The 72,089-nt window shown below is 37.6% G+C and overlaps 4 protein-coding genes and 1 non-coding gene across 5 annotated transcripts in view; all 5 read right to left on the bottom strand.

Moving 5' to 3' along the window:
* The window catches only part of LOC18011915 (cytochrome b561 and DOMON domain-containing protein At5g35735), a 2,623-nt gene extending 1,216 nt beyond the window's left edge, over positions 1 to 1,407 (bottom strand). Inside the window, exon 1 of the mRNA XM_006395875.2 lies at positions 739 to 1,407. Within this exon, the coding sequence (XP_006395937.1) occupies positions 739 to 1,350 (612 nt within the window). The 5' untranslated portion in view covers positions 1,351 to 1,407. The remainder of the gene's footprint in view (positions 1 to 738) is intronic.
* A 33,696-nt stretch (positions 1,408 to 35,103) lies between these two features.
* On the bottom strand, positions 35,104 to 35,210 carry LOC112083755. The gene has a single exon (XR_002897884.1). It is a non-coding gene; the product is annotated as a small nucleolar RNA R71 (small nucleolar RNA).
* Positions 35,211 to 44,061: 8,851 nt separating this feature from the next.
* Positions 44,062 to 46,134, bottom strand: LOC112083449. Its single transcript, XM_024151476.1, has one exon. It carries the CDS (start codon positions 46,132 to 46,134, stop codon positions 44,062 to 44,064), a length of 2,073 nt encoding a protein of 690 aa, XP_024007244.1.
* Positions 46,135 to 55,881: 9,747 nt separating this feature from the next.
* Positions 55,882 to 56,521, bottom strand: LOC18012096 (glucan endo-1,3-beta-glucosidase 1). Its single transcript, XM_006395874.2, has 3 exons — positions 56,388 to 56,521; positions 56,056 to 56,310; positions 55,882 to 55,963 (listed from the first exon to the last, which is right to left on the bottom strand). Exons 1-3 carry the CDS (start codon positions 56,455 to 56,457, stop codon positions 55,929 to 55,931), a joined length of 360 nt encoding a protein of 119 aa, XP_006395936.1. The 5' UTR covers positions 56,458 to 56,521; the 3' UTR covers positions 55,882 to 55,928.
* A 265-nt stretch (positions 56,522 to 56,786) lies between these two features.
* Positions 56,787 to 62,128, bottom strand: LOC18012095 (histidine kinase 2). Its single transcript, XM_024151083.1, has 14 exons — positions 61,806 to 62,128; positions 61,423 to 61,701; positions 61,085 to 61,267; positions 60,518 to 60,982; positions 60,151 to 60,426; positions 59,898 to 60,067; positions 59,565 to 59,777; positions 59,301 to 59,487; positions 59,143 to 59,194; positions 58,831 to 59,060; positions 58,653 to 58,751; positions 57,909 to 58,546; positions 57,278 to 57,766; positions 56,787 to 57,193 (listed from the first exon to the last, which is right to left on the bottom strand). Exons 1-14 carry the CDS (start codon positions 61,956 to 61,958, stop codon positions 56,944 to 56,946), a joined length of 3,684 nt encoding a protein of 1,227 aa, XP_024006851.1. The 5' UTR covers positions 61,959 to 62,128; the 3' UTR covers positions 56,787 to 56,943.
* Between the last annotated feature and the right edge of the window lie 9,961 nt (positions 62,129 to 72,089).

The following is a 72,089-nucleotide window of genomic DNA, read 5'->3' as shown; positions in this document are numbered from 1 at the left end:
TAACTTGCAAGAAATAAATTAATAATTTAATTGAATGCTTGGCTTTAAAATACGCCATCATTTCGTTGTATGTTGACAAACTTGTCAATATTTATTTGTCTTATTACGACAATTATTATTTGACAAAAAACATATTTAATAGTAAAGAAACTCGTTGTCCTCCATTTTCAAATATATTTCTAAGCACACTTATTTATTGTATTATATATTCTTTTTAATTCTCTTAGATAGTTCTTGAAATTACTATTTTTGAAAAAAATGTTTCAAAAATTATCATGCTTCGAGTCCGATCGAAAGAAAAAACTTATCATTAAAACCTAAAATTCTAAAAATACCAAAAAATCATAAACTTCATAAAATTATAAACATATATAAAATAATTTTAATTATTTTAATAAATTTACCAAAATTTTAAGAATCCTTCATAAACCTACAATTTTATGGGAATCTTATGACTTTTTCCAAAACAATTAATTAAAAAAAATTCTTCTGGTATTTCCTAGTGTTTTCAATTTTATTTTCTTAAACTAGATGTTCTAATTTTTTAGAAAGAACTATCTTATTCTTATCTAATGTTATTTTGGTTCGTTGTTAATCACGATATTTAGCTTTTGAATTGCTAATTCTACAATTATTGGTTTCTAAAATATTCTTTTTAATATTTCCGGAAATAAGTATTTTCAAATTCGTGCAATATCAATCAAACAAGGGAAGTTGAGAGTACTGAAGCAAACTTACATTTCTCTTCCTCATCCTGTCACCGGAACCACCACTAGCCGATGACTGTCCTGACCGGAAATCGATCCTACCGGTCGATCTCATATTATCTCCCGTCATTGGATGACCCTGAGGAACACTATTGGAGAGAGGACCCATTTGCCAAACCTGGTTAGTTGTGATCAAATTTGGCGGCAACTCAAGAGTCGCAAAAATCGTAGCCTCGCCATTAACCAACGTCGCTGAGATGCGGCTCACGGGGAAACTGAGGCTTCCGCGCTGGATCGAGCTGTAACCATTAATCGGAGATGTGTAGGCTTGGAATTGGCCACTAGAATTGGTGTAGGCGACGAGAGCTTGTGTCCCCAACATCTGAGTCCCACCTGGGTTAAGACCCCAAGCAATCCAAGAAGAAGAAGAGGTTCCAGGGTGGCGAAAGGCGATTGAAACGGTGCCGTTTTGCTCGTTGTATGTCCAGTGAAGGAACGAGCCAAGGGCTTGGAGGGGAGAGCACTGAGTGAAATCGAGGTTATTGGCGAACCTATGGCTTTCACAAGTTGATTGGCCGTTCACGGTTAAGACAAGGAGTTGAAGTATTGTCCAAACAGCTAACAGAGACTTTGTTCGATCCATTTTTGTTTTTTCTCTCTGTTCCTTACTTGTGTTCTGCTTTTGAAAGGTTAGATGAGATTTGAGAGTTTGAGGTTTTGAAGATATTTATAGAACTGTGTTAACGCGGATGCTTTTTTAAAGTCTACGGAAGTTGTTCTTTGTTGACTTGATTTTTTTTTCGCTTTTGTTTTACTTTCTCTTTTTCAGATATGACGAAAGAAAAACACTCAAATTTTTCATAATTTAAGGGTTTTGTTTTGTTTTCTTCATTTTTTAATAACACGAGAAACAGAATTATATCATACTCTCCCTATTTCAGAAAGTTTGATTTTCTACCTTTTTCACATACATTAAAAAATAATATATATATATATAGATATATATTATTTTCTATCACTATACATGTTTCCTTAATTATGAGCCAATAATAATTTATCAAATTCAACTTTTTTCAATTACTACATCTTAAAATTAACTGTTTGTAAACATTAATCATTAAAAAGTAAATAAAAATTACAAAAACTCAAAACTTCTGAAACAGAGAGAGTGTATATGTCAGAAATATACGTGAAAGTCATGCTATTTTTTTTTTAAAAAAAATGTTCAATAAATTAATTAATTAATTTACAAGTTCATCAGTCATATTTAAAAAAAAAATGACCAACAATGACTACAATAAACTCTTTTCAGCATTACACGTTCACAAGTTGTGAAGAATTTATTTGCATTAAAAAAAAACTTACATGATACATTTCTCAAAAATCTTTGGTAAAATTAATATGAAATATAATTCGTAAAAAGACTACAATAAATAAATATTAACGCAGTTACTCGTTAAGTTTTTTTTTTGTTAAAGGGCTTTGTTACTCTTTAAGTTGTAGGAAAAGGAAAACAAAAGAAAATTGCTAAAAAGTTTAACAGTGTTTAATTGACTGTGGATTAGGTAGATATTAGTGTTGGAACCCAATATTAATAAGCATTTGGACTTGTAATATTGAGTTTGTGTTTAAATAAGAAATGAAGTTTAATAAGCAAATGAGTTTTATAAATTCATTTGAGATTTGGGTTTGAGCTTATGGAAATGAAATGTTTCAATTGGCTATAACTAAAAGTGGAAGTTTAGTAGAATTGTATTTGTCCCACATTGCTCACCAAGGAGAAAAATCTCTTATATATATATGGCCTTCTCACAATAAGGATCAACAGCATTGTGGAAGTAAAAAGGCATTATGCAAAAACACATATGCGCGCTGCCGTTGTCGCCGGTGCCGGTGCCGGGCTCGTGCTCGTTGCATTTTTTAGTTGGCTCTTAGGACTCTTGGGCTCTATATAGCTGGGTGTGGGTCGTGGGCTTCTTAGTTCCTGCGAAATAGTTTTTGCATATTGAAAGGATAAATCTTAGGAAATAAAAGATTGCGTCCAGATAATAACGGAAGATTTCCGAATCCTTTTACTTGTGGAAAAAAGAGAATATTTCGTGAATATTCCTTTTTGCCAAAGCTTATTCCTTGCGGATCAAGCTGAACCTTCCAGTATAAATAGACGCCCTCTTCTCTCATTCTAAATCATCGAATTCTCGAATACACCAAACACACAACAAATAATTCTTTCCAACAAATCTCTCTCGTCTTAATATCGTAAGTGTGATACGATCCTAGGTGATCAACTCTGAAGCAAGAGGCAATAGATGTGGCGATGTGGTGGATGGGATGCAGCGATGATGCGATGGAGTGGTGATGGTGGCTGGTTGCGTGACTCGATGGGATGGTGAAGGTGGTTGCAGCGGTCGGATCAATGATTTGTGATGGTGCGAAGATCGATTGATAGTGTGGTGGTAGTGTGATAATCGAATTGATGATGATGAAGGATAGAAGAATCTCTTGTAAACAGATTAGTTTTAAGAGATTCGAATTTCAGAGTTTTTAGTTCTCAGAAATCGAAAAGAGAGAAGAACACGTTAAAAGTTTGATCAAAATTCTTCACTGAATATGACATAGGCGATTTTCTCTACTTTATAGAGTAAGAGAGAAAATCGCAGCCCTAATAACAAACTACACGAAGTCTGAAATAAAAACAACACGAAGTTTGATTTAAAAATAAAACAGCGAGGCGTCCCTTCTAAATCCTAAGTGGTGCGCCTAAAACAACTAGTGCACAAGTCATTGTGACTTTGCACATTATTACCCATTAGTAACAACTTCTAAGTAACTCGACGTAGCAATGATTTCTGCCTCGTTAAAAACCTTGGAGAAGAACCTCCTTGCCTTCCAAAATCCTCACCAAGGAAAAGAGTACAGAATCATCACCTAAGTTACCTAGTCATTGTTACTGGGTTCTTCATTCCTCAAGATAGAGATGTTGAAGATGTGAGCTCCAGCCTCCTGGTGATCGCTGTCCTCTGTGGCAATGAGTGCGTGAGCCTCCTTAGCCATCTCTCTAGCTCTGGACCGAGTGATCCTGCCAGCTACTTCTGGTTCCTCCTCCTCTGAGCTGGTCACGATCATATCATCCTCTCCCTCTTGAAAAGGATTTGCCCTCAAATCTGAATCTGCAACAAAAGGAAGCAAGTCAGAAACATTGAAAGTATCAGAAACATCATACTTACCTTGAAGATCAATCTGATAGGCGTTGTTGTTGATTCTTTTGATGACTGCGAATGGTCCATCAACTCTGGGCATTAGCTTGTTCTTTCGCTCAGCTGGAAATCGCTCCTTCCTCAGATGGATCCACACCAGATCTCCTTCTTTGAAAATCAGCTCCTTTCGTCCTTTGTTGGCATGCTTCTCATACTGCTTTGTCTTCTTCTCGATGTTCTCCTTAGCCTTAGCATGTATTCTTCGGACCTGTTCAGCTTGCTCCTTGCCATTCAAACTGCATTTTCCACTTAAAGGCAAAGGGATCAAGTCTAGAGGTGATTGTGGATTAAACCCATATACAATTTCAAAAGGAGAAAAGAGAGTAGCAGAATGCTTAGCGTGATTGTAAGCAAACTCGACATGAGGCAGGCACTCTTCCCATGTCTTGAGGTTACTTTTCACCAAAGTCCTTAGAAGTGTGGACAACGTTCTATTCACCACCTCAGTCTGTCCATCGGTCTGAGGATGACACGTAGTTGAGAATGAGAGCTTTGTTCCCAGCTTAGCCCAAAGCGTTCTCCAAAAGTGTCCTAAGAACTTCGTGTCTCGATCTGAAACGATAACCTGTGGCATTCCATGCAGTCGTACTACTTCCCTGAAAAACAAGTTAGCTACATTCACAGCATCATCTGTCTTGTGGCTAGCGATGAAGTGAGCCATCTTGCTAAACCTGTCAACAACTACAAAAATAGAATCTCTACCATTTCTGGTGCGAGGTAAGCCAACTACAAAATCCATAGAGATATTAGTCCAAGGTTGAGAAGGAATAGGCAAAGGAGTATACAAACCGTGAGGTTGAACTTTACTCTTAGCCATCTTACATACGACACATCTAGAGCAGATTTTCTCAACGTCCTTCTTCATGTTCGGCCAGTAGAAGTGCTCTTGTAGCCCAAGAAGTGTCTTTGTGACGCCAAAATGTCCAGCTAATCCACCTCCATGAGCTTCTCGTACCAGTAACTCTCGAATGGATCCTCGTGGTATGCACAATCGGTTACTGAAGAACAAGTATCCATCCTGTCTATAAAATTTCTCACAGGCAAACTTATGACATTTGGCATAGCTCTCAGAAAAGTCAGTGTCAGATTCATAAAGATCTATAATATGCTCAAATCCAATCAACTTTGATGTTAAAGTCGAAATAAGAGTGTACCTCCGGGATAATGCGTCTGCGACCACATTATCTTTACCTTTTTTGTACTTAACAATGTAGGGGAATGTCTCAATGAACTCCATCCATCGCCCATGTCTTTTGTTAAGCTTCTGCTGACCCTTGAGGTGCTTTAGAGACTCGTGATCGGTATGAATGACGAATTCCTTAGGCCATAGGTAATGCTGCAACGTCTGGAGAGCTCGAACCAATGCGTATAACTCCTTGTCATACGTGGGATAATTCAGCGTTGATCCTCCTAACTTTTCGCTGAAGTAAGCGACGGGCTTCTTGTCCTGCATAAGAACTGCTCCAATACCTACACCAGAAGCATCGCATTCAATCTCAAAAGTCTTAGTAAAATCAGGAAGTACTAGTAAGGGCGAATTGATAAGCTTCTCTTTAAGGGCTGTAAAAGCCTGTTCTTGCGCTTCTCCCCACTTGAACCCCACGTCTTTCTTGATCACTTCTGTTAAGGGCGCGGCTATGGTGCTGAAATCACGAACAAAACGCCTGTAGAATCCTGCTAAGCCATGGAAACTTCGGACTTCTCCAATATTCTTGGGGGTTGGCCACTCCTTGATAGCTTTTATCTTCTCTTCATCTACTTTAACTCCTCCTGCACTTACTACAAAGCCTAAGAAAACAATCTCGTTAGTGCAGAATGAACATTTAGATAAATTAGCAAAGAGAGATTGAGAGCAAAGAACATCAAGAACCGATCTGATGTGATCTAGATGTTCTTCCAAACCTTTACTGTAGATGAGGATATCGTCGAAATAAACCACTACGAACACGCCAATGAATGGTCTCAGGGCATGGTTCATTAGTCTCATGAAGGTGTTGGGAGCATTGGTGAGGCCAAACGGCATAACCAGCCACTCGTAGAGTCCTTGCTTTGTCTTGAATGCCGTCTTCCACTCATCTCCTTCCTTCATTCTGATCTGATGATATCCACTCTTCAAGTCTATCTTAGAGAAGATTGTCGATCCACAGAGCTCATCCAGCATATCGTCTAGTCTTGGAATCGGATGCCTATACTTTACCGTGATGTTGTTGATAGCTCGGCAATCTACACACATCCTCCAGGAACCATCTTTCTTTGGCACCAACAGAACTGGAACCGCACATGGACTCAAGCTTTCTCGGATATGTCCCTTGCTCATCAGCTCTTCCACTTGCTTCTGCAGCTCCTTAGTCTCTACAGGATTGGTTCGGTATGCTGGCCTGTTAGGTAAGGCTGATCCTGATACCAAGTCAATCTGATGCTCTATCCCGCGAATTGGAGGTAGCCCTGGTGGAATTTCTACTGGAAAAACGTCCTTGTATTCCTGCAAAATCTCAAACATAGCACTAGGAAGCTCCTGTGAAGGGTTAGTACTAACAAGGGATTCCTTGTACACAAACATAAAAGTAGTCATTTCAGGATCAAAGAGTTTAGAAAATTCACTGTGGTTTATGTAGAGGCTGTTGGCGACTTTCTCCTTCTCCTTGAGCTTCATCTGAATCTGATCTTGGTAAATCTCGGTAGGCGTGAGAGGTAGGAGGGTAATTTTGCGACCTTTGAATTCGAATGAGTGCTTGTTGGTATAACCGTCGTGTATCACCCTACGATCTGATTGCCACGGTCTGCCTAGCAACACATGACTCGAACCCATGGGAATAACATCACATAGAATCTCATCTTCATACTTCCCAATAGATAGAGAAACCATAACTTGCTGAGATACGGTCAAGGCCCCACTGTCATTCAACCACTGAAGCTTATACGGCCTTGGATGAGGAATAGTCTTGAGCTGGAGCTTCTTAACCATCTCTTCGCTTGCAGCATTAGTACAACTTCCTCCATCTATGATCAGGCTGCAAACTTTCCTTGAATGAAGCATCTCGTATGAAACAGGTTCTCTCGCTGACAAGTCTCTTCAGGTTGACTCTGAACACTCAAAGTCCTTCTGGCAACCAGCATCTCGCCCACAGCAGCAGCTTCTTCCTCTTCCTCTAATTCATATTCGGCCTCTGAATCCTCTTGAGGAACTATCTCTCCTCCCTCATGTAACAAGAAAACCTTCTTGTTTGGGCAATCTCGAGAGTAATGTCCCATTCCTTGACATTTGAAACACCTCACATTGCTGATAGAAGTACCACTTCTTGGTTTGAGCTCAGCTTTAGCTTCTTCTTTAAGTCCAGTAGAGGGTGGTTTGATGTCTCTGGAATAAGCTGGTTTGCTGATCTCCTTAGGCTTAGGCACACTAGGCGTGAATGTGGACTTGAAATTTCGCCTCTTGACTTGAGATTCCACCAATTCAGCCTTATGCACCATCTCTTGTATATCTGCGAAATCCTGAAGTTCCACCTTGTCCTGAATTTCTCGGTTAAGTCCTCCAAGAAATCTCGACATTACCATCTCTTCTCCTTCTCGTAAATCTGCACGAATAAGCAAAGTTTCCAATTCCTGATAGTAATCTCGAACAGACTTCGTACCTTGGACGAGGCGCCTGAGCTTGTTGAGTATTTCGCGCTGATGATGTGCTGGAACGAATCTCTTCCTCATCTGTATAACAAGCTGATCCCAAGTAGTAATCGGAAGTTCCCTCAGGCGATTTCTGGCGACTCCCAACTGCTCCCACCATAGAAGCGCATACCCATGAAATTCTGAAACTACAATCTTCACCTTGTTGAGCTCGTAAGTTCCTTGGACCAGAAAATTAGACTCCATTTTCCTTTCCCAATCTAGATAAGCTTCGGGATCATTAGTTCCATGGAAAGGAGGATACTGGATTTTGATATGACGCAGCTGCTGTCGTAGAGGATCATAATCTCGACCATGTCCTCGGCCTCGATCTCGTCTCACAGTTTCTCTGCTATGATCAGAAGCTTCGTCCTCCTCATAGTATTCTGGGTCTGATTCCAGGGTAACTCGATGACCAGCAATATATTCCTCTCTGCGGTGATGACGATCTACCCTTGGGCCATCTCGATCTGCACCAGTAGGATTTCTCCTCGGATTAAACGTAGTCTCTCCCCCAATTTGGCTTCAGCTGGACTTAGCTTTAGTCCTGCCTTCGGAAGGTGTTGGGTGGCGTGGGAGTTTCCGGGAAGATCCTATGTGCCCTTTACCCTTAGCTAAGCGCATTGCTTCTGACGGAGTTGGAGTTTGGGACGACTCTTCTCCACTTGCACTGAGATCTTTGAGCAGATCACTCATCTTGGTCTCGAACTTGTCGTTGAGTTGTTCGATTTGTTGGGTGAGCTGAGTTGCTATGGCTTGATTCGCTTCTTTGATTTGCTGAGACATTGCTCGGTTCAGAGCTTCTATTGCCTCAGCCGAAAGCTCCATGGTACCTGAAAAAATTTAAAAAAAAAACTCGCAGTAACTTGTTCTAGAATGAATCACAAAAACAGCAAAACTAAACGCATCATAAAAAAAAAATTAAAAGATCCCCACGAAATCTAAAAACAAACTTAACGAAACTAATGAAATTAAACTGAACTCGACCAAAGTTTGGTCCACCTAGTTGAATTAACGAAACTTAATTATAGAAGCAGCTCGTTCTTTTTAAGACTAAGGGAGGACATATATATAAAAAGAAGAGGCGAACTAAAAAAAAGGGGAGATTGAGAGAGAAATTTCTAGAGAGAAGGTGGAGCTTTATACCTTAAACGGTGGAGAATAAGTAAAGAAGTGGAAATGAAGATGAGTATTTATAAAGATTGAGGCCCGTTAGAAAGCCCGGACTAAATAAAGTCCGTACAAAGAAGCGGTCAAAAGATGGAGGTTATGCCAAGTAGCACCAAATAAAAGCTGTAAGAGATTTTTTCCCGCCAAGTTATTTCCGGTCTCAATCCAAACCGAGTTAAAAGAATCCATGGAATTTCGCCGAACTCATATATAAAAAAAAAACTCCTTCGACGAACTGAGGGGGGGACCTACTGTTGGTGGTGTACTTCGCACCTCCGGTTTAACTCGGTATTAATCGAGACCAGTCCGGAGAGACCTCGGTTTACGAAGATTAGAATCGAGGTTAAATCGGGTGGGCCGACGTATGACTTTCTAGAAGGCCCATTAAAGCCCAATTTACGAAATTGGCCGACTTTCCCGAATTTCACGGAGGATTCCCGGAAATATCGGGGAGGAAAATGTTAAATCCCATATCGAGAAGGAAAAGGAAAGTTCTTCTCAAACCGCCTTAGAATTCGTATAAATAGGGAAGAACTTCATTCATTCGAGGCATCCGCAAATCAACAGCAGAGAGAGACCTTCGAAGAATTTTGAGATCGCCAACTTTATTTCAAATTCTCCCTTTGTTAACGAGGTCGTCGAAACTACGACGACTTTAACTCAAGTTGTATTTTTCCGAACTATCTTCTAATAAAACGAGATCTTCGATTCGAATATTACTGTTTTACCCCTAAGTGTGATATTACATATCAACAATTTCCTATTCAGAATTATTAAAGATTGATCGTATATTTGGAGAAAATGATAGTCAAATGTGTCGCAATACTCCACGCGTTCACATGTGGTCTTTAATTACTCCTTAAAAGAAGTTAGTTTAAACTAGAAATGATTCATTATTTGGTACTCAATCCAAAAGGAAAAGTTTTAGAATAGAGGGGCCACCATGTAATGGCTCTTTCACTTGTTATTATGTAGTCATTCATCTTAAAACGTGTAGGTGATGTATAAATATACAACACACAACAACAAAAATTTTCAATAGGAGAAAATAAGTTGAGCTTTAATACATTAGAAAGATGTTGCCACCCCCCTTGGATTTGTTAGTGGATTCCAAAGGCACGTTCGAGTAGTGAGGTCATTGAGATACAAGACAGGTCCACTTCCAGGACACAACGAGATGATACCATGGTTCTAAACGTCCAATCATTTTAAAATTTTGTTTAGTTCCCATGAATTTTAAAACCACTACAAATATGTTTGTAATTGTAAAAAAAATGAAAAATAGAATTGTCAATGGTTATTACCAATGTTCAAAATTTCGTCAGTTAGTTGTCAGAAAATCGTTCAACGGCCTCTCACCACCACAATTTTGGCCTAGACAGGCTAAAAATTGGATTTAGTGAAAATTCTTCTTTTTTTTTTCTTTTGTTTAAGACTTGAAAACTATATATATATATATATATATATTTTTGATCTACAAGTTATAGGTGTAAACAATAAGAATAATAAAAAAAACTAATTGATTATGCAAAACATTTTATTGGCAACCGCGAAGAAGACTAGAAGAGTTGCAGAACTCGAAATACTTAAGGGGGAAGGCAAGATAAAATTACAATTATACCTTTCATTAAAGAAAAGAAAAACTAAATTGAGATACTTAAGAGTCGAACATGAGGTATTGAGAGTTTTCAAAAGCACCAGTTTCCACCAGACCACATTATTCTATTTACTTTTTTACCTGTAAATTAATATTCATTTAATTGTTTTTATCCGAAAATAAAAAAAACCTCTAATACTTATCACAAATAATTATTGATTAATCTCTGATTTTTGAGATAAACACTAAGCATACTGTTTGATTAGCACCTAATGATATTTTAAACATGGGTTAAGCCTAGCGTCTAACAAATAAAATAGAGATCAGATCAATTTTTAATGTATATTTAACATATTAATCTATTATAATGTGCTGTTAAAAAAAAATCTATTATAATTTATAATAATTTTGATATAATATTATTATATCCAAAACGAATATTATGCTGAATACATTGTGATAATTTCTCTTTATAAAAATATTATTTTCGTAAAGACAGACAGGTGTCTAAACCTAGTGTAAACTTTTTTTAAAATAATAATAGGAATAATTCTCCCCTGATGTTAAAAAAAAAAGAATATTTCTCCCCAAGAAGATGGAAACCCGAAAAGTGTATGATACGACGCCGTCAAACAGACGCTGGCTGAAACTTGTGATGAAGTTTACGATTCGCCATCGCATTGGGACCTACTAAAAAAATTCTTCTAGAGAAAAAACTTCTTAGATGCGTTAAAACAAAATATTTCTTTTGTTCCTTTTCTTATTTAATTAAATTTCCTCAAATCATTTATAGAAACTAAATATCAAAATAAGCCAACTATTAATATAACCTGTCTCTCACAAATCACGACACTCCACGTATAAACTCTTTAATAAAGTGATAATCTTCACGAGACCGAGTGGAAAGAAATTAATTAGCCACATCTCTATATTATTATTTATTTGAGTAATTATTTACATAAATTAATATTAATCTGTAAAATAATACAGAATATTTTACATAAATTAAATACCTAAGCTTATACATTAAATGATGGGATCATAGAAAATTTCGTGGATCAGAAAAATTGACCTGAACTAATTTTTTTTTCTAATTTACATAAGATCAGAAAAATCATAAAAACTAATTTTTTTTTCTGAATAGAGAAAAAAGATTTTTGGTAAACTGAGTTTTTTTTCATTTCATGGCAATTATTCTTCTTTCGTATCATGGCAAATATTGTAATATCAAAATAATTAAATTTATTTCTATATTTAGTTTGAGAGGCTATAAACAATTAAGTTATACGAAAAAATAATTTATTCTTCCTAGAAAAAAAATAATTACCATGATACGAAAATCTCAATTTTAGGTAAAAAATAAACACTGATACAAAAAATGCATAAATGAGAAAAAATCATATAATATGACCACTTCCAAAAAATTGAATCATCACTTACCAAAACTCTTTATATGAATCAAATTAATTTTGCCAACCAAGTTAATGTAGTTAATGTAATTTATTAAATGCATCATCTCCAAACCGTGAACTACAAACAATTATAAAAAGCTACATTCTTAGAACATAAATAACCACATTTAAACTTAGTTCCAAACGACCAAACCCTCTAAAGTAAATCACATTACATTCAAATGGTTGTTTCTCTACCAATCTCCAACCATAACGAAGGGAAGCCGTTCAAAACCGGCTGGCACGTAAAAGTCAAAGTCCTTTTACATGGAAACAATACATGAAAACAATACAATAAAATGACTGGAAAGACACTTGAAGTCATTTTAGCTGATGAAAAGGTTATATTCGTATAATTTCCTACTCTTATTTACTGTTATGGAGATGTAATTATAAACACGCTTTGCTCAAAGTATACTAACATTCTTGCAATTATGTGAACAGGGAAAAAAGATCCACACTTCAGTTAAAAAAGATCATGTTAGAACATTTGAGAAAAACTTACGTGAAGGAGAATGGAGATAAATTGAAAACTTTGGCATGAGTTATGCAACTGTAAAATTCAGGCCAACCAATCATGCTTATAAAATGGGGTTCCTTGTTATGACTGTTGTAAGGAATTGTGCTCCACGGCCTCAAAACAACTACCAGGCATTGGTCAATTTTCAATCAGTATTATCTCCACAGAAATTCAATCCAAATATCTTGGTTGGTAAGTAAGAATGAATCTCTGAATCTCATAATATTTAAGTTTAATAAATTTATACATCTTACAAATATTATAGATGATGAACTAAATTTTATGTCTTTTTTTGTGTTACCTATACATTGTTGGTCATGTTGTTAACGTCGGCAAGATGGAAACACTATGACATTTATGCAAATAACAAAGAGATATGGGGATAGAACGCACCCCAGATTTAGACTCTGTTCACTTCTAAAAAACCGGCTAACTCACCATTAACCTGGACAGAAATAGAAGCCGTGAAAATGCAAAGGCTTATCCAACGAACAAACCTCTCAAGAAATTCAGTGCTTTCAACACATTCAATAAGAAACCCAATTGTACCGAGTAAAAAAGCTTTTGAGATAACAATCTTCATGGCGTATCTAGGTGAAACAGAGGCCTTGCGATAGTCTTTTACCAATTCAGTAGCAATGAGAACATTCTCCATCAATAGCCTATCTTTCACAAACACAGATTGATTTGTAGAGATAAACTTAGGAATCATAATCTTGAGTCTATTCACAATAATCATTGATACACTTGGTATAGGACGTTACGACATGAGATAGACCTATAATCCTTCATCTCCACAGCTGTTTCCTTTTTTCAGTATCAATGCCAAAATAGTCTAATTGAAGCCTTTGGGAGAAATCCCTTGATAAAAACCGATTAAATGGCAGCAATAAAATCTTGACCAATTATCGGCCATGCTTTTTTAAAAAAGTCAGTTGTATATCCATCCGTGCCTGGTGATTTGTTGTTCAGCATGGAAGACAAAACCTTTCTGATTTCCTCATCTGATACTTCATGAATTAACAGGCTTTGATCTGAATCTAGGCATCTGAAATTCAGTAGTTCCTGCAATTTTTCAACGAACATATCCTGAAAGTCTTCTGCTTTATGAGTCAAGAACTCCTAAAAGAATCTCTTAGCTTCTTCTTTAATATCTGAACTGCTCTGTAACATTTCCCCATTCAGACTTTTCACTTTTCTTATGGTATGTTTTTATTTTTCGTAGTTACACCATCTTGTGAAAAAATTATTATTTCGGTCTTCGACATTTAACCAATGTATTTTGGACTGCTGTTTAAAGACTTTCTCATCTAATTCATCCAAACTTTCCATTTATTAAATGTCGATCCCTCCTCTTCTAACAAATAAGTTGAGGGATTTGCCAACGTAGCCTGTTATTTAACACACAGATCCTCATATGATTCTCGAGTACGCTGAGTGAGATCACCAAACCTTTCTTTACCCAACGATCACAGAATTGGTTTCAGGCCTTTCAGTATCTTTGAAATACAGAACAGAGCCAAAGTAGAGACAAACAAAGGGTCTGTGCTTTGCCAATAATCTTCCATGATGCCCTGGAACTGTGAAAGTTAGCCATTATATTCATATATTTGAATGGTTTACGCCCTCTCTAAATTGCAGCTTTTATTGATTTTTTTTCCCTTAAGTGATCCAAACAACCACCTGAGTCAAAAACACAATAAGATAGAGGGAATTCGCGCATCCACTGGTCATTCACTAAAGCTCAATTGAGCTTCTTGCATATCATTCCTTCTTCCCTCTTATTACACCATATGTATTGTGGACCAGATCCATAGGCACAAAATATTAAAATATTGTTGAAATAAGCTTGAAGATAACTTAGTCACCAAGATATTAGGAATAGGAAATATTCTTAGGAGTTATCTAAGAATAAGGAAATTCATAATTCCATTAGGATTAGGAGTTATCTAATCTACTCACTATATAAGAGTTGCCAAAGTTGTGGTAAACCTTAATTAGGTTGAGAGCTTTAGTTTTTGAGTTAGTTTTCTAAAGCAATAAAGAGAGTTATTCTTAATATTTGAGTTCTTAAGTTCTTAATCGATCTTTCTAAACTAGATTTGGTATCAGAGCTTAACAAAACCTAAATCTAGCCGATAAACAGAGACGAAGATCATACGATACGATATCATGGGGGATATCATAGCTGCGACAGATAAACCTAAAGAAGGAGGAGTATCTTCTTCAGCAATTCAATGTCTGATGCTAACCAGCACCAATTATACTGTATGGGCTATGCGAATGAGAGTTTGTCTCAAAGTAAACAAAGCCTGGGAAACGATAGAAACAGAATCTACGGATGAAGAAAAGAACAACGTTGCAACAGCTCTTTTGTTTCAATCGATACCTGAGGCATTAGTTCTACAGGTCGGTGAACTACAATCAGCAAAGAAGGTCTGGGAAGCTATCAGGACAAGATATGTAGGAGCAGACAGAGTAAAAGAGGCTCGATTACAAACGCTAATGACAGAGTTCGACCGGCTGAAGATGAAAGACTCCGAAAAAATCGATGACTTTTCTGGCAAGCTATCGGAGATCTCGTCGAAGTCCACTGCCCTTGGAGTAACTATTGAAGACTCCAAGTTAGTAAAGAAGTTTCTAAAGAACCTACCTCGGAAGTACATCCATATTGTAGCCTCCCTAGAACAAGTCTTGGATCTTAATAACACAAGCTTTGAAGACATTATAGGAAGGTTAAAGGCTTATGAGGAAAGGATTTCTGAGGAAGACGAAGCACAAGAGGATTCAACCACACTCATGTATGCAAACTCAGAAGATCAGACAGGGCAGTCGAACCGTGACAACAATGGAAACTGGAATAATTGGAGAGGTCGAGGTCGTGGAGGAAGACGAGGCAGGGGTCGAGGACGAGGTTACGTAAGGAGAGATACATCATCTGTTACGTGTTACAGATGTGATAAACTTGGCCATTATGCCTCAGATTGCCCAGATCGTCTTCTTAAACTTCAGGAAGCACAAGAAACCTCTTCCAATAGTGAGACACAAAACGCAGATGAGCTACTAATGCACGAAGTTGTCTACTTAAACGAGAAACATTGTAGACCAAGCGAGTACGAAACAAATTCAGGAGATGATGACTTGTGGTATCTTGACAACGGGGCTAGTAACCACATGACAGGAGATCGAAGATATTTCTCTAGTATGGACGAATCAATTACAGGAAAGGTGCGTTTTGGTGACGACTCTCGTATAGACATTAAAGGCAAAGTATCGATATCTTTCACTGATACGAATGGAGAAGCAAGGGTAATGACTGATGTATACTTCATTCCGGATTTGAAGAGCAACATCATTAGTCTTGGACAGGCCACAGAATCTGGCTGTGATATCCGAATGAAAGGAGAGTGTTTAACGATGCACGATGCGAAAGGGAAGCTACTTGCTAAGGCTACTCGATCGAGAAATAGACTATACAAAGTGCGAATGGGTATTAGAGATCAGCAATGCTTACATCTATCAGCTATCAGTGAATCAAGAAGATGGCATTCAAGATTAGGACACATAAATCTCGAATCGATTAAGTCTATGGTGAACAGAGAACTTGTTCAAGGGATTCCAAGTATGAACTTTGAGAAAGAGATATGTGGATCGTGCCTATTGGGAAAACAAACAAGGAAAGTGTTTCCTCAAGCCACTTCTTATCGAGCAACCAAGACACTTGAGCTTCTCCATGGAGACCTTTGTGGCCCCATCACACCGAGTACCTCAGCAGGAAATAGATATGTCTTTGTGCTCATCGACGATTTCTCACGATATATGTGGACAATTCTTTTAAAGGAAAAGAGTGATGCGCTTGCCAAATTTAAGAGGTTCAAAAGTCTTGTCGAAGGAGAAGCAGGTAGCCGTATACAAACGTTTCGAACAGACAGGGGTGGAGAGTTCGTTTCGTATGAGTTCAACTCTTTCTGCGAAACTTCTGGAATAAGGAGACATCTCACTGCACCATACACTCCTCAACAAAATGGTGTTGTTGAGAGACGTAACAGAACCTTATTGGAGATGGCAAGAAGTATTATGAAGGATATGCGAGTACCGAATTTTCTGTGGGGAGAAGCGATCAGACACTCTACGTATCTACTAAACAGAGTAGCTACACGAGCACTTAAGGATAGAACGCCTTATGAACTGTTCAAAAACAAAAGGCCAAACGTAGGACATCTCAAGATTTTCGGATGTATCGCATATGCAAAAGTGGAAAAACCATCGCTAAAGAAGTTGGACGACAGATCGCGTATTCTGGTTCATCTCGGGATAGAGCCTGGATCAAAGGCATATCGTTTGCTTGATCCACAAGCTCGAAGAATTTTTGTGAGCCGGGATGTAGTCTTCGATGAAACAAAAGGATGGAACTGGGATTTAAGAAACTCAAAGGAACAACAAGGTGGAAGCTTCAAAATCACCATCGGAGAATTTGGGAATCACGGTATTCAAGGAGATAATGCCGAAACAGAGCAGGAATACAGAGGAGAGCAAAGAACAGAGCTCCCTGTGACAGTAAACGAAACAGACGATGGTGAGCTTGAAGATTCATACGAAGAAGGGATCGAAGCTCAAGATAATGAGAGTCAAACACCGCCTGTTTTGCGACGATCATCAAGACCATCGATAAAACCAAAATATCTTGTTGATAATTATGTGCTTGTCGCAGAAGAAGAAGGAGATAAGCTTCTAATGTGTCTGAATGAGGAACCTGCGAATTTCGACGAAGCCAAAAACATAAAAGAGTGGAGACTCGCATGCGAAGATGAGCTACATTCAATTGAGAAAAATCGCACTTGGACTCTCGTCGATCTTCCAACAGGAGCAAAGCCGATTGGCTTAAAATGGGTATTCAAGCTTAAACGAAATTCGGATGGAAGTATTAACAAGCACAAGGCTCGTCTCGTCGCCAAAGGATACGTGCAGCGTTACGGAATTGATTTTGAAGAAGTATTTGCACCAGTGGCAAGGCTAGAAACTATACGACTCCTCATTAATCTTGCAGCTTCAAATAGATGGGAGATACATCACCTGGATGTAAAAACAGCTTTCCTCCACGGCGAATTAAAGGAAACTGTGTATGTATCACAACCTCAAGGCTTTGAGAAGAGAGGAAGCGAAGGGAAAGTTTACAGATTACACAAAGCCTTGTACGGACTTAGACAGGCACCGAGGGCCTGGAATAACAAATTAAATCAAATTCTGGTCGAGCTACAGTTTAGAAAGTGTTCGAAAGAACCCTCTGTGTATCGAAAGGAGATTAGTGGAACACTTTTGGTCGTGGCAGTGTATGTAGACGATTTATTTGTCACAGGTACAAGCGAAGAAGTCATAAAGCGGTTTAAAGGGGAGATGTCTTCAAAGTTTGACATGAGTGACCTTGGGAAGTTGACATACTACCTTGGTATTGAGGTATGTCAACATAAGAACGGAATAACCCTGAGTCAGAATCGATATGCTTTAAAGATTTTGGATGAGGCTGGAATGAAGAACTGCAATCCAACTCATACACCGATAGACCTTGGGTTGAAATTGTCCAAAGCTGAAGGCGAGAAGGAGGTTGATGCTACAGGATATCGAAAGGTCATTGGATGTCTTAGGTATCTACTACATACAAGACCAGACTTGTCCTATTGTGTTGGAGTTCTAAGCAGGTATATGCAGAGTCCTAGAGTGCCACACGGAGCTGCAATGAAACAGTGCTTAAGATATCTGCGAGGAACTACAACTATTGGGTTAAGCTTCAAACCTCCAGCTACAAAGGTTCCAAGATTGATCGGCTACAGTGATAGTAGCCACAATGTAGACCCTGATGATGGCAAAAGCACCTCTGGACACATATTTTATCTTGGAGAAAGTCCAATAACATGGTGCTCGCAGAAACAAGAGATAGTGGCATTATCTTCATGTGAAGCTGAGTTTATGGCAGCCACGGAAGCCGCAAGACAAGCTATCTGGCTCCAAGATTTATTGTGCGAAGTCGTAGGATCATCAAGTGAGAAGGTTATTATTCGGATCGACAATCAATCAGCCATCGCTCTCACCAAAAATCCGGTATTCCATGGTCGCAGCAAACATATTCACAGGAGGTTTCACTTTATCAGAGAATGTGTTGAAAACGGGCAGATTGAAGTGGAGCATGTACCCGGAACTGAACAAAAGGCGGATATTCTAACAAAAGCTTTGGGGAGAACCAAGTTCAAAGAAATGAGGGATCTTATGGGAGTTCAAGATGTAGTAGAGAATGACTTCAAGCTTAAAGGGGAGAATGTTGAGATAAGCTTGAAGATAACTTAGTCACCAAGATATTAGGAATAGGAAATATTCTTAGGAGTTATCTAAGAATAAGGAAATTCATAATTCCATTAGGATTAGGAGTTATCTAATCTACTCACTATATAAGAGTTGCCAAAGTTGTGGTAAACTTTAATTAGGTTGAGAGCTTTAGTTTTTGAGTTAGTTTTCTAAAGCAATAAAGAGAGTTATTCTTAATATTTGAGTTCTTAAGTTCTTAATCGATCTTTCTAAACTAGAAATATATCTTAAAAGTCTCTCATCCCTTAAGAAATCATCGAAGAATCAGCATAATTTAAGTGCTCTTTTATTTGTTAAATTTTATTAAAATCTCCACAAATCATCTATAGTTTATTTCTAAATAGTGGTGAATCATGGTGATTTTTAATATCCTCCCATAACTCCTTTTTATTCCATGAAATTTGAAGCGTAGATGAAAGAACAGAGTAACTCTTTGTCTTTTCCTTTCGAGAGAACCCATCAAGTAATCATCTGACTACTTTTGAAAACCAGTGTTAGTCTTGTTTGTGAATCATACAACCCATATACATCCAAGTCTGTGAGATTCGTAATACGATAATAACGACCAGTCTCTAAATACTTAAAAAACAATTTGTAGTGTCTTGTTTTCCTTAACTCTCGTCTCCAACAGCCATCCAAAATGCATATAATTTCTATATATCCAATTACATATGACTGAATGTTTAGAAACTTTAAGAAAACTACACACGTTCTTGAAGAACCCTGTCATTTATCCTTTTTTTTTTAGGTTTTCCTCAGTCCCACCACAGCCGAGGACGCCCCTCTAGCATTTGGTAGCTGAGAAATAGATAAGTTTTTTTGCCTTAAAAGCTTGGTGTAAAATAGCTCTAATTTCCCTCTCATTACTAGAAGTTTTCTCCTGAGCCACTTTCTCTGTTAATTGAATTTCTCATACTCTTCTTCCCCATCCTTTACTTTCTCTTCACCTTCTCCATCTCCCTTTGTTGCCCCCAGCAAGACCTCATATCGAGAGGGTATAGTAATAGTTTCATCTAGGTTAGGTTTATGCTGTCTACCCATTTTCTGCGTTGGGACTTCACTCTACTCTTTTTCTTCCATATTTTTCAGATTCAATTCTACTAATTCATCAATCTCAGCGCGTACTTTGCTCCCCTGTTTTATTACTACATCCACTACGTCTACTAAGACATACTCTGATACAAAAAGCTGCTTGTCTTTTGTTACATTGATATCTTCTTCCGTAACTTTCTCTTTTTCGATACTGGGGGGGGGGTTGGCCATCTGCATAGCAACTTCAGTCTCCACTACCTTCTCTTGTTCTATCTTCCCATTCGGATATTTTTTATGAAGACGTATCTCCTTGACGTTGAAGAATCTTCACTCTTTTAACTTTACTACGCAAGTTTTGGAAGTGTGTCCCCACCTGTTGCATGTCTTGCAACGAGAAGGCCTCCAAGGATATGAGAACTCAACTTCTACAATGTGATTATCCTTTAGCTAAAAGATATGTGTCTTTGGTAATTCCTTCGAAATGTCCTCTTCTACAAATCCTTTGGCTTCATCAAACTTAGTGCATAACTCCGTATCCGGGTGAAGACGTTTGGGCTCCTCTACTGCACTTTTAATGCCCTGACTTAGAGCTACAACGGTCGGAAATTTGAAGTCGTGGAATCGACTATGAGTTGAGCTGGGAAGAAAAGATGGGCCAAGAAAAACACTTTGGTCAAAGCAGAATTCATTTTACTGAGCCGATTCAAAATTGCTTGAAGAAAGGAATTTTGGCCGAGAAAAGCTTCAACCGGAATCGACAAAAATTTGAAGATTTTCTAAACAAGGTGATTCAGCCTGGAAAAGTTGAAGGGTGAAAAAAACGAGATTTGGTCAAAAGGGATAGAGAAAAATTTGGACAAACTACGAGTTTACTCGGGAGTGAAGGATTTGGTCGAGTAATGACTTAAAGCTGCGAAAACCAACCCAATGCCAAAAAGATGCTGAGAATTGATACGAATGGCTATAAGAGGATTTATAGCTGCGAGAAGCATGAAAAATCTCGGAGACAAGTAAAGTAGAAATCAACAATAGATGGATGACACATGTCACCAGTTGAAGGAACCAGATGGTCGGCAAAACTTGGTCTGCAAGTTACCAAAGTGCGCATTACTGTAGACGACACTGTTGGGGTACTGTGAAACATGACAGATTATTTCTGATTGGAATAATGGTTGTAGCAGACTCGGGTGCAGGCTTTTACACTTTTTCTGACACGTAGGCCGACGGAGATAATGGGGGACAAAAGGAATCTGCACTGACCTAAGACAGAATAAAAGTTTGTAGATCTGCGAGGTGTCGCTGTGAACTTCTGCATGTACTGACGATATATTTCCAATGCCAAGTGTACAGTTGCATGGCTGTGACCGTGGCTATATATAGTGGACCAAAAATCTAAGCAAAATATATTCCAAAAATAACGCTGCTTCTCTCTAGAAAATTTATGAACAAGTGTAGAGAGAGAAATTTGAGAGTCGAGCAATTCGTGATGGAAGGGTCGTGTTTAGGTGCGAGGGTAGAAAATAGACGATTATGATCCATCTTAGCGCATCAAAAACTCGAGATGAGTCCCTTAGTTCGCTAAAGCTTGCTGATCGTGGTTGGTGCAGGTTTAAGAAAGGGTAAGCAAGCATGGTAGACTTATCCCTCTGGGGTTAAGGACATGTTGTCTTGTGGTTTAGAGACGGGGAATCTAAGGATGCAGCCAACAGAGTCTGTATTCACGGATGTGTCGGGAAAAGGTGCCAGCTAATCTATTAGAGGAATGGTGAGCCGGGCGAGTAACGGTAGACAAAGAGTCTATGCGCATAGTAAGGTAAGTCTCGTATGGGTAATGTAGAGAAAGATGCGGTTGGAAACCATTGAGCTTGGTATGAGACAAGTCTTGAAAATGCAAGGGTGAATATAAACAGTATGTAACCGTTGAGCTTGAGAAGTAAGTCCCGTATGGGCAATGTAGAGCAAGAGACGGCTAGAAACCGTTGAGCTCAGTGCGAGACAAGTCATGGATGGGTAATGAGGATCAAGATATGGTCGAGAACCGTTGAGCTCAGATGTGAAATCCCGAAAGGGAAAACTACAGGAGTGGCCCGTGAGTTATTCGTGAGATACGGGAGAGGCCCATGAATTGTTACATGTAGGATTAGGCCAGGTGGAATTCAGGTGGGAATTCCTTGGCCGAGACACAGCCTAGAGAAGAGGCTTGGAGAGGTACTTGGGTCGCTCCCTTAGCCAAGAGCCGCATGACGGTGCAGCCCAACTGGTCAGACGACCATGGACATAGTCAGAACGTGAGACCACACCGTGATCCTATGTGGTGATCAAAGTGTGGGTGGTGCTCACGGGGCTAGGTGTTGAACTGGTGCATGTTGGTTGGAACATGGCACGTTTAGGGGCCATTGCATGGTGTTATTAGTGTCTGTAGATGCACTTAGAGTAGTGATCTTATGAGTATCTTCCACTGTGTGGTGATTTTATGAGTACATTTTGATTGCCTAGCCTGAGTTGCGCATTGCTTTCGTTGTTGTGTGAGCTTCAGTTATTAATTGAGTGCGAGATTTAATGGCATTGTGTGTGTAGAGTCAAAACTTACTGGGTATTTGGAGAATACTCTCGAATTAATCTTCGTTTTCTCGCAGATAGCCGTAGAAATAAGAGGCATAGAAGGAAGGCAACAGACACTAGGAGAGCCAGAGTAGATTGCAGTGTTCTTGTAAGATCTAAATATATGCAAAATTTTAAGTATGGTGTTGTGATTAAGATGCATTGAATATTATGTATTGAAAAATGGTTTTCTAAAAGAGTTTTAAATAAATAATAATGAAGTATTTTCTTCACAAGACCTGGAATTCATGATATTAGACCTAGTTCGGGTCGAAACAACTCGGATTCGCAGTACGGGTTGAAAAGCCTTAGGCTGTGGGTTAGAGGAACGATCTCGGTCACAGATTATCCTGAGTAGTATGGGATGCTCGGACCAGTCTGTGTCCGTCTCCGCAGTGTGACGCTTTCGGCTCGATCTAGTAATGACATACTCTGGTCAGGAGTGTTACAGCACTAGCCAGGAAACCCAACCCCTGTCAGGAGAAAATGTAATGCAGAACATTTTTTTAAGATAATCTACATCGGGACTATTTAAATCTCAGGCTTAAAATCCTCTACAACCGGCTTCCACTTAGATACCACCATCGAAACATCAGCAAGTTTCTACATTCCTCTTCTTAACACTCTGGCTCTTACTACTGAATCTTGAATCTGAGACTTCACTGATTTGTTCTTCACCACAAAAACATCAACTTTTACAAATTTATTCCCAATCGGCCATATTGTGTTCACAATTTTGTGAATCTTAGCCACATGTAGCACTGTGGAAAGAAATATGCTAATAAAGAAGATCATACCATAAGGGAGTGTCCTTTAAAACTTTGTCTGGAATGACCACCATTTTAGAACAATCAATTTTGATAACTTTGAAATTATGATTAGCAAGAGTTATACGATTTTTAATCACGTTAACCAACGAAGACTGAGTTCGAGTTGAGGTCGCCATTGCTTGCGTTGTTCCTTCCGCCAGACTCACCGTGATGCTGGCGTCAGAGTCACCATAATCCATGCATAAGGCAAAAAATTTAAAAACCCTAGATTGCTTTTTGAATAACTCATGCTCATGCTGTTGTGTCTTTTTTCTCCTTTTGAAATCGAATTTTATATATAAAACATATAATTTTTACTAGTCTGATATTATTTTTCTTTGATTTTTTTTGGTCATACAAACATATGATCTACTAGACTACTATTTGAATTTATATGTTACTCCATCCATATGAAAAAAAAAATTCTGATTTTTTTTTTCATAAACAGATATATTTTTTTCATAAACAGATATATTCTTATGATTTTGTAAACACTACTTATTAATTAGTGATGGTGAATTTGTAAACTTCGTTAATATTAATGAGCTTACTAAGGTACTATTGGTTCGGTATGGAAATTTGTCTTGTTACAAAATGATGTATTTATGTTTGAAGGATTTTATTATAATATTTGTGAAAATTTTCAAAAATGTATCAATTTGAAACAGAGACTCAGAGAAAGAATACTATTTAGAGTGTTACCTACTTACAAGAATATCATAAATAGCAAGCAATTTCTGGTTGCCTATCAGTGTCGGCTAGGTTACGTACTCGGGGAATACAATGTGACACACAATATGCACGGTGTGGAGCAGAATAAGAGACAATTAATCATGTTCTGTTTGAATGTCCTCCTGCAGGCATTATCACGAATACCACACCCCCAGGGATTTTTCCAGGGCCATCGGTTTTTTCGAATTTTGATCATCTGTTTTGGAGACTTCCAAAGGTGAAAAATAACATACAATTTCCATGGATCGCATGGTATATTTGGAAGGCTCAAAATGAGAAAGTGTACTCAAATACCGATATAGATCCACGGGTTACACTAAAAATAGCGGAAACAGAAGCGATATTATGGGAGGAGGCACAAAGCTCCGAACAGGATTCAACACATATAGATCTTTTCAATACTGCAAACTTGTCAATACCTATATAGTCTATGAAGGCTGGTGGTGTTATATTGATGGATCGTGGAAAGATACGGAGTCAGTAACGGGTCTAGGATGGTTCTATTTTAAGGAAGGTGTCACAGAAACAATAATGGGAGCACAAAATGTAAGACGAAGTCTTACGCCTCTGCACGCAGAAATGGAAGCCCTTATATGGGCTATGCATTGTATGCTGGAGAATCAAAAGATGGAAGTCGCTTTTGCTACGGACTGTTCAGAGTTGGTGAAGATGGTGTCTACACCCGAAGACTGGCCGGCTTTTGCTCTACACTTGGAGGAGATAATGAAGATGAAAGATAGATTCAGCTTTTTTCGTATATCCCATATCCCACGCACAAAGAACTCGAAGGCAGATAACCTAGCAAGGAGTGCTCGGATCTACCCTCAAAATGTTATGTATGTACACTCAATACCACCGGTTTGGTTAACCCAACCGTTCTAGGCACTGAAGCTGATGACAAAAAAAAAAAAGAATATCATAAATGGATATGTTTTAGCTAGAGGTATACATAGTTATTTTTGACACTTTTTATGTACATATAGTTGATAAAACAAACATGTTAAAATTTCATCCAGTTATGTTTTTTTACTGTTATTATTCTAATATTTTCTAATAAAAATTTAGGTGATTCTAAAAGATATCGGTAACATAACCTTTTTTTTTCCAAACATACCAGTACTAATTTTTTTCTTTTCAAACACTACCAAAAATATTGATTTTGTTTTTCAAAACTATCACAAAACTAAAACTTAACCCAAACCCAAAATACTAAACCCAAATACAAATGTTTAAACTCTTAGTATTTTGAAAGAACAAAATTAGTGATAGTATGTTGGAACAAAAACTTATTTTAGTGGTATTTTAAGGAATCTTATACTAATAAAAGTTGAAGCTAAATGCCTCTCAAAGTGTCCACATGAGATTTAAAATTTCAATTCTATTCGTCCACATCAATATTTAAAATTAAGCAAGTTTCAAAATTTCAAAATTAAGAAAGTTTCTTAATTTTAAAATTGTATTGTTAACACACAAAATATATATATATATGAAAAAACATTGATCTACATAGGATTTAAAAGTCCACATCAATATTTGAAATTAAAAAAGTTTCTAAATTTTAAAATTGTATTGCTAATAGCCAAATTATTTTAATTTTAATTTTCTATTATTAATAACAGTTAAAATATATGTTTTTAAGGCATCATCAGTATTTAAAGATTCAAATATTAAATAATGTTTCCCAATTCTAATATTATAATTACAAAAAAAAATAAAGATAAAAAAAATATATGAAAACTCAATGAATAACAAAAAACCCTAACATGATATTAAAATAATTTTATTTATGATGCAATAGTTTTATCACTTTTTTAGTTATAAAACTAATTTATTATCATATATATATGTTACTTATATTGAAATTACTTGATTTTAATGATTTTCACGTAGAATTTTAAATAATTAATAATTATGATTTACAAACATCTAAATTTTTGTTACATGTGCAAAACATATTTATTCATAATCTCATTTAACATATTGTGTAAAAATGATTGAAGAAATTATATTTTGTATATTCAACTTGGAATTGCCATAGATTAATGTAGAAGTTCTTAGTTTTGATTTGTTCTATTTGTTATTCGTTTTCTAATTTTTAATGTAAATTATAATAATTTTGCCTACTTAATTATAATTATAAAAAGTAAAAATGAAATATGATTAGATTGAATATAACCATCAAGAAATCATTAATAAAAAACTGAAAAAGATATAATCACTGAAAAAAACAGACATAACAAGAATAAAAATGAATATGATGAAAAATATTTTTCATTCTGGTTAGAAGAGGTTGGTATAATTATTGAGAAATTATTGAAAGTTACAAAAATCAACTGAAAAAAATATGATCTTATTCGTTTTGTATTCATCTATTGTTTTCGTTTCAAATTCAAAGTTGTTATTAATGTCAAAACAAAAATTAATAAATTTTTTTTATAAATTTGTATTGGTTGATAAAAAAAATTTTGTATTGGTTAACTAGAGAAGAAAAAAGAATAATTTATAATTTTATTACTTTTTTGTCTATAAAGAACACATACACACACACACACATATATATATCAAGAATGAAAGTAAAAATGATAAAAAATTTATTTTCTTGATTTAAAGAAGCGATGTATGATATTTTATCTCCATACTAATATTATGTTTATCAAATAACATTTTAGTAATTTGTAATATTTTTAGTTTGTTTTGGTATATTAAAAATTATAAGTATTTCTACAAAATAATATGTTTTTAAACATAATATATACATATTCAAAATAAAATTGTTAAAACCTTATAATTTACAGAAAAATTATGAGATTAACACTGTAATATTTGTTCTATCTTATTTAAAAAATAATATATAAAAATAATATCTTAATAAATATAATTAATTAATTTTTATTACTTTCATATATAACTATATATATATTTTGATTAAATATAATTGCATATAATTTTTTGAACAAAATACCCATATGTAACGTGGGCATAAAATATAGTATTTATAAAAGTTGAAGTTATGTGATTTTAAAACCTTTCACGTAAAATTTTAATAAACTAATAATGATGGCATCAACTTTTATTGGTCAAAGATTAGCATATAAATTTTGGCCATATGCCCATAAACAAAATTTCCACACAATCGCATAGAATAGATAGTGCAAAAAAAACAAAGAAATTATCTTTTATATTTGTTTAATAGTTCTTTGTTTTAAGTTGTTATTTTTTATTTATTTACTTTGAATTTTTATGTGCATTATATTGATTTTGCCTACTTAATTATTATCTTTTTCAAAGCTATGCTATGATGGAATATATAAAGAATAAAAGATTCATTAGACATTAAGTGTTCACAACAAAACAACAAAACAAGACCATTGAAACCTCACAGAATAGATATAAATTCTGAGATTAAAACTGTAATAATTATTATATATTATACTAATATATATACAAAGAAAGTTTTTATAAATATAATTGATCATATATAATTTCTAACAAAATATTATTAAAATATTTACACTTAGCATTGGTGGAAAACCTAGTTACTCTAAAAAGTTTATCAGTTACTGTTTGCCTAATTAGATATTTTCTCATTTACCAAATTCACTTTATAATTTATCTTCAGAACAAGATTTATATATCACAATATTCGTGTAAGATAAGTTGAGAGACTTTGAAGAATGAAGAGTCAACTCTTCACCAAACCCCTATTTGTGAAGAAAAAGTTTTGAAGCAAAAGAGAAAGAAAAGTTATTCACCTAGAAATAACGATCTCTTCACACCAAGAAAAAAAGAATAAAGCTGTGACAAAATTCCCCAAAAAAAACAAAAGTGGTGACTCGACTAGGAGACGACTGCACCGTGTCAATCGTGCCGTCTGTATGCAAGACTTTGTTCTCTTAATAACTTCTCGACAGGGTTAGGTCAACATGAACTTGTGAAACTTGGTCCAAGTCAGCCTGAAAAACAGATAACCTGTAAGGTATTAGCTGGAAAAAGTCTTTTTTTTTATTCATTAATTGCGTTTGCCCCAAAAATATTTTTTTATGTGGGCAACCTGAAACCCGAATTAGGAGGAACGGATCCAAATAGTCATAAATATTTGGATGTTTCTCTTTAAAATATTTAGTATACCCGAACTGGAATCAATTATCAATACCTAAATACGTATCCAAAATAGAATTCTACTAGGAATTGATAGGCACCTTGAGCGGAGTAACGATTTTTGAATTGTCTTTAAAATTAATTTTAATCTTTTTGGTTAAATTAAAATTGGTGGCAAAATTTTTTTAACAAAAAAATATAAATAATAAAATTCATAGCAATTAGATAATAATATATATATAAATATCACACAACCGATATTTACTAGTATATATATCATCGAATATGACTTTAAGCTAGTTTTGTTATACGGTTTAATTATTAGAAGTTTTTAAAATGTGAAAGTGATATGATATTAATATATATATACTTATATACATACCAATATGGATTATAATCTATATATATATATATATATAAAAAATTTAATTGTGAATATTTTATTAGAGGTCAAACTATAATTTTTAGTTAATAAATTATCTAATATATATTAATAGTGATTATATATAGGATTGTCAAAGTGGACAAATGCGTCTATGTAATCTATTTTGCTATTTACTAAAATATTTTTTTGGCCAACCCATAATTTTTTTTTAATTTAAAACATATTTCAATTTTTTATAAAAATAATTGAATTTATTTTCAAAAATAATACTAATTAATTATGAAAATATAAATAAAATATTGCATAAGTTTAAATAGATTATATATATATGTGGATTGATTATTATTTAAAATAAGAAAATATATTTTAATAAGTAAAGAAAATAAATACACTTTTGATTTATATCCATATATATTCAAAACAAAACTGTAGGCTTTATATTAACTATCTTTTACGGAAGAATATTTAATTGAGCTTTTTATATTTGTAAAGTTTATTTATGTAATATCTTCTAAGTAAAGATTTATTTATGTAATATCATATAAATAAATGTTTATTTATGTAAAATATTCTGTAATATCTTACAAATAAAGGTTCATTTATGTAAATATTTATTTAAATAATAATATATAGATACTCGAGATTATAGATAGGTACTAGGGTTTTTGGTTTGTTTTTTATTTTATTTTACGGTTAATCAAATTTTATAAAAAATCAGACCATATAAAAACTATATATTTTCAGTTCGGTACGGTTCATTTTCTTTGGTTTATGGCTCAATTTAGTTTGAATTATTACATAACTTTTAATCATGGGTGACAATTCAAGATAGATCCAGAAAACAACATAAGCTCTTAGGTAGTTTTGATTAATAAACAAGAATTTTGGGCAAAGAGAAGACCCTTGTGACTTGTTCAGTACAAACGAAGGCTAAGATCAATTATTCCAGACCAACGACCAGTTGGAAAACATTCTCAGCTCATCCAGAGAGCACCTCGAAGTGGAATCGATTCAATTGGAGTTCAGATCAAGGAGTTATTAATTTTACAAGTCAGATGAACTCGAGCTTAGTCGAATCGGACCTGCACGCAATCAAAGAAGGATTCCGACCAAGCCAGAAGGAATCAAGCAATGAACCAACATGATTATGGATTCCTGATCCATCCCAGAACCACGTCGAATTGGATTCACATCAAAATCGGTTCAGTATTGGGAGATATGGAGTTTACAAACCAGTGGATCTGCTTCAGGCCCAATTGTGCGTCCATCCCAAAGATCAAGTCACATAGCCCAACTCAGAAGAGATCTCGACATGAAACCACTTGGAGAAGCTTAATGGATCTCTAGTGGTTCTAACAAGCCCAAGAACAAGAGAAATAGACATCGGATCACGAAGATACACTCGATTTGCCAAAACGGGTCGACATGAAGAGTTTCAGGCCCAAAACAAATGATCTAATTTTATGGCCCAAGAGAAGTGACGAAAATTGAAGTCCAAGAAGCATTTATCTTTCTTTACATACATTGGTTGTGTTTAATTCTCATTTCCCTAGGTTGAGTGCATGTAGAGTAGCTTTTATTGTTTAGCTTTCTTTTCAAGTTTCTCTTTTCTATTTAAACTCATGTAATCTCATTTGAGAAAATAAGCTTTAATCATTATTTTTGGAAACCTTTGAGATTTATTCTCTTCTTTTGATCATGGTGTGTAATATCCATTGATCAGATAATGGTGTGTAATATCCATGGTCACAACCGATCTGTCTTGGTGTGTCATATCCAAGGGATCACCCGGTAAATCAGGAGTCTTCCGCAGCTTCTGTGTGACCATTCGCTCCACATCCTTGTTCATTGAGATTTCATGGTTTCTTTGAGACAAGCTTATCCCCTTTACCAACTTCTGAGTGCCGATCTTTGGGAAGGATCACATCAGAGATGCTGTAGACCAGAGGAGAGACGAACGTGCAGACCTTGATGCACCAATCAACGCTGCTGAAGATGAGAACCAAGGATTACAGCCGAATGGACGCAATAACCGCCCCATTTATCCCACAAATCAACACCGAAGACAAGCCCGAAATCATCGTATAGCTGACTTTGATGCACCAACTCAGAACTTTCAGATCGATCTGCGATTCAAGTACATTTCCCGAACCAGAATGAGTTCGAAGTCAAGCCCTAGATAATCTCTTTGGTGAAACAAAATCAATTCTATGGTGTCCATTCTGAACATCCAATGGATTACATTGAGTTTTTTGAAGAAATCTGCAGCATGATGAGAACAAACCAAGTTCCAGCAGATTATCTTAAATGTAGCATGATGAGAACAAACCAAGTTCCAGCAGATTATCTTAAATGTAATTGCTCTATTCGACTTGTTCAATTATCTTAATGCAAATATTAGAAACGGAATACCTGGTTTGATTACATGTGATGTGAAACTTTTACAGGTTCATAAGTTTGGGCCAAACAACCCTAAGGACAAAGAGGATATTGGTTCAAATTCTCCACTAAAGTTAACAGTTATTGTCGTCATGATAGTGAATTCTTCTTTTGTTCTTTTTGATTTGAAAGATATTGTTTCAGTCTCTTAATTTAGATTGAACTACAACCATTTGAAGCCAGGAATGTACATGCCACAAAATCTCTCAATGGCAAATGAGATTACAGAAGAAGATGACCAATTGGGTGACCAGATTCATGAACTAAAGGTCTCCTTCTTCGTTACATATCGGTGCTATGTTGGTGGGTATAAGTCACATTTAAATCCCATTCTAGATTTTGGTTTTGTTGTCCACGTTATAGTTTTTTTTGGGCTGATGATGTGAGAAACTTTTTCAATTTAAGTTCGTATCTTAATTAAATTGATCCTTATGGTTATAGGTCAAAAGACGGTACAAGATCTTGAAAAAATGGAAACAGAAGACGATTTATGCCAGAACAATTAGGGAGGCTCTTCCTCTTATTCTTCAAAGCTGCGTGATCAGACGGAATCCAGACCTTGGGAAGATGTTTCAATCTTGGATTACGAGTTGGGTATTGACTATTAAGCTTCTTCGGGCAAAGACAACAACAAGTTTGAGATTTCCTGCAAGGCTTTTAAGGTCAAGCTTGAGATCCTATGACGATGCTGAGCAACCTGTTCTTTATTCACAAGTTTATATAGAAAAGTTGTATAAACTTATTTTTTAGTATGTTTACTTTGTAAGACTGGTCATTTGTATCATGGTTTCATTTATGAAAATAATATAATAAACTATAGCATTTTTGTAATACGTCAATTTATTTGGGGATTTGCAACTAAAGTTTCGTCGAAATATATGACGGTATTTGAACATTGTAATAGTCACAAAATATGATTTTAAGGTTGTTTTTTAGTATGTAAGTATAACGAATAGGTAACGATTCCCTAGTCATTATTTGTAATGATTTAAGAATAAAGTTTCATCAATATGAGTGACAATTTGGGACATTATAACAGTCATAAAATATGACGGTTTTGAAACATTTTCTATAGTCTCTAATTGTTACAGTTTTGTTACTTTAGTTTCTTATCACTATTGATGACGAAGCAGTTACTAGATATATTCGTCACAACGAATGTGACATTTTTGTTACGAAAAAGAGTTTGTGACGATTGTATTGTGACCGTTCAAAAAACGTCACAACTCCGTCACAATGATTTCATTGCTAGGAATTTTTGCTTATTGTGACGGAATATTTTGTCACAATATATATATATATATATAGTTATTTTTTGTAGTGTAAGCTTTTCTCATTTTCGTTAAGTGATAAAGCTCACTGTTGGTTGAAATCTTTGCATGCATGATCGATTACTAACTGGGAAGAGTGCAAGACCACTTTCCTAAACCACTTTTATACTAAGTCAAGGTCGAACCTGCTTAGAAACAAGATCCAAAGTTTCCAGCAAGGTCCGGTTGAATCTTTTTATGAAGCCTGGGAGCGTATGAACGTGATTTTTCACACCACAGATTTCTTGGATCAAGCCTGATAAGCACATTCTATAGAGGATTACAACCGAAGTACAAGCTCTCACTTGAAACAGCCAGCAATGGAGATTTTGGACAAAAGACAATCACACAAGGAAGAGCTCTCATCAAAAATCTTGCTCAAACTAATAGCAACGATTATCCGGAATATGATCGTTCGACAAAGCCGACCAGAACAGACAACAAGGAGATTACCGAGTTGAAGAACCTAATGAGCACATTTCTCAAGAGCCATAATCGCCCAGTCCATGCCTGTGAGACCACCAAATTGCACCAATGACGTAGAAGATGAAGGATTTTTTGAGACAGATCACAACAACCCAAATTTTCAAACCGCTTCAACAACAACTTCCGCAATGCCAACTTCAACAATCTCTCTTACCGAAATCTAAATGTAGAGAATCCCCAAGATCAGCATTACCCACCGCAACAGAGACCATTCCAAAACAAATTCCAAAATGGGAATTTCGGAGGAAACAGAGGCATCCAGCCACGACCACAATACAATTACCAAGGTGCAGGATTCAATAATCAATTTGGACAGCAGCAAGGAGTCACAACAAACCAGATAGCCTCATGATAATAAGAACTTTTAGGTTCAAACCCAATTACTCAAACTACTCATATCATTGTAGTATTTGAGGTATCAATCCAAATGGAGGTTTGTAGGCACTAGAACTATGATGAATCTATCCTAATCCAATTCTAAAAAGTGAATGATTGGTAACCATGATGATCTAAAGCATAAAACAAACAAGAAACAAGCAATGATTAAGAACAAAACAAACAAGAGAAGCTAAACAAAGATTCAAATTCAAAATAAGATAAAGCTAAGCCTCTAGATATGATCATTTGATATATCATGGTTTTTATGGTTTTTAACCATGGTATAGGTCTTATTTATAGAGTCTTTCTAGTGTTTTTCGAGTCTTTTGGAGTCTTTACAGGTCTTAGGTACGTTTGGAGCTTAATTGGTGATTTTGGAGCATTTTGGAGCTAAATCAGGATCAAATTCGTCAAGGATGAATTTTTTATTTTAGTGTCGCTCGACACCATGGAGAGTGCCGCTCGACACTTGTTGCAGAAATAAGGAAAACGATAATTTGTTTCCTGTTTGAAGAAGGAGTTGAACCCAAAAGTCTCCAATAATTACTAGGAAGCCCAAAACGTATTTTTAAGTTATAAATAGTGTTTTTAGCCACCTTATATCGATACCTTAGATTTTTGAGAGAGAGATACTCTGAGTTTTTGCTTTGGGCGATTTTGAGAGCTATGGGAGACAAGTCTGAACTCTGTCCGTTTAGAGAGAAGATTTCGAACTCCTTTATCTATTTCGATTTAATCTATTGCTTTTTATTCATCATGTTTGTTGTTCCAATAATCATGTCTGAGTAGATCACCTGTTAGGTTTAGGGTTTAATTTGGGTTTTCTTTGAATGTTTGATTAACTTGCTAGTTAGGGTTCATAATCTATTTAGCTCTTCACCATAGGTTGTTCTTAAAGCTAATTCTGGACTGGCCACCTAGAACTTAGATCTTAGGTTAATTGATTGACACAGAAGTGTAATTGAATAACTGGAAAGAACTTAGGGTGACCAAAGTAGCTATTCGCAAAGGAATTTGGTTTAGATGCCTTGTGAACATATCGAACTTGTGCATTAAAGCTGGTTTAAATCTTTAGGGTTTGCAAAAGAATTTGGAATTCTAGGATTTTAACTTAGATAGTTCTCACAACGGAAGTTGGTTAATTATAATTCTGTGTTTCGAGTTCAAGAACCATGCTTAAACCTGAACCCTGACTAATCGATTTATCTGCATTTATTGATCTCCTGAAAAACGCCCTAGACCTAATCTCCATCCATCTGAATCTTACAAACCGTTTTTACTGCTGCTTAGTCTATTTCAGTTGCATTGCTATTTATTTCTAATATTTCTTCTTAGCATAATTCGATCTCTATAAGGTTTATTGAGTGATCTCTTGTCTCTGTGGTTCGACCGCTACATACTACAACTGCACATATGTGCTCTTACAGAGTAGCTTAGGGATTAAACTTTGAGCAGATCAAGTTTTGGCGCCGTTGCCGGGGACTTGATTTTCGCCATTAAACTTTAGATCTTGAGTTTCGACTAAGCTTTTCTTAGTGTCGAGCAGGGGTGTCGCGCAACACCCATCGTTTTTCTTAATTTTATTTTTACTTTGTTACTTACATTGTTCTTTCTCTTTGTCTCAGAAACCAGCAGAGATGGAGAACGCATTGTCATTGGTTCGTGATGATGCTGGAGTCTGGAGAGACCAAGATGGTCATGTGTGTAATGAGAGAGGCCAGCGACTTGATGGAGAGGGTAACATTATCAGGACGCTGGGTGACTACAACAGACCTGAGCAATTCTATGCAAATCGGTCTGCGATTCGCGCTCCTGCGTTTCAGAGGAACGATTTTGAGCTCAAGCCTGTGTATTACACTCTTGTGGGTCAGCATCCTTTCCATGGTCATTCTCATGAGCATCCGATGGATCATATTGAGAGGTTTGAAGACTTGGTCACCAGCATCAAATACAATGGAGTGTCCAATGATTACCTCTTCTGTAAGCTGTTCCCATACTCTCTTGCTGGAGAAGCAGCTAATTGGCTGAAGCAGTTGGAGCCAGGATCACTGACTACTTGGGAGGAGATCAAAAACGCCTTTCTGCACAATTTCTATGATGATGCCAGATCTGAGGAACTGAGACTCAAAATCTCAACGTTTTTTCAAGGACCAACTGAAGCATTCAAGGCTGCTTGGGTGAGATTCAAGTCGTACCAGCGAGATTGCCCCCATCATGGTTTCAGTGATGTTCAGCTGCTAGGTATTTTCTTCAGAGGTGTTGATTGGAGATATCAGATGGCTCTTGATGCTGCAAGCAATGGGAACTTCAACACCAGATACCCTGAAGATGCTGTTGTGCTTATTGAGAACTTGGCATCTAGCAATAGTACCAAGAATGCAGACTATCAGCGAATGAAACAGGGTGGAAACATGGATGGATCGCAGATTGCTGAGGTGAAGGCTAGTGGGTAAGAAGTCCGTCCGATACGCTGCAGAGGTTAAGAATTTCGAACCAGATAAAGCACTTGAGGAAGAGGATGTTAACTTCATCAATGGAGCTGGATTTCAGGGTCAGAGATTTGGTACTCAGCAAGGAAACACGAATTACAGTGGAAATAATCAGAGGAGTACCTTCACAGGTAATCAGGACTCTTCTGGTTATAACTCCAAACCTCAGTACCAGACATCCTACTCCAACAACAGTTTTTCAAGGAACTATGGTTCTCCTCCTACTCAAACTCCAGATAATGAGGTGAAGTCTATGCTGGAACAGATACTGGAAGGTCAGCAGAAGATGACAGTGGACTTTAATGGGAAGATTGATGCTCTGTATCTGGATCTGAGTGGAAAAATTGAAGTTCTAAACACTCATGTCAAGAAGCTTGATACTCAGGTTGCTCAGACTGCAGAGTCTGTAAAAAGGCAAGAAGGATTCCTTCCTGGGAAGACTGATACCACTCCTAGGCATTACTGCAGTGCCATCTCGTTAAGAAGTGGTAAAAAGTTGACTCATGTGCTGAAAAAGGGTGTTTCTGAGGATGAAATCGTGGAGTTGGACGAATCTGAAGAAAATTTCGAAGTTACAGAGCCGGTGTCGAGCGACACCACAACCAGTGTCGCGCGTCACCAATTGCAGAGCAAAGCTGATATTGCTCAAAGTCCGAAATCTGCTGAGGAAAAGGTTTACAAACCTAAGGTTCCTTACCCAAGGAGTCCTAGGAAGTCCAAGCAGGAGCTAGACGATGCTAGATGCAAAGCTTTGATGGAGAAACTTGTGATTGAGATTCCTTTGGTTAATGCTGTGAAGATTGCTCTTACTCTCAGACACTATGTGAAAAAGATGGTGACTAATAATCTGAGTCATGAGGAAGATGTGATGATGATCTCTGAACAGGTCAGTGCTGTGATTCAGAATAAGATTCCAGAGAAACTCTCGGACCCAGGAAGCTTTGTTTTGGACTGCTCTATCTTCTCAGAGAGGTTCAAGAGATCGCTGTGTGATCTTGGTTCGAGTGTCAACCTCATGCCATACTCTGTAGCTGTTAGCCTTGGGATGACTGACTTCAAGCCAACTAAGAGTTCTTTGATCCTAGCAGATCGATCTAAAAGAATCCCAAAAGGTGTCTTGGACGATGTTCCGATTAAAGTTGGGATTGCATAATTCCTACAGATTTCGTGGTTCTGGAATATGGAGAGGAACCCAAAGATCCTCTTATCTTGGGAAGATCGTTTTTAGCTACAGCTGGAGCGGTAATTGATGTCAAGCATGGTAACCTTGATCTCCACTTGGGAGATACCATCATGACTTTCAAGATGGAGAAGCTGAAGGATCCAACCATAGATGGTCAGACATTCCGAGTCAGTGCAATACCTGAAGTGATAGTTGGAGATCAGAATGTGTTTGATGCTGAGAAGGTGAGAGATCAACCTGAGTTGACGAAAACGTCTACAGAACCAGTGACTGCTGTTGATCAAGAAGCTCCAAACATTGCACTCCATCCATCTCCACCAAAGCAAAGGTACGCACTTCTTAAGCCTAATCCTAATTCTTGTGATATCATCAAAACTGATTTGAAAGATGCAGATTCGGTCTCTCGACGCAAGCTACGAGATTATCGTAGAACACTTGGTTTTTCTATTGATGATATTGCAGGGAATAGGTTGAAGCCACCCAAACACAGATCACACTCTGGTGTTATTCCTGCATTCCTTGAACGACCTCATGCGCACTTCGCTTACACACCACCATGGATGAGACGACTTTCACAGAGGCATTCTTTGCCACTGTCTGATCCACCAGATGCATAGTCCATCCATCAAGTCAAGCTAATGACTTAAAACAAGCGCTTGGTGGAAGGCAATCCACAGGTAAGTCTGTACATAAGTTTTTTTGTTTCTTTTGATTTTTTGTTTTTGGTTTTCGTGTTTTAGGTTGAAGCAGGGACTGGTGTCGAGCGACACCACCCTTGGTGTCGCTTGTCACTTGCTTCTGTGAAAAAAAAAAAAAATTAGGAAATCAGGAAACCGGAGTCAAACCAGAAATTCGGATTGCTCTGTTGCAATTCGGTACGAAGAGAACAAGTGTCGCACGACACCATCATCAGTGTCGGTCGACACCATCATTGCAGCCAGGTAAGTTCTCCGTTTTTACTGCGTTTCTCTGTTTTCTTTCTTTTGTTTCACCAACTTCGGACTAGATAACACTGGGGACAGTGTTGTTTAAGTCTGGGGGAGGTAGTCGCTGACATTGTGTTTGTTTTTCTTAGAGTCAGTCGTGTCAAAACGTTTTTGAGTCAAAACTTGTTGGAGATTGTGATGCTTTTCCTGGAATTATTGTGTTGACCTTTCATCTAAGTGACCATTGCTGCAGATTCAGTCTAGATCCGACTAATGAAAAATCCAAAGGCTGACCAGTTGACTAGAGGCGTCCATGTTTCTAACAGAATCCACTAACCTGAGCTAATTTCTGAACTCTTTCTTTTACCTCATTGATGTGACTGATGTTCATAGAGCTTGATTCATCGTTCATACTTGACAAATGAAAGCCTGTGTGAAATCTCATGTTGGTGTTTCTCTCCATGTGATAAGCTAAAAGATGAAGAAAGAACGAAAAAGGCGAAAAGATTGAGATGATTTTCGCTTAGGAGTGAAGGGCTAGGAAAATTTCCAAGGATCCCATTATTTCACTTCTAAGTTGGACTGATCACACAAAGGAAGGAAGCGAGGGGTAGGAAAGTTTCCTATGACCCCACTATTCGCTGAAAACCTTTGATACAAGGTAAAGGGACAACTCGGGGACTCGATGGCAAACACCATCAGTACTTGCAGCTTTACCCTTATCGAGTATATGCCATAAAAAAAAAGATGATGAGTGTGTGAAAAGAATAAGTATGGGGGAGAGAAAATTACCAAAGTGTGTATGGCTGATTTGTCAAAGTATAGTACAGGAAAGAGTCTAGAAGGTTCTTAGCATCTGAATCATCAGTGAGATCCAGCGATGAGGGTTTATGGACAATGTTGTGGAATTTTGGACTTAATCTGGGAAGCTGTGAATGTCTGCGGAGAAGTACATGGTGGTTCGACTTAGAATGATGAAGCAGTAGTTGAGTTGCAGGGTGATCTCGGTCAAAATTGATGTTCCAGTGAAAGGTTGAGTCTCTGTGTTTTCAAACCTCTTTCTCTTATTTGGTGTTCAGTTTGCTTGAGGGCAAGCAAATGCTAAGTCTGGGGGAGTTGATATATCATGGTTTTTATGGTTTTTAACCATGGTATAGGTCTTATTTATAGAGTCTTTCTAGTGTTTTTTGAGTCTTTTGGAGTCTTTACAGGTCTTAGGTACGTTTGGAGCTTAATTGATGATTTTGGAGCACTTTGGAGCTAAATCAGGATCAAATTCGTCAAGGATGGATTTTGTGTTTTAGTGTCGCTCGACATCATGGAGAATGACGCTCGACACTTGTTGCAGAAATAAAGAAAACGTGATTTTGTTTCCTGTTTGAAGAAGGAGTTGAGCCCAAAAGTCTCCAATAATTACAAGGAAGCACAAAACGTGTTTTTAAGTTATAAATAGGGTTTTTAGCCGCCTTATATCGATACCTTAGATTTTTGAGAGAGAGATACTCTGAGTTTCTGCTTTGGGCGATTTTGAGAGCTATGGGAGACAAGTCTGAACTCTGTCCGTTTAGAGAGAAGATTTCGAACCCCTTTATCTATTTCGATTTAATCTATTGCTTTCTATTCATCATGTTTGTTGTTCCAATAATCATGTCTGAGTAGATCACCTGTTAGGTTTAGGGTTTAATTAGGGTTTTCTTTGAATGTTTGATTAACTTGCTAGTTAGGGTTCATAATCTATTTAGTTCTTCACCATAGGTTGTTCTTAAAGCTAATTCTGGACTGGCCACCTAGAACTTAGATCTTAGGTTAATTGATTGACACGGAAGTGTAATTGAATAACTGGAAAGAACTTAGGGTGAGCAAAGTAGATATTCGCAAAGGAATTTGGTTTAGATGCCTTGTGAACATATCGAACTTGTGCATTAAAGCTGGTTTAAATCTTTAGGGTTTGCAAAAGAATTTGGAATTCTAGGATTTTAACTTAGATAGTTCTCACAACGGAAGTTGGTTAATTATAATTCGTGTTTTAAGTTCAAGAACTGTGCTTAAACCTGAACCCTGATTAATCGATTTATCTGCATTTATTGATCTCCTGAAAACGCCCTAGACCTAATCTCCATCCATCTGAATCTTACAAACCGTTTTTACTGCTGCTTAGTCTATTTCAGTTGCATTGCTATTTATTTCTAATATTTCTGCTTAGCGTAATTCGATCTCTATAAGGTTTATTGAGTGATCTCTTGTCTCTGTGGTTCGACCCCTACATACTACAACTGCACATCTGTGCTCTTGCAGAGTAGCTTAGGGATTAAACTTTGAGCAGATCATCATTGATCTTTCAATGCTAGTTTATAATGCTAAGCAAACAATGAGACACTTGAAATTCTTTAGTCTAGACTTCTAAATCAGATTAATCCACTCTCATGACAAAAAATCCTTTGTTAATTACCTAATCAAGACTAATTCTCATACATGAAAAGGCAATTAACAAGCATGAGGTTCAATGTCTAATATGACCAAACAGCCTCTTTATGCATCAGATCAATGAGGTAAGATAGACTGAATCTTACACAGAAAGATATAGCAAGCATCACATGATTCTCTAATTCCAATCAACTTAGAACTCTAAACAAGACTAATCTTCTCTTAAAGCATTAATCACAATCGTAATCAACATTCAAACCCAATTCTCATTAGTGTAATGATGATCAAGATGCATTAATTATCAGTTCTAACATGTCATTTATGCTTCGAACAAACATTCTCATGGCATTCAAAACACAAACCCTTAAGTTAGCTCTTTCAGACATTTCATCAAACACCTTGTGGGTGGAGAAATGTCTAAGTTCTAGATCAAGCTATAATGAGAGATCTAGCATTAAGAGCAGCTAACTAAGGAAATGAAATGAGAATATTGATATAAGACTCGGTGAGGCTTATATGATTGCGGAATCGATGGCTTGGTGGGAACAACACGCTGGCTATGACGCTCTCTCGTGTAGTTCGGTGGATGGAGATGGTAAGACAAGGCTTGCTTCCACAAGACTTGAATCGAGATGGGATCTGTCAAGCTGGCTTTAGCGCTCTCTCTTGAGGGATCGGTTAGGGGTTTGGAAGTGGATCGAAGGCACCACAGAGACTATGAACGGATCTCTGTTACTGCGGCTCAACTCTTGGTGAATCTCTCACGCAAGAACAAGCTAGAAAGCTCTTAGGCACAAGCTAAGAAAACGGCGTTATTTTATTGATATCGGGAAAAAGGTTGAAGTACAAGAGCTGCATGTGGGACTTTATAAATAGTCCGTCAGCTTTGAACCTTCTAGGGTTCGACTCAATGAAAAAAAAACGACACTAAGGACTCAAAACAACAGGACTTGTAAAAAGAAATAAAGCAAAATGGCAAAGCGTCTCATTTGGACACAAAAATGGAAAGTTCACTTAAAAATAAAAAGGAAAAGAAACTAATCGTGTGCAACCTTTTCTGGACTTGTTTCGTGCACCTCTGATGCCATCTAGGGTGTTAGACACCACTAGGATACTCCCATGTTACCTGCACAAATCGTATAAATGGAAAATACCTGATTGTGGCCGGCTGTGGGCTTGCTTGTTATCTCGTTGATTCGCTCGTTAGCCTTGAGATTTCCTTCGTTAGTCTTGATGTTTAGTTCATCTAGGGTCCTGTCCACGTCGTGTCCTGCGAGTTCTTCAAGTATCTTCATGCGTCCCTCTTCATGTTCCTCCTTGGGTCTTGTTGGCTCGCTAGCGGCTCCGAGTCTTGGAACGGTTGTATCTTGAGGGTCCGATGCGGCCTCTTCGAGATTCTTGGTGTTCTGTGCTCCATTTCCTGCCAAGTAAACATGTATACCTGATTCTAGTTGAGGCCGGCTTTCTTTGAGGCTCAGACGCGCGAAACCCTCCATTATGTTTAAGTCGGGTCCTTTGGGGCTGTCTCGCGTGTATTGTTCTTGAGGCTCGGTTTTGAATGCATCTCCAAGCTCCATGGTACTTAGTAATGATTCCACGGCCAAGTTGAACCCTTCCCTAAGCCTCCTTGCCTTGGAACGGGTCATTGGTGCTTCTTTGAGCTCGGGAACGACCTTTGGGTCAGGTGATGGCTCGATGGCCTCATCATTCCCTCCCTCTTCAAGAGGTTTTGTCCTCAAAACTGTTTCACCTGCATCATAAGGAGACAAATCAGCAACATTAAAGCTATGTGAAATGTTTAACTCACCTGGGAGCTCTAATCGGTAGGCGTTGTCATTGATCTTCTCAAGCACTTTGAAAGGCCCATCTCCGCGAGGGGCAAGCTTGGAACTCCTTTGCTGTGGGAACCTTTCTGGTCGCATACGTAACCAGACCCACTCTCCTGGTTCGAATACAAGTTTCTTGCGTCCTTTATCAGCTCTCCTTTTGTATTCCTCCGTTTTCTTTACTATATTATCTCGGGCCTTTTCATGTATCTTCTTCACAAATTCCCCTTTCTTGAGGCCGTCTAGATTAACTTGCTCAGCTTGGGGTATTGGAGAGAGATCTAAAGGCATCAGCGGATTAAATCCATACACAACTTCAAAAGGAGACATCTTAGTAGCCGAGTGAGTAGCATGATTATAAGCAAATTCAATGAAAGGCAAACAATCTAACCATGTTTTCAAATTTCGACCAAGAGTGACCCTAAGTAAAGTAGATAATGTACGGTTTACCACTTCGGTTTGCCCATCCGTTTGGGGATGACAAGTTGTAGAGAATAGAAGCTTGGTGCCAAGCTTTCTCCAAAGGGTCCTCCAAAAGTGGCTTAAGAACTTAGAGTCTCGGTCAGAGACGATCGTCCTTGGCACTCCATGTAATCTCACCACCTCTTTAAAGAACAAGTCCGCAGTTTGTGTGGCATCATTAGTCTTGTCACAGGGTATGAAGTGCGCCATTTTTGAAAACCGATCAACAATAACAAAGATCGAGTCTTTGTGCCTGATCTTGGGTAAGCCTAGTACAAAATCCATGGAAATATCCACCCATGGGGCGTTAGGGATAGGTAAAGGTAAATATAGACCATGAGGATGTAACCTGGACTTGGCTTTATGGCATGTAACACAGCGTGAGCAATGTCTCTCCACGTCTCTCTTGAGATGCGGCCAAAAGAAATGGTCTGCGATTACGGCCAGGGTCTTGTCCACTCCAAAGTGACCCATGAGACCTCCACCGTGTGCTTCCTTCAGCAATAGCTCCCTCAAAGACCCTTGTGGAACACATAGTCTCTTGTCTCGGAAAAGAAACCCATCGTGTAGGTGATATGAGATAAGCTCCTTTGCCATGGCCTTGATAAGCTTCTCCGAACTCGGGATCTTCTTTGTATAGCTCCTTGATATGCTCAAAGCCGAGTACCTTGGCCTCCATAGTAGATATCAATGTGTGCCTTCTTGAGAGTGCATCGGCCACCACATTCTCTTGTCCTTTCTTGTATTTGATCACATAAGGAAAAGTCTCTATGAACTCCAACCATTTAGCATGGCGCCTCTTAAGTGCGGTTTGTCCTCTTAAGTGCTTTAAAGTCTCGTGATCAGTATGAATGATGAATTCCTTGGACAACAAGTAATGCTGCCAGGTCTCCAATGCTCGGACTAAGGCATATAACTCCTTGTCGTAGGTGGGATAATTTAGTGTGGCTCCACTGAGTTTTTCACTGAAGAATGCCACTGGTCTCTTTCTTTGGTGTAGTACAGCTCCAATTCCCACCCCTGAAGCATCACACTCCACCTCAAACATCTCGTCAAATTCTGGTAGGGCTAAGACAGGTGCTTGTGTTAATCGGCTCTTCATGGCTTCAAAAGCTGCATCTTGGGCTGGCCCCCATGAGAATGGCACGTTCTTCTTGATCACCGCGGTGAGTGGGGCGGCCACCGTACTGAAATCTCGTACAAAACGCCTGTAGAAGCTGGCCAGGCCATGAAAACTCCTAACATGACTGATTGTAGTTGGTGTAGGCCACTCGCGTATTGCCTTGATCTTCTCCTCGTCTACTTGTAATCCCTGTTCACTTACTACAAAGCCTAAGAAAACAAGCTTGTTAGTACAAAATGTGCACTTCTTAAGGTTAGCATATAGGCCTTCCTTGCGAAGTGTTTTAAGCACTAATTCGAGGTGTTGAAGATGCTCATTAAGGTTCTTACTATATATAAGTATATCATCGAAATAAACAACTACGAATTTACTTATATAAGCTCGAAGAACCTGGTTCATAAGGCGCATGAAGGTGCTTGGTGCATTAGTCAAGCCAAAAGGCATAACTAACCACTCATACAAGCCTTGTTTGGTCTTAAATGCGGTTTTCCACTCGCCTCCTTCACGCATTCGAACCTGGTGGTATCCACTCTTTAAGTCCACCTTTGAGAAGATTGTGGATCCGCTTAGCTCGTCCAACATGTCATCTAGGCGTGGAATGGGGTGCCTATACTTGATGGTGATGTTGTTGATGGCACGTCAGTCCACACACATTCTCCATGTACCATCTTTCTTGGGTACTAAGAGAACCGGCACAGCACAAGGACTGAGACTCTCACGGATATAACCCTTGTCCATTAGGTCGCGTACTTGTCTCTCTAGATCCTTAGTCTCCTCGGGGTTCATTCTATAAGCTGGCTTATTGGGCAAAGCTGAACCGGGAACTAAGTCGATTTGGTGCTCTATTCCATGAAGTGGTGGCAATCCTGGTGGTATCTCTTCGGGAAATACATCCTTGAACTTGTTCAGAATCGCTTGCACTTCAAATGGTATCTCAGGGTCACCTAAACCTGCGCTTAGACATTCTTTAAACATCATCAGTAGCACGGTGCCATTGGCACTCATGGTTTTGTAAACATCACTAGATGATAAATAAAGACTGCTTTTACTTAGCTCGGATTCTTTGTTCATGTGCACTTGCATCTCATGTACCTCGGTGGGGCTTAGAGGCGCAAGATTGTACTTACGCTCCTTGTACATGAAAGAGTAATGGTTGGTGCGACCATTGTGGGTTGTGGCTCGGTCGAATTGCCACGGTCTACCGAGTAATAGATGTCCGGCTTGCATGGGCACCACATCACAAGTGACTTGATCATGGTATTTGCCGATACTAAACGGTATGGACACTTGCTCGGAGATCTTGAGCTCGGTCTGGTCGTTTAACCACCTTAACTTATAAGGACGAGGATGCTTTGTCTTCTCAAGACCTAACCTGTCCACCATATACTTGCTAGCCACATTAGTACATGAACCACCATCTATGATAAGGTTACATACCTTGTTCTTGACGGTGCATCTAGTATGAAATATGTTCTCTCTTTGGGCTGTCTCCTCAGGGTGAACTAGGACGCTTAGCACTCGGCGAGTCACTAAGAGTTCACCAGTGTCGGGATATTCAACCTCCTCCCCCAAGTCGTTAGATTCATCTTCTTGTTCATCTTGCGATTCATAGTCACCACTAGGGGTAATGATCATGACTCGCTGATTTGGGCACTCCCTTGACATGTGACCCCTGCCTTGACATCTAAAACAAGTTATATCACGAGTTCTTGATGTGGGGTTAGAGGACTTACCTTGTTCGGCTCGGTTGAATTTGGGAGCCTCGGTGCCTTTGCCTTTGAATCTTGATTCAATCTCCACGGCTTTGCCTTTATCTACCGGCTTAGAGCTGCTGGCGTTCCATGGTTGGCTCGTGCGGTTGCGGCTAGTAAGAGCGGTCTTGCGCTTGATTTGCTGCTCCACTTGAACGGCAAGGTGCAATAGCTCGTGTAACCCACTATATTGAGCTCTCTCCACCTTTCTTGCTATCCTTTCTTGTAAACCGTCGATGAACTGCGCCATCAAGGCTTCCTCCGATTCTTCTAACTCCAACGAGTTCATCAGCTTCTCAAACTCCCCAAAATATTCATCTACGCTTCTGTTTCCCTGAGACAATTTGCGAAAACGCTTTTGTAAGTCTCTATGATAGTGTTCAGGTACATACCTAAGTCGTAGGAGGAATTTCATGTCGCTCCAAGTGACGACTGGCCCAAAGCGTTGCCTCCTTCTCTCGGCTACGTTTCTGTCCCACCATGCTAAGGCGTTGTCAGTAAGCTGGGCAGCCGCAACAGCCACCTTCTTGCGTTCAGCGTAGCCATAGCACTCAAAGATGTGCTCTAGTCGCCTCTCCCAATCCAAGTATGCCTCGGGGTCCGACTTTCCTGCAAAAGTAGGAGGTGTTAGCTTGAGATCATGAGTTTGCTCTCGGGTATCGGCTACCCTAGCTGGGTTTCTCCTTAGAGGATCCGGCCTCCTCTGCTGCCGATGCTGAAGAGGATCAGGTGGAAATTCATCCCCTAGTTCGGGCATCTCTTCATCATCACTCGCGTCACCGGCTGGCACTTGTGCTCCTCGAACTGGGGCTCTCCTTGGTTGTGCCTCAACTCGGTCTATCCTGGCTCCAAGTTCTTGCCGAATGTTTCCCATTTGTTGAGTCATGTTCCTCAACTCCTCTCTCATTGCGGTCATCATTTGGACAAGAGCATCGTTTGGAACAGGTTCTCCTTCGGCCATGATACTAGTTAGCCTCACTTGGTGTCCTTGTACTCAACAAAAACAACAACTAGTCAAAAGTACCACCGAATATTAAGGATATTAAAACGCTAAACTATCAGACTCGCTACTTAAATGAAACTAAATAACTTTTATATGGTTTTCAAATTTTAGTATGCAAAGAACAAGGATTAACGGTCTAAAATCTAGCAATGCAACAAATTCTTTTTTTTTTTTTTGACTAATGAATATGAAAGCAAGCAATTAAATTTTTCTAGGGTTTTTCGGTTTTATGAATCAAAATAAGCTAAACGAGTATGAATAAAAGTGCAAGAGTGTAAGGGATAGAAAACCAAAGGCAGGAACCTTTGGCTCTGATACCAAAATGATATAAGACTCGGGTGAGGCTTATATGATTGCGGAATCGATGGCTTGGTGGGAACAACACGCTGGCTATGACGCTCTCTCGTGTAGTTCGGTGGATGGAGATGGTAAGACAAGGCTTGCTTCCACAAGACTTGAATCGAGATGGGATCTGTCAAGCTGGCTTTAGCGCTCTCTCTTGAGGGATCGGTTAGGGGTTTGGAAGTGGATCGAAGGCACCACAGAGACTATGAACGGATCTCTGTTACTGCGGCTCAACTCTTGGTGAATCTCTCACGCAAGAACAAGCTAGAAAGCTCTTAGGCACAAGCTAAGAAAACGGCGTTATTTTATTGATATCGGGAAAAAGGTTGAAGTACAAGAGCTGCATGTGGGACTTTATAAATAGTCCGTCAGCTTTGAACCTTCTAGGGTTCGACTCAATGAAAAAAAAACGACACTAAGGACTCAAAACAACAGGACTTGTAAAAAGAAATAAAGCAAAATGGCAAAGCGTCTCATTTGGACACAAAAATGGAAAGTTCACTTAAAAATAAAAAGGAAAAGAAACTAATCGTGTGCAACCTTTTCTGGACTTGTTCCGTGCACCTCTGATGCCATCTAGGGTGTTAGACACCACTAGGATACTCCCATGTTACCTGCACAAATCGTATAAATGGAAAATACCTGATTGCGGCCGGCTGTGGGCTTGCTTGTTATCTCGTTGATTCGCTCGTTAGCCTTGAGATTTCCTTCGTTAGTCTTGATGTTTAGTTCATCTAGGGTCCTGTCCACGTCGTGTCCTGCGAGTTCTTCAAGTATCTTCATGCGTCCCTCTTCATGTTCCTCCTTGGGTCTTGTTGGCTCGCTAGCGGCTCCGAGTCTTGGAACGGTTGTATCTTGAGGGTCCGATGCGGCCTCTTCGAGATTCTTGGTGTTCTGTGCTCCATTTCCTGCCAAGTAAACATGTATACCTGATTCTAGTTGAGGCCGGCTTTCTTTGAGGCTCAGACGCGCGAAACCCTCCATTATGTCTAAGTCGGGTCCTTTGGGGCTGTCTCGCGTGTATTGTTCTTGAGGCTCGGTTTTGAATGCATCTCCAAGCTCCATGGTACTTAGTAATGATTCCACGGCCAAGTTGAACCCTTCCCTAAGCCTCCTTGCCTTGGAACGGGTCATTGGTGCTTCTTTGAGCTCGGGAACGACCTTTGGGTCAGGTGATGGCTCGATGGCCTCATCAAATATAGAACCTGAACATCTTTAATTAAACATCTAAGCACCCTAATCTACACACCTAGAAGCTTAAAAGAAGACTACTCACTAATAATGATGAACACACCATTTCCTTTGCAAGAGATGATGTTAATCATGATTAGAAGTAAAGATAAGAAGATAAGATGTTAAGAAACAGATTTAGAATGATTAAAACCTAAATATATCTCTTAAAAAATTGTTTTTCACTAAAGGGGAAAAGAAAACAAATGAAAGATGATCCAAAGATCGTTTAGGGTTTTCTCCCCAAAAAGTATTTATACTAAGGGGTCTGGACCGGGTCAGCCCAGAACAAACTGGGTACTGACCTGGCTTTGTTGGATAAAATGTGTCTTGCTGCGGCTCAGCTTGTCTCCTCCTCACTCGCAGCCTTCAACTCGCAGCCTGAATCGAGTAACTAGGTTTGGAGCAGCTCCTCCATGATGTGGCTCAGTTTGTCCTCTCCTCACCCCCAGCATTCACCTCGCAGCCTGAAGCGAGTTGTTTGGTTTGGCGCAGTTTCCTCTTGCTGCGGGTTAGCTTACTCGCAGTCCTATCTCTCAGCCTGAGGAGAATCATAAAGTATGATGCTTTTCTTCCTACTCCAGGTTGGCAAGTCGCAGCATTTCATTTTTACTCAGAGCAGCTCGCACTTGAGGCACCATAACTTCTGGGATACGGATCCAAACGAGTCGAGAAAAAATTCAGAGGGCAGGAAGCTCAATTTTCTAGAAATTTGATGAAGAGATCGAGTGCATCTAGAGTGAGAAAGGATTTTCGGTAAAGCCATCTTTGCATCCGCTCAGGAGGACATGTATGTTTCCCGCTTAAGATATCTCCCAGCTTACTACTCCAAATGATTTGATTCCAAACTTTATGGGAATATGACTCAAATATCTCAAATATTGATGAAGGAACCGGAAACTGTATCGAAAAGGAAGGGCTTCTTTCTGAGTGATCTGTGAAGCGTATCAGATCAGTCTGGAATGGGTGCGAGACAAGTTCATCTTCTGTTGACCATATCTTTCAGCTCACTGCTCCAAATCCATTGATTCTAAGTGTTTTGTAACCTTGATTCGGTCCTCTTGATTTGTGATGAAGGTACCAGATGCTAAATCGAATGGGAAGGCTTTCCGGTAAGGCGATCTTTAAAGCGTATTGGCATTTGGGAATTTTGGCAGATGATCATGAGAGCCTGTTTACCGAATTTTGATCATTTTTATGGATCACTTTAATATTTTTTGCAGGTGTTTTTACTTCATTTTCAAAGATTTTCAAAGGATGTCTATGTTTTTGGATTTTAAAAGACTTTTCAGGTAATTTCAAACTGTCAGAACTCTCAATGAGAATGAGGTGCAAATTAGAACAAAAAGATTCTTTTGGATAAATTCCGACTGTCAGAACTCTCAAGGAGAGACGAAGGCCTTCTCACCATTTGATCATCTCCAAAATTGGACACTTAACAGAAGACTCAACCTGCTTTCAAATGCACTTGGTTTGGAGATATTCCAACGGTTGGATATAAAGATATTCCATTTGCCCCGGAGACATTTGAAGACGGCCAGCAAGTTACAGGACCGCGGCCAATAAGCCATTTATCACGGCCAAGGCTGTACAACCGCGGCCAAGCACCCATTAACCACGGTCACGCATAGTGTGACCGCGATCAACTATCTCCAACTTAAGAAGCCCAAGTCATTTCCTAGCCTCAATTGTGAAACCCTAGACGTCCTGGAGTATTAAAGACTATAAATACTTGTCATTTAGGTCATTTTAGATATTTCTTCCAGACTTTTTACAGAGACAGCTTTTCTTAGCCGTTTTAGCGATTTGAAGAGAAGATTTCTCAACCTTGAGTTCATCAATAGAGAAGTTTTTTTTATCTATTTTTTTTTTAATTGCTTTCATTAAAACCAATGATGATATCCACCTCAGCTATGTCTGAGTAGATCCCGAGTTGGGCATAGGGTTCCCGAAAAGGGCTCTCATAATCAAATAAGACATTTAGTTTTTCAGATCTGGGATTTTATTTTATGTTCTTTGTTTATTCTTGTACGTAATGCATGTATGCTTATTTGATCACCTCACGTCTGATCTAGATAGTTATTGTTGCGAACGTTTTCATTAAGTATCCAACTTAGAATGAAACGGGCGATTCTGCCGTAGGAGCAGAAACCTACCTATGGGTGAGTCGTGAGTATTGACGAGTCCTATACAAGTTCCTGCGTTTTCTCCTTTTCAGGGCCAGAGTGGAAACCTACTGGTTAAGTTTGCAAGAGACAGTTGGTTATGATCACGACAGTGATGTAGTCATACTGCCATGCTCTAGCTCTAGAACCCTAGATATTTTGATATCCAATAATCTCAATCTATAGCCTTAGTTGTTAAAACCGATTATGATCCTCATAGAGTTCCCAAAAGCCCAGCGTTTTTAGTTATTGATTCACAACCAATTCGATTATTTACTTGCTTACTTACATCGTCATTTTTGCTTGCTTTCATTCGATATTCTGCTTGCTTTTTAGGATAGATTTATTTGCTTTCTTTCGTATTAGTTTAAACCGTGACACACATCAATCTTTCAAAACCCGATTTATTCTAAACATAAACTTAGAAACTGTTGAAAACTACTCGGCACACATTAACTTTCATTTGTTTCTTTTAGGGTAAAACATGTTCCCTCACACCGCACATATCATGAGTATGAACCACTGATTGACACAGTCAGAAGCCGATTTCTATCTCTGGCAGACTCCAACTAATAAAATCTGTCATCACGAGCATTACAAATTTCTGGAGTTCGGCTTTCCGGCGGCCGTAGCTTTGTTATGCCTCTATAGAAAGTATGTGTAACGCATTTCTCTGGTCTGGTTCCCCTCATTAATACATAAAAAGAAAAAGGTGTGTGGGATGATGTTTGTTCTCCTAAGAAAAAAGGAGGGCTAGGAACTCATAAATGTATGACTCTGCACAGGTTTTGTCTCTCAAGTTGATTTGGAGATTATTTGAGAACTCTGGCTCCTTATGGGTACACTGGACTCGCGAATATCTGCTTTATCAGTCGTCTTTCTGGGACATCCCCATTAATACTTCCAGGGATCCTGGATCTGGAAAAAAACTATTGAAATTAAGACCGTTAGCGAAATCCGTTCTTCGAATAGAGGTACATGATGGCACCACAACCTCTTTCTGGTTCGATCAATGGCTCAACCTTGGGCCTATATGGGATATTACAGGAGACTCAGGTCCACGCATTCTCGGTGTTAGTTGCCATGCAACAATATCTGAGGTTAAAAATGGAATGGACTGGCTTATTCTTCTAAGTCGTGGATGTCATCTCCAAGATTTGATTCAACAAATTCGAACATCACTATCTGTCACCAACGACACGCAAATATATCTACAGTTACAAAGAAACAAAAGATCAAGAGCAACAAAGAACACGAAGAAGAAGGTTTGTTTCTCCCCTTCTTCTTCTTCACCATGTTTCCTTGTCGCTCTGTTTCTTTTGTTTCTCATGCATTCAACTTTATATAATAAGATTAGATTTTGCGTCCACGCTACGCGTGAGTATTTTGTTAATAAAAATTATATACAATCAATTATATTTATTAAGATATAAATTTTATATATTAGTGACTTAATAATATATTAAAAATATTATAATTTTAATATAATAAGTTTTATATAAATTTTGAGGTTTTAACGGTTTTGTTTTAAATCTATATACAGTATGTCATATTTTAAAAACGTATTATTTGGTCAAACACTTATAAGTTAATATACCCAAATCAACTAAATTTTTTATAAAATAATCAAATGGTACTTATTAAAACTAATATTGACATGATGATAAAATATTATACATTCACTTCTTTAAATCATGAAAATAATTTTTTTTCATCATTTTCACTTTTCTTCCAATTATATATGTATTTTTAAAAAATAATAATAATAATAAAATTTAAAATTTAATCTTTTTTGTTCTCTTGTTTAACCGATACAAATTTTTATTTTGTTATCTTAATTTAAAAAATAAAATAAAAAAATAAAATATTTGCTTTGAGATTAATAACAATTTTAAAAATTAGTAAAGCTTTTTAAATTATAACTAGATTTTAACCCCGTGCGTCCGCACGAGAATGTTTTATTTTTTATTTCTAATATAAGTTGCATTTATCTTTTTTTGTTTAGATATAATTTGTTTTTGTTATTTATTTTTTAAAATCAAAAAATTGTTATCATATTTTAATTTGAAACAGTAAAATTTGTATATTAGTAGACTAAGAGTATGCGTTAATTAAGTATACATTAATCTAATATTAATTATAAACTTTGTTATTATGTGAATTTAAATTTACACATAAAAAACTTATATATCTATGAATTTACTAATCCATCCGTTTAGTTGTCTTAAATCATTTTGAATATCTTACATGTTTTGACAAACTAACCTGTATAAGACTATAATTATAATTGTATAACCCTATAAATATTTACTAATATAGAATATTTGGACCAATTGATTATGAAAAAATATAATAAAATATTTATTTACTATTTGTGCTATTAAAAAAATGTATATATATAAACTGGCTAACGTGTTAGTTTAATTGTCTCAAATCATCTTAATATCTTACATGTTTTAATAAATTAACTCATGGACCTTAAATATATTTCTATATATATATCTATAACTCTAATCAGCCCGATCATATTATTGTATAATATAAATATTTATTAATCTCAAATATTTGATATTTTAGACCGATTGATTATGATAAAATACGATAAAATATTTATTAACCATGCATTTTTATAAAAATATTATTTTAATTTAAAATTTTAAATTAAATCTCTCCTGTATTTAAAAAAATTTAAAGTATTAAAATTATTATCTAAATTTTCGTAATAAAATTTAATTATAATTTTTTTTTGAATTTTTTGAATTTAAATTAAATTGAATGCAAATTTTTGTAACTAAATTTAATTAAATTTCTAATAATTTGAAATTTAAATTAAAGATGACTTAGATTTTAGGAAACCTAAAAATATCTAAATTAATAATTAATTTTTGGAAATTAAATATAAAAATAAATTAAAATATTATAAAAAAAAACTTTATGAGTGTTTGGATGCAAGCACTAAATGTGCTTCTGTTTTAATAGAATAGATTCTAGCTAGGGATTACGCAAAGATACTTACTATGATTTTAAATAATTAAATTATAATTTATTCTTTTTACGTATCTTTTTAAATTACTAAATCATAGTAAGTATCTTTCGAGATTTTTTATTTTTTAAATTATTTTCTTAATAGAATTAGGAAATTTATTTTAAATTTACAATTTTGATATATACGAATAAAAATTAATTTTTAAATGCTGATGTGGATGCTTTGAAAATAATATAGCTTTAACTGTTATTTATAATAGAATAGTTTTAATTAACATTTTTTCTATATTGTTTTGTACTAATAATATAATTTTATAATTTAATTTTTTTTAATTTTAGTTATTGATGTACACTAATAAAATTGACCTTTAAAATCTTATGTGGATATCTTTAGAGGTATATAGCTTCAATTTTTAGTTTTTCTATAAATATATATTTTGTTAACCATATAATTTTAAATTTTAAAAAATTTCATAATTTTAAATATTAATGTGGACCAATAAAATTGAACTTTTATATCATATGTGGACATTCTTAGATGCATATAGCTTTTATTTTTTTTTAATAATAAATTTAGAAATCAAAGCTGGAATATCCCACACGAGGCAAATGATTATGGTCTCTCCTTGTTTTGAGGCTTACCGAATGTATTTGCATGCTGCTTGGTCAGCTAATTGTTACTTTTTTGGTTAACGTTAGGTTGTTAAAACCCCATCAGATGCCATGTTATTTTAAAATTCTTTCTCGGATACCTCAATCTTTGGCTTAATGACAGAACTTCTTTCTTTATTTTCAGTGCTTCGTTTTTTAAAAGTGTCATGATTTTGGTCTCGTCTCCTTGTTTTGAGGTTTACCGAATGTATGTGGATGCTGCTTGATCAGCTAATTGTTACCTTTGTGGTTAATTTTAGATTGTTAAAACTGTATCAGATGCCATGTTATTTCAAAAATCTTTCTCAAATACCTCAATCTCTTTCGTCTTAATGACGGAACCGCTTTCTCTATTTTCAGTGCTTTGTTTTTTAAAAGTGTCGAGTATTAATCACTTGACTTGTTTCTCGGATTGCTTGAAATTTATCATTTTTCTCAAATTCGGTGGCCAAGCTTTGGAGATTTTTCGGTCTCTTTTTTGATATTAAAGCGGCTTGTAATGGCTTTGTTTATATCTCGTTTCATTATATTTTTTGTAATTTAGCTAATAGTTAAACTTATAGTTTAGCCAAGTTGATTTTTCTACGTTGTAATGGCTATTTTTTTGTGAAACCTAACTCTTTTTTTTTTTTATATTTCAAATGGTTTTACGCACAGAAAAAAAAAACTTAAAATTTATTATAGTTATGTGACAAAAATTTGGATACTAATGTAAGAGTCTCTAAATATGTGTGTACACATCTAATTTAAATTTAAAATTTTCTATCTTAATATTATTTATTTTAATTTTTTATTATTAACAAAAAAAATTATATATAATTTCTTTATCTTTAATAATTTTTAAAAATAATAATGGAATTTGAAAAAAAAAATAATTTTCAATATTGAGGTGGACCAATAAAAAAATTATATAGAATTTTTTTATTTGGCAATAATTAGAATTTGTAAACTTTCTTAATTTCTTTATTCAGCAATAATATTATAATTTGTAAAGTTTCCTGATTTTGAATATTGATGTAGACTAATAAAATTACTTTTTAAAATCCTATGTGGACACCATCTAAAGAATATCTTTCTTTATTTTGAGTGCTTTGTTTTTCAAAAGTATCATGATATTAGTCTTTCCTCCTTGTTTTGAGGCTTACCGAATGTATTCAGATACTGTTTGGTCAGCTAATTGTTACTTTTGTGGTTAAAGTTATGTTGTTAAAACCCCATCAAATGTCATCTTATCTCAAAAATCTTCCTTAGATACCTGAGTCTCCTTCGTCTTAATGACATAACTTCTTTCTCATCAGTGCTTCGTTTTTCAAAAGTGTCGAGTACCAATCACTTGACATGTTTCTCGGATTGTTTAGAATTTATCATTTTTCTCGAATTTGGTGGTCAAGCTTTGGAGATTTTATGGTTTCTTATTTAAATATTATTTATTTTAGGTTTTTTATTATTAACAGAAATTTTATGTATAATTTCTTTACCTTTAATAATTTTTAAAACAATGATAGAATTTGAAAACTATTTAGTTTTCAATGTCGAGGTGGACCAATATAAAATTTATACAGAATTTTTTTATTCAGCAATAATATTAGAATTTATAAACTTTCTTAATTTCTTTATTCAGCAATAATATTAAAAATTTGTCAATTTTCCTTATTTTTGAATGCTGATGTAGACCAACTAAATTGCTATTTAAATCCTATGTGTACATCCTTAAAAACTTATAGCTTCAACTTTTATTAGTATAAGATAGTAAGCATACAAAGGGTATGCCCTTTGTAAAGATATATGTTTCATTTTTTTTGTTCTTTATATTGAATTTTTCTTTTTTTTGGTCTAACATCTATATTGAATTTTTCGCTGACATAATTTGGTTAACAAATTTTAATTTGAAAAACAACAAATAGTAGTAGTAGTTTTATCAAAAAGAAGAAAAAAAATAGTACTCTGTTTTCCTTTCGTCAAAAGCACATTTACCACTCTTTTATATCCTTAGTCCTTGGAACCAGAAACAGTTATGATTTCTGCATGCGAATAATGTTATTTGTTCAAATAAGAGAGAAGCTAGAAACACAATGTTGATGGATCCTATAATTATCAATAGATCCTTTGTTGTATATGACTTGACCCAACTACTTGTATATCTTTCCAAAACCCCAATTGACATAATCTTAGAACAATAGTACAAGGTTGATGTAACTTTGATACCATAGAAAATCTCAATACACAGTAGAAAGCAAGTTGTTTCATTGGCTCATGAATAGTCTCAGGGGCATATGAAATGGAAGAAAACATTACAGTGAACAAAAGAAAATGCATATAAGAAAAATCATAGCCTTTCATATCTTGTTGCATCTCCTCTTTTTTGTCTCATTTGAATCATGGGTTATACTCATAGCGGCAAGAACCATGACCTGTACATAAACATATCCGGATCAGATACAGATAGTTTATTAATCTGGAGTCAAGGGATTCAATTACAGAGAGAGAGAGAGAGAAAGCTTACTGGGGTCAAGCTCAGTGATCATGGCAGCACCTTTGAAGTAACAAGAACCACCTTTGTGCTTATAAGTTTGGTAATAACTGTTGAAGGCAAAGGAGGCATGATCCCTGATTGTGTTGGGCAAGAAGCAAGGCTGGTTTTGCTGCTGCATTTGGCTGCAGTCTGCTCCGCCTTTTGAGCAAGCCCAGTCTAAGGCTGCCTGCAACTCATCGTCTGGCGTTTGCTCATCCGCAATGCACCATTGTTCCGACTCTGCCTCTGTTTATACATACAACTTGCATAAGGCCAAAGGTAACATAGGTGCACAAGTGTGAATATTGCAGTGATATTTTTACCTGACTGTTGAGGAATTGTCATTGCTATCACAAGCGAAGCAAGAAGTATCCTTATCAAGAAAGTTGACATATTTCCCAAAAAGGCAATGAGTGGATTAGAGAGATTCAGATCTGATCTAGTTAGGAAATTTGAGAGCTACAAAAATGACTGCAACTTGAGCCCTTTATAGTAGTTATAAAGAATCAGGACTCACAACAGTTCAAGATCTATGATTTTTTTTTTTTACTTTAATGTGAACATGATGACTTGGGAATCTTGGTTTGCTTCAGATGCAATCATGTGCCAGATCTGCGTTTCACTAGTTTTGAGGAGGATTTTGTTCTGCTTCTGGAAGCTTCACAGAAACACAGACATCCTTTTTTTTTTTTTTTGAACAGCACACAGAGACATCCATACGCTTCCCATAAAGGACCATTACTATTAGTACACAACATGCAAGCCGTTTTTACAGTTCAAGAGAGGAGAGTTTGCGTTTATATGAATGAATATAATGGAGCTATACAACAAACTGACTATACAAGGAGAAAGATAATATCCTACAAGGGCAATGGTCTTTTAACTAGATTCAAAGAATCGTGCAACCGCTGTGTAGAGCTTTTCCTCTTCAAACGGTTTCGAGACATAACCATCCATTCCACATTTCATACATTCTTCGTTACTAGCTTGAATCACATCAGCTGTCATTGCTAAAATCGGGACGTGCCAGCTACTGAACTTACTGTACATTTCAACAGGAACTTCTTCAGAAGCTACTTTTTTGTTGGTCTCCCTCTCCAGATCACGGACTCTCCTCGTTGCTTCAAATCTGCACATACATGATAAAATCATCAGGGACTACATTCAAGAAATCAACAAGCCAAAAGGGTAAGATTGAAAAACAGTTTGGTACCCATCCATTTCAGGCATCTGGAGATCCATGAAGCATGCATCGAAGTTGTGAGGCGGCTTAAGCATTGCCAATGCAGCCTTGCCACTCTCAACACATGTAACAACAGCTCCATATTTCTTAAGCGCGCCTTCGGCTACTCTTCTGTTCACCAGGTTATCGTCCACAACAAGAATCCGTTTTTCTCTGAGCAAGTGTCCAAGATTGATTCGCTTTCTGATTGGTTGCCTCTTCTTGCCATTGACAAGTATTTCTTGCAAACAACATATCAAGACACTCATCCGAAGTGGCTTTATTAGCACCTCGTCAATGAAACCAGAAGACTTCATCTCACTGCGCTCAACAAGAGTTGCAGAGGTTGCCAAAAGTAGAATCTTTGGTGGTCTTGTAGAGGTTTCTTTGGTAGAGGTTAGCAACTCGTCAAGTATTGTAAAGTCTGTCTTGTTCCAAGCGTCTTTGTCGATTAGAACCATAGCCAAATTTCCTAATTTGCTGCAAAGATTCCGGAAAATAGAACTTTGAAGTTAAACAACTATAAGCCTAGCAAAGGATTACACATTTCATTTTCATATGAACACAAAGCAATGATCTTGGAAGAGTAAGCAAAACCAAAACTAAATGTATGTTAAAGTACCTGATACAAGTGCATGCCATTCTCAGACTTGAAACAATGTCTGCAGATATTCCCAATCTCCGAAGATGGTAACTTGTGACCTCGGCTCGGATTTTTCTGTTATCAATAACCAATGCCTTCATTCCTTTAAACTCCTGAATAGCTAGATCGAATCTCTCATACTTAGTTATAGTAAAATTCGTTTCTGCTCTCCCAAAAACTCCAGTAAATGAAAAAGTACTGCCTATCCCTGGCTCGCTCACAAACCCCATCTCTCCTTCCATGAGCTCAACCAAACGCTTGCTTATGCTCAAACCTATTCCTGTGCCACCATAGGTCCGCGATGTGGAACTATCTGCTTGCATAAAAGGAGTGAATATACGGCCTTGTGCATCCAAAGGTATGCCCACTCCTGTGTCCTCCACTGTAACTAGCAATTTGATTCTGCCAGAGTTTTGATCTCCAGTGCTGTCAAATGTCTTAAAATTCTTCCAGCTTCCCAATGCATTTACAGCAGGAAACCCACTAACCGTCTCCCCTGACTCACTGCATCCTAAAGCTACTCTTTGTTTTAGCACTGCATCTTTAATATTTACAGGCTCCCTCATCTCATCTGCAATGTGCACTGAGATAAATATGTGTCCCTTGTCCTGTGTGAACTGTTATTACAGAAACAATGTGAACTGTTATTACAGCAACAAGTGAGTAATAATAGTAGTAGAGAAGTATGTTGTTTTTGTAAGAAGTAAGCAATTAATTAAGTACCTTAATCGAGTTTCCAACCAGGTTAGTAATTATCTGCCGGAACCGACTCGGATCACCAACTACAACATCAGGAACTTGACCAGACACATAAACGGCCAACTGTAACAGGAAACCGACAATTCATTAAATATGAGATTTGTATGCAATTTGAAAACATAAGAAGCGGTTTCTATTATACCTCAATTCCTTTTTCATTTGCCTTGCCAGAGAGTAGAGAAGAAACATTATCAAGAACTAAACGCATATCAAAAGGCACATTTTCCAGCTCGAGCCTTCCTGATTCAATCTTAGCCTGATCAAGAACCTCATTGATTAGTGATATAAGATCTGTGCCACTGCCATGAGCAGTTTGCGCATAATCCATTTGTTTCGCATCAAGATCAGTGTCCATCAGCATTTTTAGCATTCCTGTAACACAACATGCTTAAACTTTTCAGCTGATTCTCCAGAGAGCATACAATGACACAGGATCAGTAAATAAAAAATGTACCTAGAACACCGTTCATTGGAGTCCGTATCTCATGAGAAACAGTTGCTAGGAACTGCATAAACAAGCTAGCATTTCAGTAACTTTAGAAAAGAAGCATTATATGACAAGCAACTCTAACAAAACAAAAGGTTTCAAGGTTTTGAGGCTATTTGATTCACCTGTGACTTTGCAATGTCAGCAGCCTCAGCACGAGCTTTCAGTTCCTTCATCTTCTGCCAGTCTTCTTCAACTATTGCAATTCGACTGATTGCGTCATGGAAGATATAACCAACCAGAAAAGTAATAATCAGAACTAAGCCTGACGATATTATCGCGGTCCACGGGATGGGAAGTTTATGCTTAAACCTGAAAATAAAAAAGGTCATTTTCATACTTCAGAGTGCAACGTATCTTACAGAGAGATCATTAGAGTAAGTGCTAACCTGCAGTGCATCTCATGATTCCTTGATGGATCACCAAAATCAAGGCTACTTATGTGTTGTTCACTTATATCCCCAGTTTCTGAGCCATACATTTTAATCAGATCTGAGGCGTTAGTTGTATCATAAACATCCACTACAATTGTCTGTTTGCTGGCAAGTTGGTGAAGAAGTTTCTCCACCAGAGATGGCATATCATATGATGCACCAAGGTACCTGTTCCATGTGTATCTTATTGAGATATTCTAGTACAGAGATCATAAAATTTTCACTATTTGATACATAGAACCATTTTACATCAGCACAACAATTTACGAAGAAAAGTAAAAGTAGTACCCAATAGTAGCATCAACACGTTGTTCTTCTGTAGCATTGTGCGGTAGGTTCGTATCATAGACAGCAAAGGTCAACACCACGCCGAGATGATTTGACTTCAGAAGCTTAAATGGAGATGTTAATACTCCTTTTCCTGATGCCCTTGCACGCAAGATGTTTTCACGGTCTTCCTGCAAAATAGTTAGACTTGTGAATTCTCTTTGATCATATTGGTTTTGGCAATTGGAAAAGAAACATTTTAGGCATTACTGACTTCTCCAGACATCATGTCGACCGATACAATATGAGAAACAGTTTCTTGAGCAAATATAACTGGCGCATATTCGTCTTGAATGGGTGCTGGGTCAAAATTCTCAGGAACACAATCTTGGACAGGTGTCTGGTCCTCAGTTTCCATTTTCTTTATTGTCCATCCATGCTCCTTTTCAAATTGCTCTCTTTTGGAGTGTGGGACTTTCAAAGCATACGCAACACCACTGGTGAGAGGCCTCTCAAAGTTTGTTCTCTCCGTATATTCACCAAAGGTTTTCTGTAAAATGTAAAAGAAGTTGAGGATTTAAACATCATCCATATGAGAACCTTGATATATGAAATGTATCAGCAGTAATAAAGCACATCACCTGATCAATGGCTGATGGAGTTTTACCATGGTGAAAAGTGGATACAAGAATAGACAAGGCGTGAACATGGTTCAGGCTAACATTGAACTGATCTTGTAACACACGGGCTCGTTCATCACACATGTTCTCTAAAGTTTCTCTCCTTTTCAATATGATCTTCTCATTGGTGTCCCAGAACCACCAAACAGACATGGAAACTCCTGCGATGACACCGAGGAGAAGGATGTTCTTCCTCCATTTTCCAGCCCCTCTAAAAGCGGTCTGAGGACGCTGCTTATGAGCTAAAGCCTCTTGCGGATTTACGTTTTCTTTTCTCTCAGTTGGTGCTCTAGAATGAGAAACAAACACCTTATGGCACACTAATACACCAAGGATTAGACACCACCATGTATTCCTCAAATAGGTTGACACATCCCAATTCAGTCCTTCGTCATGGTTTACAGGTTCTTTGGATTGCAGTAAACTCTACACACAACAAAAACATTCAAAACAAAGTTTTATTAGAACTAGATACCAAATTTGAAGGAATTTTCTTCACTCTGTGCTAGAATCGAATGTTATCTTTACCTGCTCAAGATTATCGCAGACGCGAGCTGTAGATGAAATATAGTGTTGTAAGCCTGATGGATCAAGATTCAAAGGAGCCCCTCCAGTCTCTTCTTTCTCGCAACGCATATTCAGGGCACATGTAATACCATAATTTTCCCACATTCCAGGGCTAGATTCCTTTCGACATTCAAATGATGTTACCTGCCACAAATGCAGAGAAATGGTAAAGTGGTTCCACATAGATGTCTTTTTCAAAGGAAAATCTTCTGTGCATTTGTAGTATATATAGCTCCCAAGAGCTCAAATTTTTTTTTGGTGTCAAAGCCAGTAAACAAAGTCAATTAAGATTCTTTTACCTGATCTGAATCATAGAACAAAGAGACCAAATCATGAATCTCACTCCTTGTGACGTTTTGATGTCTGTACAACACTCTAGCTTCTCCATCACAAGAACCTGTCTCCTCCTTCCGAGAGAACATCAGAAGAACAATTACCATAGAGACTGTTAAGCCACACAGAATCAAGAACAAGAGAGGCTTTTTAATCCATTTCCTGCCACCGCTTGATTCCTTTGCCTTCTTTGAAGTGAGATTCGAGAGTTCACAAGTTATAGACATATCTAATCTCAGATTCAGCTGAAGAAAAGCAGGGAAAATTCAGATCTCTCCGAACCCAGAAAGTAGGATTTGATCAGCAGAAGAACTACAATCTCCTGATGTTAAAGTTGAATTCTTGAAACCTCCCCAAGAAGAAGAAGAAGAAGAAGAAGAAGCTGTGACATGGTGGTCCGAAGCGGAAAGCTTTTTCTCTTACTGAAACCAATTAAGACGCAAGACGACAAGATGAGCCAAACCCAGTGGTTGTTGCAATGGGAAAACTTGGAGAAAGACATCGTTTCAGTAAAGAAGTGGAGAAAGAGATAAAGGACAAAGCTTTATCATCTTTCATGGTTTCAGGGTGAATGTGTAAAGCTCCTTTTTTCTATATTCATATGTGTGAGAAGCAAGAAGAGAAGACTTAAGCTGGTGTCCCTCATTAACCAACTGGACTCAATGATCAGACTTGGATAAAGAAGAGAATTATGAGAAATAAGGAAAAGAAAAAGAAAAAGTATGTGCACTTCTCTCTTCTTCTTTTTTAATTTACTCAATTTTGGATTTCCTTTTTGTTTTGTTTTTTTTTGTCTTTTGATAAGCACCATTTTAAAATTGGGGTTTTTGGGTCCATGATTATCTCATCATCTAGGTGGGGAAGGTGGTATTACAAACAGTTTATTTAATATAAAAAAAAATTGAAAATATAAAACAACCCAACTAGAACAAGAATAAATACCTTATTCTCCTGTAACCTACTCATTGTCATTTGCTCTTTCGTTCTTTAGGTAGTTCAGTATTTGTAAATTGTTTGATCAGCATAACTTAACATCTACTCTAAACATATGTATATCTTATTCTGTAATCTGTTTATGTATCTTTGTCTCCCAACCATATTCATTATTTATATTTATTCTAGTAAGAAACTCTTTTTAATAGATAGTAATTGTTTAGGGATTTGTGGGTCTAATCAATAGGGGCAAATCTCATGCACAAATAGCAAATTTGACAAATTCTTAGGATTCCGAAGACTCTCTTTTTTTTTCTTTGTTCGAATCCGAAGACTCACAAATATCCAAATCCAAGTTATCATAAAGAAAAGAAAAGACCATACGTTAATACATCAGAAATAGAAGAAAAAATCAATAAACAAAGAGGAAAAGGTGAAGTGGCGGCAATGTGGCATCAGAAGAAATAATGGATCAGTCGATTTGGAAACTTAAGTTGAAAACGAGTGAAAGGAAAATGGTTATTTGAAAATACAAGACCAAAAAGTGATCAAAAAGAAGATGAGACATAACAATTTTTCCAAGAAATACTTCATAACTTCAAATTTAAAGTTTAATAATTATTTGCATTGGATTTCTATAATTATACATCTCATTAATAATTTGATTAATTTTTGTACTATCATTTTAGTTCTAGAAATTTATGTCTAATAAAGAAAAATGCTCAATTTCAAGATCTTAATTTGTAATGTAATATATAATATATCAAGCTAAACCGGGTGATATTCAAATCTTGCAAAAAACAGTAACTAGTGAGACTGTTCAAGCTGTTGAGGAGGCTATCCAGGCAACTCCTCCAGTCATCGAAGTTGTATCTGATGTTCGCGCTTCTCTAAGCTAAATCGACTGTTGTGATAGCTCGGGAGGCAGGGGTAGAAAAGTTGGCGGGGAACAGGGATGTGCAGGAAGGGGGTGCTTCGCCTAGAAGCGTGGAGAGAACAGTGAATAGGCTGAAACAGGTCGAAGAGGCTGAGTGGGAAACTGCTAAATCCTCATCGAAGAGTAAGCAGAAAGGAAAACTGACGCAGGAAGCTGAGGAGGTGACCATATCCACACGTTTTAACTCTCTCTTGGAGAATGATGAGATGGAGACAGAGGAGGAGGTAGTGGATGACGCAGTGGTGGAAGATTTGGATAATGTGGATGCGAAGGAGAGTCAGGCTGTGGAGTCGACTCTGAACGAATCGACGCAGGCAGTTGTACAAGGTGGGGGTTGAATTTCTCTTCCAAGAGGGTCAAAATCGTCCCACAAGTTTGTCCAACAGGTCCCGAAACAGAGTAAGGCCCTCTCCCTTGGGAGCTCGGGTAAAAAAAGGAGGAGGAACTGTTACGAAATGAACCTCCTTTTACTCTCGCCTTTAACTCACACCACTCTCGAAAACTTTCGTGCCTTGTCACTCGTTTGTTTATTTGAGAAACACAGAAAAAAGGAGAGCAGAGCAAAACAGAGAAAGGACACAAGAGTTTGTTAACCCGGTTCAACCTATCGGTGTGATAGAGTCTACATCCGGGGCCGGATTCAATCCAGGCGCTTTATAGATCGGAGACGAATGCTCAAGAGAGCTACAAGAGATTACAGGTCTAGTATCTCTCTATTACCACGTTCCTTGGGATAGAGATGAGCTGAGTTTTTTTTTTTTTTTATACTCACGTAAAGCTAATACTCTGTCGCGATCAGAGTCTTTGCCACCTTCCCTTCTATCTCCAAAACGCAGCACTTTAGTTTTTAAATCATACCAGCTGAAGATTTGACTTAACCAGCTCATCCAATCTCGGTTCAAACATCAAACCAATGTCTGATTATGAAATTAGAATCACCGCCAACATTCTCCACCTTGATTCCAATTTCATCTTCTTTCTATAAAACACACTAACTTCGGATTTAACCTCCGGCGAGCGATGAGTTTATCATCCACAGTGAACCAGCCTCAGGTGCTCTAAGGCAGATTCGAACTTCTTCACAGGAATACTCTTGGTTAGAATATCTGCAGGGTTCCTTGAGGTGTGAATCTTGTGAACTTCTACCTCCCCATGTTCAATAATATCTCGAATGAAATGATATTTCTGTGCAACATGCTTTGTTCTTTCATGGAATGTGTTGTTCTTAGACAAACATATTGCTGATTGAGAATCACACCAGATCAGAGCCTTTTCTTCGGTAAAACCCATATCACCAATTAGGCCTTTGATCCATAGAGCTTCCTTGACTGCTTCTGAAAGAGCGATGTATTCGGCCTCTGTGGTTGACAATGCCACAACTGGTTGCAGGCAAGACCTCCAGCTGATGGTATTCCCTCCTACTGTGAATACATAACCACTAATAGACCTTCTTTTATCAAGATCTGCACCGAAATCTGAGTCACAATAGCCCTGAACACTGAACTCGTCATTTCTTGTGAAAACTAAGTTCAACTCTGCTGATCCTCTTATATACCGCAGCAACCACTTAACCGCTTCCCAGTGTATACTTCCCGGCTTGCTCATAAACCTGCTGATTAATCCAATAGCATAAGCCATATCTGGTCTTGTACCAACCATTGCATACATGATGCTTCCCACAGCACTAGAATAAGGAAACCGATCTGTATCAATACACTCTGAAGCTTCACGAACTGCAGACAGTTTAAAATGTCCACCAATCGGTGTATTAACCGTCTTTGCCTCACTCATTTTGAACTTCTGCACTACCTTCTTCAAATAGCTGGATTGAGACAGATACAACACCCCTTCCTTTCTGTCTCGCTTAATATCTATCCCCAAGATCCGACTGGCTGCACCCATATCCTTCATTTCGAATTCAGAACTCATTATCTTCTTGAGTTTATCGATCTCTGCCATCTCCTTAGCAGCCAATAACATATCATCTACATACAGTAAAAGATACACAAATCCCACTTCAACTTTCTTTACGTAAACACAAGAATCATGACCACTTCTATGGAACTTCTGACTTATCATGAACTGATTAAACCTCTTATTCCACATTCTCGGTGACTGCTTCAGACCATAAAGAGATTTCCTCAGTAAACAGACCTGATCTTTGTCCTGATCAACTTTGAAGCCTTCAGGTTGTTCCATATACAGTTCTTGTTCCAAATTTCCATGAAGGAAGGCTGTTTTAACATCCATCTGTTCCAACTCCAGATCTTGATTTACCACTGCAGACATTAGGATTCTTATGGAAACATGTTTTACAACAGGGGCGAATATCTCTTGGTAATTGATGCCCTCTCTTTGTGTAAAACCTCTTGCTACCAATCTGGCCTTGTATCTCTCAGGTTCCACTCCAGGTATACCAGGCTTCTTCTTGTAGAGCCACCTGCAACCAATGACTTTCTTTCCCACTGGTCTATCAACAACATCCCAGGTTTTGTTCTTAGACAGAGACGACATCTCTTCCTCCATCGAACCATCCCACATGAGCCATTCTTCAGAATTCTTGGCTTCATGATAACATTGTGGTTCTTCCAGGTAGAGACTTTCAGCTGTAATCAGTGCAAATGCCGTCAGACTTGAGTCTGAGAATCTCGATGGTGGAACAATAGTTCTTCGTGATCGATCTCGAGCTAACTGATAGCCAGCCAGATCAACTTCAACCTCTGGATTCTGTTCTACCATTTCCTCCTCAGAATCACTTGAATTGTCTTCTGTAACTCCACCTTGAACAAAATCACCTGTTTCTGGTTGTTCAGGTTGTTGTTGTTCCTCTGAGCTTGTCTTAGCCACAATCTCAATACTTCGAGTTCCACTAGACTGACCAATCTCCTGATCCTGTATAGGTCCTTGCTCATTTGTAGATTTTAAATCCTTGTACACCTGATCTTCATGGAACATCACATTTCTGCTTATTACACTCTTTTCAGAATCCAATAACCAGACCTTGTACCCTTTAGTTCCTTGGGGATATCCCAAGAAAACTCCTTTCAAAGCTCTTGGCTTTAGCTTTCCTTGATCATGATGAACATATGCAATCGAACCAAATCTCCTCAGGTGTTTATATCCAGGTTTTCGATTTAGCCATAATTCTTCTGGAACATTATGATCAACGGCTGAGCAGGGTGATCTATTGATCAAATAAGAGGCTGTCGATGCTGCTTCAGCCCAAAACTCCTCACCAAGCCCTGATTCAACCAACATACATCTGACCTTTTCCATAACAGTTCGATTCATCCGCTCAGCAACACCGTTTTGCTGTGGCGTGTAGGTACAAGTTCGATGTCTCTCCACTCCATGTTCTCTGCAGTACTCATCAAACCTTGCATTGCAGAACTCCAAACCATTATCTGTCCTTAGAACCTTTACCGTCTTGTTCATTTGTCTTTCAACCAATTCTTTCCACTCTCTGAACTGATCAAAGGTTTCGTCTTTAGTCTTCAGGAATAGCAGCCACACCTTTCTAGTTTTGTCATCAATAATCGATAAGAAGTATTGTTTCCCTGACAAAGATGGTGTGACACTTGGGGAACCCCACAGATCAGCATGTATATATCCAAGAATGTCTTCAGTATTATGTCTTCCCACATTAAAACTGAGCTTCTTGATCTTTCCCATCACACAATGTTCACAGAATCCCAGCTCTTTCACCTCACCTCTGTCTAGTAACCCTTTTTCAGCCAAAACTTTGAGATTATTTAGGCTCAAGTGCCCGAGTCTGCTGTGCCACAGGGACGTTTTATCACTCTTCTTCTTCTCGACATTGCAGGTTTCAGATAAAACGGTCTCCCCATCAAGTAAGTACAGACCATTGATTAGATTTCCCCGGAGTGCAGTCACATTGTTCTTGTAATACCTTACTTTACCACCTCCACCTTCATGGTTGTATCCAAGTTTGTCGAGAGTTCCAGTAGAGATGAGGTTTCTCCTCAAGTTAGGTACATATCTGACGTTGTGAAGTATTTTAATTGATCCACCGTGTGTGTTTATCCTGATTGACCCTTGCCCTTGTGATTGAACGGTATGATCATCACCCAACAAGATAGTTGTGCCTCCATTATCATGTAGATCAACAAACCAGTCTCTACGAGATGTCATATGGAAAGTGCAACCTGAATCCAAAACCCACACATCCTTTGCTTTATGATCATCCATACTCAACGCTTCAGAATAAACCAACTGCTCGGTTATAACACCTGCTTCCCCAGGTCCATCATTTCCATACTTCTTCTTTCTGGCATAACAATCTTTCTTTAAATGGCCCTCTTTCTTACAAAACCAACAAGTAGCCTTTGTCTTTGATTTTGACCTACTCCGACCTTTCTCAGTTGAGTCCTTTGAACTCCTCGTAGTAGATCACCCTCTTTCCTTTGTGTACAAGCTTGATGCAGGGGTTTTATAATCTTGCGTAGCTTCAAGAATCTCTCTTTCCCTTGATCTAACAGCAGAAACCACTTCTTCTAAGGTCAGAGAATTTCTTCCATACTTGAGAGTATGCTTTAACTGATCATAGTTTGCAGACAGAGATGTTAGAAACAAAATAGCTTGGACTTCATCAGAGACTTTCACCTCAAGGCTGCCCAGTTCTGCGACAATCTTAAGGAAGTCATCAACATTCTCATCCGCACTTTTGCTCTCATTCATCTTGAACGTGTAAAACTTCAACTGCAGATGAATACGATTTGGCAAAGTGCTTTCCATGTACAGTCGGTTTAACAGCGACCACATCTCTGCAGCTGTGATGCAGTGTTCGATTTTCCTCAGCACTTGATCACCCACACTTGCTATAATCATACCCATGGCCTTTTCAGACTTCTCTATCTTTGCAGGGTCAGGAACGATCTTTGTAAGAGGCTCTGACGTTGCCTTCTCATCACCCACAGCTGGTTGCTTTTCTTCACTCCTCGTGAGGGGTACTACCATTTCCAGCTGATGGTCCGTGATGATGTCCTTCAAACCATGAATGCGAAAATGGGACATCATCCTTGTCTTCCACATAGAGAAATCTCCAGAACCGTCGAACCTGTCGACATCCACCCTGGAACTCGCCAAGAGCTCCTTAGCCATCTTATAAAGACTGAAAGATGACAACTTTCTCAGCAAACAACCTCAAGTTTACACCAAAGCAAGGAACTTTTACAAAGTTCGATGCTTTATCACCAAAACTTGACAAAGCTTAAAACTTTACTCCGGATCTCCACTAAAGCTTGAACCTTTTTAGCGTTTTTCGACCAAAGGTTGAAACTTTCGTGATTTTCTTCGACAAAGCTTGAACTTTTCACCAAGTTCCAAACTTTCTTCAAGAACCTGTCTCTGATACCACTTGTTACGAAATGAACCTCCTTTTACTCTCGCCTTTAACTCACACCACTCTCGAAAACTTTCGTGCCTTGTCACTCGTTTGTTTATTTGAGAAACACAGAAAAAAGGAGAGCAGAGCAAAACAGAGAAAGGACACAAGAGTTTGTTAACCCGATTCAACCTATCGGTGTGATAGAGTCTACATCCGGGGCCGGATTCAATCCAGGCGCTTTATAGATCGGAGACGAATGCTCAAGAGAGCTACAAGAGATTACAGGTCTAGTATCTCTCTATTACCACGTTCCTTGGGATAGAGATGAGCTGAGTTTTTTTTTTTTTTTATACTCACGTAAAGCTAATACTCTGTCGCGATCAGAGTCTTTGCCACCTTCCCTTCTATCTCCAAAACGCAGCACTTTAGTTTTTAAATCATACCAGCTGAAGATTTGACTTAACCAGCTCATCCAATCTCGGTTCAAACATCAAACCAATGTCTGATTATGAAATTAGAATCACCGCCAACAGGAACACCAAAAAAAAAGTGGTTTTTGCTGGAATATAAGAGGTTTCAATAAAAAAAGAAAACAGAAAATTGTGAAGAACTGGTGTGGTGAGAATAATTTCTTATTTGGAGGTTTGCTGGAAACACGAGTTAAGGAGAATAAGGCAAAAGAGATAGTTGCAGAGATATTTCGGGGATGGTCGTTTATGGCGAATTACGAACATCATCGTCTGGGTCGAATTTGGATTGTCTGGTGCGACTCTGTTCGTATCACGCATGTGTTCAAAGGTAGTCAACTAATTACTGTGTTGGTGAAATTGCAAGACATAGAAGAGGAGTTTCTGTGTTCATTTGTGTATGGATCGAATTTTATGGAGGAGAGGAAGCTGTTGTGGGAGGAGCTTCGATCGCGCGCATTCCGAATCTCCAATCTTTAGTAGGTTAAGATGGATGATTCTAGGTGACTTTAATGAGACATTGTCAGGGGATGAACATTCGGTGGTGGGCTCGATGGTCACACCTGGAATGGTGGAGTTTCAGAACCTGACTCGAGATGGGGCTCTCAGTGATCTAGGCTATCATGGACCTCTATATACCTGGTGTACCAAGAGGACTGAGGGGTTGGTGTGCAAAAAGTTGGATCGGGTGTTGGTGAATGATCATTGGATGCAAAAGTTCCCGGCTTCGTACTGCGTTTTTGAAGCGGGCTGGGGGGGGGGGTGGGGGGCTGTTCAGATCATCTAAGGGATCGGTTTCTTTTGACGGAGGATCAGATTAAACCGAAGCGACCGTTCAAGTTTTCAAATGGGATTACAATGCTACCGCAGTACCAAGAGGAACTGAGGAGCTATTGGGATGAAACATTGCCTCTGTTTGAATCTACATCTGCTCTGTTTTGGTTTGCTAAGAAGCTTAAGAATCTTAAGCTGATTATAAGACAGGGATCTCAGGAGGCTTTAAGTGGTATCTCTGAACGAGTTCAACTGAATTTTCAGGATCTTTGTGCCAAGCAAGAAACAAATTTAAATTTCCCATCAGAACAGGCTCAGCTGGATGAGACTGAAGCTTTCGAAAGATGGGAATCTGCTGCAAATATTGAAGAGCGATATCTTTATCAAAAGTCTAAACTGAACTGGATGAATGTGGGAGACAAAAATACAAAGATATACAATCGAGCAGTACAACTGAGAGCTAACAAGAATGGAATTCAGGAGTTGCAGGATGAGAATGGTTCGTTGATTACGGGGAGTACTGCTATTAAGGAGCTGGCGGTGAATCATTTTACCTCTTTTCTTAATTACGTTCCAGAGGACTTAAGGGAAACAGATGTGAGGGAAATCAAAGATTCGTTGGACTTTCGGTGCTCTGTTGATGACCAACAAAGCCTCGTCTTGGATGTTTCTGAAGAGGAGATAAAAAGGGTGCTTTTTGGTAGGGGTGGGCATTCGGATACTCGGATCGGGTTCGGGTCGGGTAATCCGGATTTTGGGATTTTCGGATTTGCGAAATTAGTTACCGATCGGTTCTTTAAAAATAACGGATCGGATTCGGTTCGGATTCGGTTTGGTTTGGATTTTTAAATTAAGAACCGAAATCTTTCGGTATTTGATCGGATCCAGAACTTAACTAATCCAAAAAACCCGAAATGATTCAAAATATTTAAAAAATCCGAACAACCCAAAGTATCTGTCCGTTTATAATCCTCCCTGCTTTGTCAAACCAAAAATCTAAGCCAAAAAATCATCCATGTGTTCAAAACTTCATATAAAAAGAAGAAAATTCAAAAAACCAAACAAGTTTAACCAAGTTTACATGTTTTGTTCTTGCTCACAAATCCATGTGTTCACAAAATTGAAATAAAACCATAACAATGAAAGGAAAAAACCAGTTTCTTCTTATCCAAGTCTGAGTAGAAACCTTCGGTATCAGTTCCAACCTAAACATTTAGATAACAACAATCAGCAGCCGATTATAAAAAAATATTACCACCACTAAGAATTGTAACATTTGAGCTACTAAATTTACCTCACAATCCAAGTCTTGAAGATCAAGAGACCTTGTTCCTGGGTCTTCTAATTCAAGTTGAGTCGAGTATTGGACTCTGCAAAATCTGTTAAAGAGTTAAACAAGGTAAAAAAGAATATGCAAACAAGGTAAAAGAGAATGTTAACAAAACAAATACCTTTTTCAAGCTGGTCAAGTTGTTCAATCTCAGCAAGCATTTGTGCATTTGTAACAAATGTTCTCTCACTTAACTTAATCTCTGCTTTCATCCATTGCTCACAACACATCAAGACCTCAATCATATAATGAGTTAAACAACTCCTATATGGATCTATGATTCGGCCACTAGTACTAAAAGCACTTTCTGAAGCAACTGAAGATACTTGCATAGCTAGAACATCTCTAGCTATTTCAGATAATATAGGGAACTTACCACTGTTGACTTTCCAATATGACAAAACATCATACTCGGTTCCAGACAAAGAGCTTTTCTTTTCAGTTTTTTCCTTCAGGTATATATCTAGCTCATCTATTACATCTTCAACTCCTATTTCATCAACCATTTCCTGATACACATTGTCCATCCTTTCATATCCGAAATCATCATCAAGGAAATCCATGTGGTCCTCATTATCCACTGCAACATGATCGTGACCACTAGAAGAGGATGCCTGAGTTGAGAGAGATGATGGCACAGGTGTTTCTTTCTTAAGCCGAGTACTATACTCAGTCATTAGAGATCTCATAACATCATAGACTGATTGATACAACCCCTTAGATTCTGCAGTGTCCCCACCGTAAATCCTTTCAAAACAAATCTTAGCAAACTGCATTTTCTTGGTCGGATCTAAGATACTAGCTACTATAACCATCTTATTGATGTTTTTCATTCCATCCCAGTA

This window comes from Eutrema salsugineum, unplaced genomic scaffold, assembly GCF_000478725.1.
Source record: "Eutrema salsugineum unplaced genomic scaffold, Eutsalg1_0 scaffold_6, whole genome shotgun sequence".
Classification (NCBI taxonomy): domain Eukaryota; kingdom Viridiplantae; phylum Streptophyta; class Magnoliopsida; order Brassicales; family Brassicaceae; genus Eutrema; species Eutrema salsugineum.
The sequence above is the reverse complement of the archived record's forward strand: the minus strand, read 5'-3'. Positions and strand labels throughout refer to the sequence as shown.

Bases quoted from the DNA above. Each gene is read 5' to 3' on its own strand.
- LOC18012096 (XM_006395874.2), bottom strand. From the start codon at position 56,457: ATGTCAACTTTCTTGATAAGGATACTTCTTGCTTCGCTTGTGATAGCA. The intron at 56,311-56,387 runs GTAAAAATATCA...ATGTATAAACAG, and splicing joins GACAATTCCTCAACAGTCAG to AGGCAGAGTCGGAACAATGG. The intron at 55,964-56,055 runs GTAAGCTTTCTC...GTTTATGTACAG, and splicing joins GATCACTGAGCTTGACCCCA to GTCATGGTTCTTGCCGCTAT.
- LOC18012095 (XM_024151083.1), bottom strand. From the start codon at position 61,958: ATGTCTTTCTCCAAGTTTTCCCATTGCAACAACCACTGGGTTTGGCTC. The intron at 61,268-61,422 runs GTAAAAGAATCT...CATTTGTGGCAG, and splicing joins TGTTCTATGATTCAGATCAG to GTAACATCATTTGAATGTCG. The intron at 58,752-58,830 runs GTATAATAGAAA...TTCCTGTTACAG, and splicing joins CAAATGAAAAAGGAATTGAG to TTGGCCGTTTATGTGTCTGG.
- LOC112083449 (XM_024151476.1), bottom strand. From the start codon at position 46,134: ATGGCCGAAGGAGAACCTGTTCCAAACGATGCTCTTGTCCAAATGATG.